Raw genomic sequence first — 67,170 nt, 5'->3', positions numbered from 1 at the left:
ATATTCTTGTTAGATCAATATTGCAAAATAAGGTCATTGGGAAATTCTTTAACGATTAAAAAGCAAAGAGGTGTGACTTTCAATAACTCATGAATTATGTCAAACGTCAGTGAATTCTGTTTATTTCGAAAACCTCTATACTGTATGTACAGATTTATGAGGTTTTCCGAAAAGTTCGGGGACAAGTTTCGTTTCATTCATTTCTGTTGTTGTGCAATTATCAAATATACTCAAGATCTCCCATGGTTTGTGGTTTGATATGATTTATGTTCAACGAGTTGTGTGTTTTCTATCCGCGGCTCGATGAGTATGATTTTTAGGAGTTTTGATAATAGCTGGTCTTTCCAATATCCCAAAGTTTGTTGCATGCTATTTTACTAGTCATCCCAGTATGTCCTGGGTATTTTACGGACATAATGTTTTACTAGTCATGACACAGCCTGGTCAATACGTACTTGGATATTATACGGAATACCACTGTGTGATGTTTTGCAAATTATTGTATATATTATGTTCTCATTTAATGAAGGAAAGGATATTTTGTAGTTGTCATAACACATCACATGATGTTCTTCTATATCCCTATGTAATACTTCGTTTTAATTGTTTTATTATATGTACATGCCATTATGTGTTGTCTTAGCTCTTCAATTATTAACTCATCAATAAAGACCAGTTTTATTCTTTATAAAGGAGCCGAGTTTTCTTACACTGATTTTGGGAAGACGGCATATAGTTAATATGTTGGTTACTGGAACGAGTTTAGCAAATGTGGAGTAGGATAGGCTTTTCTCTCATATCTACGTATGTAAGATACAGATATTCTATGAAAGAAAGGTATGTAAGATATTTCTATCTTTCATATCACGTGACGTTTATCTTACATATCCCGTGACGTCATAATCAATACACAACTAGCTTGCAACTTACCTCGCCTCGATTGATAAACACTAGCGTCTGCAAAGCTCTTGTACAAAAAAAATGACAGATTGTAATGTCCCTGATAATGTCCAGGTGTATGTGACCAGACACAAAATTACACATTCCTTGAACAATTACTGCACACTCAACAACAGTCACAAATTCCTCATACACCTATGTCATCCGATACATTATGCCAGTTCACAGAAACCCAGCCCACACGTTCTAGGCCTACCTCCACATTCACTCTGTCAACGTCTACTGTCCGTGTCTCAGGTGAAATAAGTGCCTTCAATGTCCATGAGACTCGAGTCCTTGCACGCGTGGAAAACGAAAGTCTAGCCATGCCCATATTCACCAACAAAAACCACTTGGAATTTCTCTTCACACACTCGTCATTAAATAACTGTTCAATTAATATCAATATCAATGCTCCTCTAAGAAAAAACCGTGCAGTTGTGGATTCATATTCTGATTAGGTCTGTCTCATATTCTGATTAGGTCTGTCAAAATGTTTCGCGCTGATGGACTGTCGAGTTACGTCACGCATCACCCTGATTATTGATTTATTCAAAGAGGAATAACTCTAATACAATTCACTTATACACTCGTCGGCCGATTTTTTGTCTGCAACGTAGTTGCAAAATGAAGGTCGTAGAATTCGATTCTGGTGTTATTTTTAATGTACAGCGAAAAATTAATTAATTGGAAAATTCTCAAAATGGCGTCGCTAGGCACAAGGAAAACTCTAGAAATATGAGAGAAAAATACTCTCTTATGAGTTGCCATGAAATATTAAGGTGATTCCACCCTCGGGGTTGCAAAAAAGCGGTAAAACCCTCGGCAAAGCCTCGGGTTTCACAGCTTTTTTTGCAACCCTCGGGTGGAATCACCTTATATTTCATGGCTACTCATAAGAGAGTCTTATATTCTTCTATTGTAATGATATCATGTAATATTTCTACGTTTTATATGCCATATGCATATGTGACAATAAGTTTAAATAAGTTTAAAATTGCAAAACATTCAGAGGAATATTATGATTATATCATCTGTTTCCTGGTGTATATCAAGCTGATATAAAGAGATAACCATGGATATACATTCATTAAGAAATCGGGGAGAGGGGTTGAGGGTGAAATGACATTCAATTCTGCTATCTGAAGATGTAACATATACTATATCAGTTTCCAACTACGTAGCATCGATTTTAAAAAAGTGGGGGGGGTCAAAGAAGAAGTTGGCTACACATTGTTTTTGGTTTAAGCTCTAAGATTCTTGACGAGCAAAGGAATATCTATTTTCGCCCTACCTTTCAAACTCCTAAACAAGGGGTGGATATCAACTGCAATACTGTGTGAAATCACTTTTAATGACATGTGATTTCAACGGTAATAATGTGTGATATAAAATGTAGTATGTAATATGAATTCTAAGAATGTCTGACATCAATACAAAGGCGTTGGGATTTAAGTTTCTGAAATAACAGACTAACGTTAAACATTGATTATCTTTGAATTCCCCCTTTAAGTTTCCAAAAGTATTTCAAAAATAGAATTTACCATTGGTTTGTTAAACCCGTTTTTTCTTAATCTAAAAACAAAACTTCAGTTTTAGTCTGTTTAAATAATAATCTGAAAGCTAGAAAATGCTGATTTGAATGTTATCAATGCTCATAATGCTGATTTTGCTATCTGTCAAATGCAACAATATACATTCTATTGCTTACTAGTCCATGCTGGTGTTGATGCTAGTTTGCCCAAGTGCTGAGAGTGCGTATGCTAATGATAATCTATGTATGAAATGTTGACGTCAAAAAGATCATATAAACACCGATATTTTCGATGCCTAGATATATGTGTATTTGATAATCCTCTCTGCATGATTGTTAAAACGTTCCACACAATGTTGTTGATCTTTAATGTATCAAAACTGTACGACAATTGGTCCTGCCTTGAAATCATATCGGCTGTTGTCAAACTGCAAACAAGACCGTCACGAAGCACGACATAACATCACAACTTTTCATACTGTTAATTCCTAAAATACACGGGTAATTTATTATCACGTTTCGCATTCCATGGTGAACAGTAGCTTATGGTACCAGGATCTTCTCAAAACATCATTATGATGTACCCTGGTGCTTACTATGGGCCTATTTCTATTACTGGCCTATTTCTCAAAAAGCAAAACATAACATTCCTATGACAGGGGGATGGAAGGGAAAACCACAGATTATCATCATCATCTTCTGTATGCATGTAGTCTACATGTCTAAAGAATGACTAATACGTCATATGTACTTCCTCTCGGACATTAACCAATGAGGTAAGCGCTATTACCCCATCCTTGAGCAGTGGTTCATATCCTTCAGAATTCATTTGTAACGCTCTGTGCATAAAAGACTCCACAGATCATCAATCATCATCTTACATTCACTCAGTAAATCCAGAAATACCACACACTTCTTCCAATACTCAAAATAATAATACAATTAATCTATTTGGTAACAGGTAGAAGAATTATCCCTTCATTACATAAATACCAGCTGTTTCCTAACCTTTACATTCATACGGTTTAAATCACGGTTTTCTAAAACTTTTAAGGCCCGTTTGGATTAGACACCACCGAGCTGCAAAATTACGATAAAACACTGCAATAGAACCAGCACCCATTACACACAAAAGAAACATCCCTTTGCTGCAATTTGCGTAATAAATCACTAGGGCATTAGTGTCCCCCAGACTGCAAGACAACAAATCCATCCTTAGAAATGTGCACACGAACATTTGATGTCGCACAGAGAATGCGGAATGACTCCATCAAGCCTCTGGTATTAATGATACAACCCCAAAACCCACGTAATAAATCAACAAATGTTCTAATAACTGTAAATAAACCTAAAAACCATTGCTAGTATATATCAACCAGTAAGCTAGTCAGTAACCGAAAGATCAACCCAATGTTTCTTGTCCAGGTAATCTAGGTCCGATCGCGAAATGCACGTGCAGCTTGTCGCCTCGAAAACGCATAAATATTGAAACCAATCCACTTTCCGCAACGAAGGCAAATTGAGTACCACTCAGCGCCTAGCCTAGAGGTCGTAAATACGACACAACTAAGGTATAAAAATTACCGGCTACCTAAGCCTTACAGGAACCACCGCAGTTCAACCACGTAAACAATAATAGGATACCACCTATGTAACGAAAATATCGGCCACCTTGATCTTAAAAGAGCTACTAAAGTTTAGCCATCAATACTATATGAAGTAATAAGAATTACCGTTAGTAAATGCGGAAAATAAATGTACATCCTCAACTACATAAACACCCATAGAAACAAAGATACATTGCTGGATCCAGTAAGTGCTCTACCAAGCCCCTGTCTTCGCTCCTCACGAAAATATTAATAGCTGTGAAGGAGAAACTTCAAACTTACTGTGTGACTACATATGCCAGAAGTGGTGTAAATCAAATGTGGATTCTAAAAGATTCTAAAAAACTTTTAGTAAACTTGAAATCGTAAAACTTTTCTCAAATCAACAACATCAAAACGTATGACTTTTCCACACTTTACACGACCATTCCTCACGTTAAAATAAAGACTAGCCTTTTTCACACCATAGAGAGTTGCTTCGTCAACAAAAATGGAAAACGGAAATATTCATATCTAGTGACCAGTCATCCACAAAATCACTTTGTTAAACACCTCTCTGATTCCACACACAAGTACGCTGAAGTTGAAATAAAAAATATGCTAGAGTTCCTCATTGACAATATCTTCGTGGTCTTTGGTGATCAGGTCTTCAAACAGTCTGTTGGAATTCCCATGGGCACGAGTTGTGCCCCTTTGTTAGTTGGCCTGTTTTTATATTCCTATGAAGCAGAATTTATTTAAAACCTTCTACGTGAGAAGAAAAAAAAACTATGGCCTTCAATTCGACATTTAAGATATATCGACGACGTTTTGTCTATTAACAATACTTTCATTGATATGCCGATTCCATATATCCAAGTGAGCTCGAAATAAAAGACACCACAGGGACGTCCACGTCTGCTTCTTACTTAGATAGTCTTCTTACTATATGTCATATAAGAAATGACGTATGTATACTGTACAGGTACATATTTTAGAGGAATTGGCGTTATTATTGAAAGTACATATTAACGGCAAACTAACAACTCAACTTTTGCAGCTTCTCCATCGTTAACTTCCCATATTTATGTAGCAATATTCCATTATCACCTGAATATGGTGTTTATATCTCTCAACTGATTCGATACGCAAGAGTTTGCTCTGCATATGGTCAGTTTTAAATCGAGGCAAGCTACTGGCAAACAAGTTGATGGTACGTGTGTTTCAACAGTTTAGTTTATAATCAGCATTTCGCGAACTCTATGGTCGTTATAACGATCTAGTTTGCCAATACAACTTATCATTGGTTCAAATGCAGGGGATGCTTACTCATAATAGGCACTTGATCCCACCTCTGGTGTGTCCAGGGGTGCGTGTTTTTCCAACTATCTATTTTGTATTGCTTATAGGAGTTATAAGATTCATCACTGTTCGTTAGCTTCACCTTTCATCTACATGCATGGATGTTTTAAGAATGGCTAATGCATCTTCTGTATTTCCGCTTTGATGTTTGCTCATGAGGCTAGCTCAGATGAGAAGATGAAGGCGCTAAATGATTATTCTTACTTTAACTTCGCATGGTATGAATGTCATATGGTCAAGAAATTTTCAAATTTCATATATTCACGCTCATAATTCGTTAATGTTGGCACTATATGGCATGCATGATTTCTGTCACATACAGCTAGAGATACGTAAATGGTAATTCAATGCTCTTCTGATTATATGTCATATAAAGAAATGACGTATGTAAACTGTACACGTACATATTTTAGAGGAATTAGCGTTTTAGCACCTTTGATGGTTAAACAAGAGCGCTAATTTAAGGTGCTAATATATATATATATATATATATATATATATATATATATATATATAACATCTTTCTTATTTATTATCAAATACAGCACAACTTCCCATACTTGTGTAACAATATTTCATTATCACCTGCATATGATACTTTTATCTTTTATAACTAATTCCATATGCAAAAGCATGTTCGGAGCATGATCAATTTTTAAATCGAAACAAGCTACTGATGAATTAATAATGTTACAGGAGTTTCAAGAGTCTCGTTAACATTTCGCAAATTTTATGGTCGATATAATGATTTTATTTGCGAATTCTACCCGCCGTTAGGTTGAATGTTGCCTGACGTGTTTCATACCAATTGTTAGACCGTTCTATACTTACTGATTTTGACTACGGATTACTTCGTTTACATGGTGAAGATGGATGGACCACAGCGGGTGTGACCTGTCAACAGGGAATGTTTACTCTTCCTAGGTACTTGATCCTAACTCTGGTGTTTCTAGGGGTCATACATGTCCTACTCTTCACTTTGGATTCTTTGTGGGTTTTATGAGATCAATTACCGTTTGCTATCTTGTCTTGTTCATAATGGCAACGCCAAGTAATCCACCAGCTCTGAATGCGCGAAAAAATGGAATACGCTTTGTGCAAATACTGTATGCAATGGTCATTTGCATTGAGTAGCAACACCCTTTATTCCAGTGCATTTAAAACAACCGGTATGAGATTTATGTAAGGCTTTTCCCAATTCCTTTTCCAGCTCGATTATTGAACAGTTCCTGGGTTGTTGTTATTTTTTGTTTTGAAAAAGGTATTATGATGAATGACATACAAATTTTATTATCAAAACATAATAAATAAAATAATAAAGCTCGGTATATAACACACAATATCCATATCAAATATATGTGATTCTTAATCACTCTTTGGCACTAGTATATATTTGTCAGAGGAACTTTTACAAGTGGTTTTGATCATTTAAATTCACGTTATCAAATCCATTTTCATCCGAATTAGATTGGACATATGTTTCTGATGTTTTCTGTAAAAGAAAGAAGTAATAAATCACAACACGTGATTAGTCTTACATGTAAGTCAATATTCAAATCACAAACATTCAAAGGTGCTAAAAAGAATAAATGTTGCATATCTTTATCTTTACAAAAGCATCGTTGTTTTTAGAAAGTTAAAGTTAATAAAAAATGATTAAAAAGTGCTTGTTATAAAAACAAATACCAAAGTGTCGTAAACATATAGCAAAACATTCATAAACCTGATGTGATGTTTAGAAGGAAATGGAAAAAAAATCAAGATAAAGCCATAGAACTGGATTTTGCTCTTTGAAATATTACTAGTGAATGAAATATCAAATTCATTAAATGAGAAATATGAGATGCATTAACACAAATGAAAGAAATTTAAGCTCACATAAATGCAGCTGGTGTATTCAATACCCTACCTTCTTCACCACCGTGTGCCTGACATGTATTTTCATAAAGCACAAGTTATCAATTAACAGTATCTACTAGATTCATGGTACTACAAACAAATGCGTTTATCCTGTTAAAGACCTTCCAACAAACTACACATATCACGGTACTTGCAGAAAATTTTAAATGCTTACCAGCGTATTCTGAGACAGGGATTGACTTCTAAAAGGAATGACATCTAATGGCAACATGTCGTCAAAGCACATATTGTCATAGCCACCTGAACAGAAATAGAAAATGTTATACATCAGAAAACTCTTTTACCATAGATGACGTACTATGAAGACATTTACATTTACATTTAACACACACGCACGCACAAACACACACATATCCGTCCTGAAGTAAAGTATATATTGTATTTGACTAGTTCAACATTTATTTCCAGTCACACTGCACTCTGTGATATAGTGTTAATGTAGTTTTCCAAGAAATTATTGAGAATATTTTTTCGGTATTCTTATATTTTAAAAAAAAAAAATTAATAATTTCATGAATAAATTACATATAATTCAATGTTTAATTTACACCAAAGAACAACTTCTTCCACGTTATGAAATACAAACTTTCCATGATTTACATCTGTGTCAGTTTGTATACTTCCTATCGTCTGTTATCCTTCAAAATGAGCGCTTTTGAAAGCAGAAATGTGTATATGAAAGGTGAAGATAACGAACAGTGATATGTGTATAATCAAGGGATTGTAGTACTTTGTGAAACACTGATTATTCCATTATCTACTGTGTATCTGGTGGTGTGAAATATTGCAATGGGAGAATTTCAACACAGGTAAGAAATTGGTAGGACTAGTAAACTAACATCTAAATATTGAAGGAGGTTTGGATATCTGCTCAAGAAGAACAAAAGACAGGTGTATAGCAATCGATACTAGAATTATTCAAGAGAGAGAGAGAGAGAGAGAGAGAGAGAGAGAGAGAGAGAGAGAGAGAGAGAGGGCGTCGTGTTTCATGGTGCTTAGATCATAGGAACTTTAGAAACATCATTTTCTCTGATGAGAGCTCAGTCTGGCTTTCATCCTAACTGTGTAAAGTTCTGGATCACTGTACCAGCACCTCCAGTACGGTTTGAAGTTCATTGTGTGAGGTGGAATATTAATAATGGTAGACACCTCCATGTGCTTTTGGTAGAATCTTACAAGACAACGCTTAAATGATATTCTAGATGGACACCTCTTAAATTGTTAAAGTTTTTAACTGGCCGAGCTATATGTATGTACAGTGCGGACTTAAACCCGATCGAAAACATGTAGGGTATTATGAAGTGTAATCTGAATAAAAAGACCGCAACAGTATAACCACCTGAAGTCGATGTTTGTTTTCTGAAAAAGTTGCAGATACAAAATATCAAATATTGTATTTGTCTAGTTGTATATCACAGTGAGTAAAAAGCAATGGACATCTTCATATCAAACATATATCATTCTCAATAATTTCTGGGAATACTATGAAATTGGACCATCCTAGTGTGCCATTAATTCTTACCATCTATGAAATCTAACTGCTTTGTATATCTTATAAGTCGGACTGTAAAGTAAATTAAATTAGCTAAGTAGAGTTATAAGATTACAACAAAATTTGTACTACAATCACACGATTTATGTCCGGTACCAAATTTTAGCTTACCTGGTTGAACAACACCCTTTTTAATGCTTGAATCTCTATCTTTTTCATTCTAAAGAGAGGTAAAGTTTGCATTGAAATATGAACATTGTCACAATTCTAATAATATGATAACAAAGTGCATATGAATATGACAAAAACTATACTGAAACCTTTTTCAAATTCTCGTGTGCGTTTGAAAATCTTTTTGAATTCTTGGACTGTATTTTACTATTTTCTTGTTGTGATTCAAATAGCCTCATCTTATGAAGAAGTCCCTCTCGAACCTAAAAGTAAATATCTTCGATTATAAGAAAGTGACGGTGGTTCAGATTTGATTTTCTTCTCTTTTAACTTGAATGTCTATCATCACGAAACTAGTATGATACAGCGTATTGATAGTAGAATGTAAAATGGTGCCTACTAATATATCAAAATTCAGAAATACCTTTTTATTGAATACACAATTTGGAAGGAAAATGAATAATCCCTGAAAATAGTTAAAGAATATGCTACATACATGTACATGTCAAAAACATTTGTTTGAAAAAGGTGAAAATAACGAACAGTGATGCAATTTAACCCTATGGACAGTGGTATCATGGTTTGTTTATAAATCATTTAAAGAAAAAGTCTTGCAGTCCCATTCTGTCATTTATAATACAATGATATTTTGTATGGAAAGTTTAAGTAAACTGAAATATAATACACTATAACAAAATGAAATTTTATATAAATTTTAACGATGTATATGTGTGTAATTTTAAATTAATCATGGCTTGTCGAGGGAACATAAATGTGAAACACCATCCTCTGTCTGACGTTTACACGGACAACCTTCAACTTTAAAACAATATTCGTAATACGTTCCATTAGAATGGTACAGTTTTAGAAAGGATGACTGGGGTGTGTTTACATCTAGTAGTAATTTTGAGGACAACAGAACTGGGACTCTTCATCTCATCAAGCATGTACTTCTCTGTTTCGATTTTCATTCAAAGCATAAAATAAATGATAAGAATGTGTTACTGTACCTGAAGGGAATTAAATACTGCAAAAAGGTATTGAAATGCTATCAAATCGTCATTTATAGATAGTATTCCGAATACCCACGTGATGCCCAGCACTGGCAAAAGTGTGCATAAACTGCGCAGGCCAGTTCTGTAAAGAATAAATGTACTTATTCATTTGCTTTATCGTATTAAAGTGTTTTAATTCATTCTCAAACATTTTTTTTTATCTTTGATAGTTTTGTTTCCATCTTTCTTTCTTTATGTCTTTGTCTTTTCATATTGTTGTTGAATGAAGAAGACATCCAGGAATTTCAAACACTCACAAGAAAAACAGAAATCATGGAAGAAAGCGACTATTCAACCACGAAATCATTTTCCACGAATATGGCTATTTTTCTCAAACTACAACAATTGAAACTCAGTGAGGATAAGTGATTCTGACATGACACTTACGTGGCCTTCTTCTTCGTGTTCGACTCGCTCAGCAACCGTGTCGCACACATCACTCGGAAAAGCGAGCATATAATGAATATATTAATCTGAAAGAGAGAGAGGCTCAGTGGTACATTTTATATATACCATGTATATATGTTATAGAAAATCGTTTCACTTGTAGTATATTGTTTAAAAAGTAGGAAAGTTTCTTTTTACGTGAGAAAGTACATAGAAAGTTGTTTGAAGATAGTGTACAATCAAACGCAATAGAGATCAGTTCTTTTAACTTATAAGGTCCTCTCCTTATATTGTACAATACATATATGTCATACACATTAGACAATATAAATATAACCAGGTTAAATAACATAGCACACAGTATCTAAATCTACATAATGCATCTATGAATTTAAAAACAAACCAGCAAAATACTGGCATTTGTTTGTTATGACACATTTACGTTACCCCATAATAGCATCTCTGTTGACTAAATTAGGCAGAAATAGACGATTGAAAAGAATTGTTGTAACCTTTGTTTAACTTTTGCAAGCAAAAAAGATATAATACATATTTTCATTTTTATCAAAGGAACAAAAAGGACTATGTATCATGTTGCACGCGTAAATCATACTAGAGTAAACAATTATACCTTAGTTTAGTGTGAATGTTGTTGACATAACGTTTACCATTTGAAAAGTATTTTGGCGGATTGGAGATATTAGAAGTTTTACAGCGGATAGACTGGATATCTACAAGATATCGTATATTATTGTTTACTTTTCTAATATCATTTCCTCATGAATACGATGCAGTTGCAAGTAATGCGCGCATGAAATTTGATAAATATTGTGCACCTATTTTAACGATGGGCCATTCTAACAGAAATAAATTTCATCGTTTGAACTACAGCGTTTCACATCGGAATACTTTTCATGAAGCGATAGGCGCTATGGCGCAGCATGCAGTATGCTGTCGAAAAGCGTTTCATTCATGCCTTCATGCATTTTCAAAAATGATAGTTACTTCTTAAGGTATTTAATGTTTAACAATCATAATACATATCTAGTAATGGATGGTGGGATTTTTGTAATCACGGTGTCATTATCAATAAGAAATAATACAAAATTTTGATTATGTGCAAATAACAAGACTAAATAAGTAAATTCAACTGCCTACTGAATTGAATAATATGCTTCAGGAAGAGAGACTACGCTACGTTTAGCACTTCCTTCTACTTATGTTTAGAAACGAACGTCGAACTCAGTGGAAAGCACCTCGTGCTCAAATGATATGCAATCCTCTAGGGGCGATACGTATCAATATATTGACCTCATTCAAAGGCTAAACATGTATTTGTATATTACTATCACAATTTCGCTTTGCTTATTATCACCTAGCTACTTACACAAATAATAAGTAAAACAGGTCCAACGAAGCCATATAAGGAACCGCTTTCTGTTGACAACCAGCAGCTGAAACACAATACATTTGATTAGATATCCATTTTTTCGTAATTTAGATTAATGTTCAGCACACGGGTAATGTTTTACGTACACGTGACTTTGATTGTACTCCCGAGTGTACGTCGATCCCACCGTTATGCCTGTTATCAAAATTGGAATAACTGAAAAAAAAAATAAAGATTGTTCACTGAAAGATATACTCTAATCGATCAAATGATAAAGACCATCCGCCAAATGTTTTGCAGATTGTATGTATTGTAATGCTTTCTATACCGCAAGTGGAAATCAATATTTATTGTAATTTTGAATATAATATAGCCATTATCAATTATGGTTTTATGATACATACTCCATGCAATGGGCAGTATCCTCTTCATATTAAGCCTCGCTTTGATATCATTGGCTGTGCTAAATGAATAGTATAGAACAGTGATTTGTAGAAAATAGTAGACACCCATCGCCAACATCAGAAAGAACTCCACCAAAAAGAAATACTGCAGGAAAGCGGCGATTACTGTACATAATATCTGTAAAAAAAATAAAAAAAAAAAATACTCAATACAGGACCGGCAATAATATCAGCTCTCTACCTCCCTATATATTTATATGTCTAGGACGGTGCTTTATACGGTGTTTCTTTATTGGGTAACTATCATATCGTATTTCTTTCAATGTATTGATAAGATAAAGAAGCTTTGTTAAGAGAAGAGAAAGATAACGATTTCCACACGCCGTGACTAACATATAAAACCCCAAGTACGATCACTATGGATTTACCTTGTTTTCAGTTCTGCTGACTCCAAGTAGAAAAAGGAGATATCCCAGAGAGATGCTGAGACAGAGGTGCACCAGAACCAGATTCTGATCGTTCTTCACGTACCTAGAAAGTAAAAAGATTGTTGGAAAAGACAGAAAATTTAATAGTTCAAAATACTTAGCAATAGGGAAAATTACAAATCCAAAATGACTAAACAACAATCTGACAAGCATAAATACCTCCATAAAATGATGAATATGAAAAATGTGACTGTTGAAAGAACCACGGTAATAGAGCAACCAATCAGTGAGATCAGTGTCAAGACGTCATCTTCTTTCTCCTTAATCACAAAAACAAAAACATATATATATATATCAGAATTTATAATGTAGAACTTATATTTTGGGATGACTGAACAAAACTTTAAAACAGTTTGCTCCAAAATTATCATAAATGAAACTTGCCTCTGCATATGGACGCATCAAAATGGCGAAGTTTGTCAGGTGATCACATTCACATTTGGTCACGTGATTGTTAACTTTCGTCGTATTGCAACCCTCTGAAGACCAAGACCTAATGGAATATTAGAAATAATGCAATTGAATTGCGTACGAGAATTTTACATGTAACATTTAGTTAATAGGGTTTAGATAAGAAGAAAAACAGTTACCTGAGTGTGAAGTTCCAAAACACACATACCACCTCCGTCTTTTGAAGATTGGTCTGTGAACATACATACATAAGAATATAAATATATATTACTCCTGCTATATAACTCGTAAACTAATTCTTTACAACCTATCTTTCATAATTTGTACTTATCATTTCAAAAGCACGAAGTTCCAATTGTCCAGCATTTAATTTCTAACAAAATTTCAATTTGAAGGAATTTTAAGGAATTAAGGGAAATCTCATCATATTTCAAAGTGCGTTAAATTGTGTAATTGTAAGGAATTAATTTAAACTTCATACTTCAAAGTGCGTATTGGGTATATGCAGTTGAAGGGGTACCATGCGAAATAACATGGCTCTTAACACATGATATATGTATTATAATGCATGACGACAGAAAAAGGATTAAAGTCGTCAAAAACCAATTACCTCTCCTTTGTGTTTGATATTCATCATTATCCCAGGATTCAGTGAAGTTCTCTCCCTTTTATCCATGATATCCATAGACAATACGTCTGAGTTTACATAAAAGTTGTTTGTTGTATTCCTGTTAGAGGAAAACAAATTCAGTTAGCGTAATAGATAAAAAAAACATATATATATATAACATATACGAGAGCAGGTTCACATACCCCACGCCCCCACAATGACTGACAATGATACACATAATGAATGGTATGCTATGCATAAAATACACTAAAATATATTTACATCTCAATGTTTATCTGAATGACAGTATGTTGGAAATATGGAACTACACTGAAGCTTTACTTTGATATCTTATAATCTTATTTTTCTTTTTAAATATGCATGTGATTAATACAAGGGTCAAACTTCTATGTTAAAAAAGGGCATAGCTTTCAGGAAAAAATCAAATAAGAATTTCCAATGAATATGCAAAATCCAGACATCCTATCCATATTAATATAAAGTTACATGAAATTCTATTCAGCAGTTTCAAAGATGTGGTTCTGACAAACTATTCCAATGGCATATTTTATTGTTGCCAAACCTCTGAGTTAACAAGGAATATATATTTTTTTAAAAAAAAACAGCAATCCGAATTTCCTGCAAATACGCACATCCACAAAGTATGTCCTAATACATTAGAAATTTTCATGAAATTCTGTTAAGTTGCACTGACATGAACAGGTCTGGTGGGTTACGTGGGGTATAATAAATAATGGAAGGCTGAACTACATGTACTTACTTCGATAATTCATTTCTGGACGGTAGAAAGCTGTACATCGTATGATACACAGTTGCGGAATAATCAATGTCTATAACAAGAAAAATATTCTGTAATGACGAATATCATTATAGCTTAAATCATTTCAATTTTCTGATTATTCTATGAACGTCATCAATATTTTATAAAGCTCATTTTACCTTCAGTGTTCTGTTCCGACTGGACGGGTAAAACAAGTGAGGATGAATCAGTTGCTGCCCCTGACGGAAACTTCACTGCTTCATTGCGAGATCCACGACCAACTATCATCACTGAGGTATGATCAATAAAATATTTATTAATTTCATTAATTGTGATTAAGATTCATAAAAAGTCAGCATTTATATGCGAAGCTGTAATGTAGTTCTATTATTTGGATATGACTCACGGTAGTTGTTTTCTTCAAATGTTTTGTTGTCCCTGTCCTTCAATCCCTGTGATATCTGATGTCCGAATTCTGATACTGTCGACAAAATTCGTGACGATCCATCTTTAGTCTGTAAAGAACAACCTTGAAATACACCGTGCATGAAATAAATAAAATACTTTGATGACGGTAATACAGTTCATGCTACTAGTTTCACTTTACCTGCTCATTAATATCTTTCCAGTTTTGACTTTGCCTCTCGTTCAAAACGCTATCCACCACTTTTGTAAAGTCCTTTTGAAATAAAGTAATGGAAAATATAAAATATGTCCAATTCAAATTAAAAACAATCAGACACTGTGTATGATATTTCGCGAAGGCTCAATTTCCGTGAATTTAAGCCACAACGAATACACAATTTCTATGAATAATAGCCACAGATTAGAATTTCAGTAAACAATAATAATTAATCATCCTCACTTGATCTGGTAGTTTAGCATCTGCTGCATTTGTTACTTTCAGAATTTTGTCAAGCAATCCAACCGTTTTATCAATATCACCGGAAGTACCAATATTTTTAGCTGTCCAGTTTGTCAAGGCAGACATTTGTCTATCGACAACTGACGATACGAAATCAGTGTCTATCACATTATCTGTGATAATGTTGTCTAACTGAATAAAAAAAAAGGTGTTATGGATTACAATGTGCTTGACAAATTAAAATCTTACATACACAGTACACTCTGTCTGACAAATAACGTATACCGATATACTTTTCCGCCATTACCTCTTCATTGGCCTCCGATAAGATTTTCTCAACACAGTTTATCGTCACGGTGCGGTCCCAGGATCCGTCTGTTTTACACAGTTTGCTCGCATTTCCTTTAAAGTGAAGATGATATATGGATATATTTTCTAAATACATGTTTTATCGGATTACTTTAAGCAAAATAAACAAAATGTTTGTACGTTCTTAGTAATTTCTAATTGATACTAACCCACGTATTGGTTCGGGCAAAGGGCATAATACGTCGTCCCTGTTATTCCATCTCCCCACTCTATCCTAAGCTCATCAACAGTTTTCTTACAGCGAATGTCGTCTGAAATGGGAAGATGTGTACAGTATATCTAGCGAGTACTGGGTGATATTGTCCTTTCTCCTAGTAGAATAAACAATTAGTGGCAGTCTGTTCTTTTGAGTTCAAAATGTGAAGAGTAGATATCCACCCACCTGGCGAATAGACAAATACGTCTGACGCAGCCGCTGTTCTGCCTGACACCCCCAACAAACTGTAGGTCAACGAGCAAAAGTATTTCCCTGTCCGGTATTTCTGGGCATTGGGAATTCTCAGAACGGACTCATTCCCCAAAAAGTCTGTATCAAGAGAAAAATAGCCGAAAGATATATTTCTATGCCTGTCTTGAAATCATCATTTTCGGCTACAAGTCACTTTCAATGTTAAAACACGTTTGTCAGATCCACAAAATCCTTTCTGTTTTTAATCAATTAGGCTACTTTGTGTCATGCGAAAAGTCAGCCTTGTTTAAACTCTAACTAGTGAATTTGTAGTTATTAGTTAATTTTCTGATTTAAGCACAGCCAATTATTTTACATGTAAGATTATATAAGCTGCAATTGTTAATTTGATAAATGAAAATTTCACATAATGGTATTCTTTCTTATTCTGTCATATGTAACGTACAGGAAAAACAAGCTGCTAATTACCAGAATTTTTCTCTCTTGCATTTGAGCAACATTGTGGATATGAATTATAAATATTTTAAAAACAAAATACACAAACTTTTCTGCCTAGATATGATATCCCTGTTTTTGACCCATTCCAACTTTACTGTCGTATTTCGTTGTGCTGAATTTTCAACAAGACACTTTAATTCAATGGTTCCCCCCGTCTGCACGCTCAGTGACAATGGTGATACCCTGGCGGATGGTAGTTCTAGAACTGTTAGGGACATGTTGACTGTGACGGCAATACCCAACCGCTGAATACTAGCTACTACTGTCAGGGTACCTTAAACAAATATTGTTTTAAAGCATAACATGAAATTATAAATTTCTAAACACTTTATGCAGAAATCGTAGAACTGAATTCTATAAAATATTTTAAAGCCCATTATAGATTGAGATACGGTAGACAATGTAAATGTACATTACTACATCGATACATGTACATGTGTATATATACATTATCAAAACATTTGTTCTTCTAGATTTTCCTCATATTATTTGCATTTACACAAGGATACTAATTATATTCTACAAATTATGGAGCAGTAATGAAATGGTACAAAAAGAAAAGATCATGTTATTGCTGTACTAACATTCATGAAATCTCATCTATGATTTTATATCATATATTCTGGAAGAAAAAAACCCCACAAATTTTACGGTCTCCAGATACGCATGTAATCTAATTTTTATTTGATATAACAGTAAAAAAAAACATATGAAATTCACGTAGAAAGTTCAAAAACATATGAATAAGAATGTATATTTGACTCAATTTCAGGAAGATTGTTTTGTTCGAAATGCATAGATACATGTACGTTCATTGCAATGCGATGTGTTTAATCATATTACATTTCTCTCATTACCCTATAGACTCTTATAAGCAGTTTTGAAATTAATTCTGTTCCAGCAAATAATTACATGTATATTACGGTCTATTTTAAATACTTTCAAAATTATTGATAAAAGTTTAAATATTTTAATTTTTTCCTTTCATAAATCCTTCACCACAAAATATAGTCCGTAATAAAATAGTTCTAATAAAGTAAAACCAGACAGTTTGTCATTCAAATGATTTGTCAGTAATTCATCATATTTCAATTTTGAGTGATGTCTAATATTTTTGCATTTAATTGTTCTCAAAGATTTCCTCTTAAGTTATGAATAACTACTTCAACATATTTTAAAATCAACCCACCATTATCATAAGATTTTGCAGACTTTAATCTGAGTTTAGCTTTGTAAAGTCTAAAGGAATCCTCCATCATCTCAATCGTCAGCATGACACGAGAGGAGTTTCTGATCATCAGGTTTCCCCTATACCATGTGATTTCCATCTCGCTTTGTATGAACGAAGTTCCGAACACAATTTCCATGATTGTCTCCTCTCTCTCCACTGTTAGGTAGGTCAAAGTCGAATTTTCCACCAGAAACAATAACGTTGTATCTAGCAAAACAAACCAAGTGTATCTATATTCGTATATTCATTTCTAAACACAAACTTTGTACTGCTTGAAATTGTCAATAGTTTTTACCAGTTTCGCAGAAATTCCCTTCGAAGTGTGGTACACATTCACAAAACCCACGTGATCTATTGTAGATTATACATTTCCCATCGTTAAGACACATACCATCATTACTACAATAATCGCCACCTAAAAGAAATGTACATTACAAGACTGTATTAGCTTGATGTTACGGAAACCATTCCATCGTGTATCTGTGTATATCAAGATTTAACAGCCGTGAATATACCCGTAAGAAAAAGTAAAATAAAGAATAATTACATAGTACATATGCTTTGAATAAAAACAAAATTGGTCACCTAATAGTAATGCCTTTTAAAAACATATTTTAAGCATGACATATATACTCTTTACATTCAATTTATCATGATGGTGAAACATGCGCGATAACGGAATATTCCAAACCTCACATGTAACTCTATATTAATGATTGAACAACATACATGTATATTGCTCTGGAGGTTACATAAAAACTCATTTTACAGGGTTATCAAATACGAATATTCCATCAGTAAAACATAGTTTGTTACCTGATCCAGAACAGTCCGTTTCGTGTGAAACATTGGAATGGCATTCGTTTGGAAAACTAAGCCCCGTTCCGTTGCATGTGAGTCCATCTGGGCATTTCAAACACGATTCAATGTTCGACTGTCCTCGGGAAGGATTGTATGTTGAATTTGGACAAGGAGTGAGAATTCCTGTTCCCTCCAAACAAAAATATCCGGCACGGCAAATATCTCCCCCACGGCCGTTTAACGGTGTTGGAGTGGTCGCTCCTCCTGTACAATAAAATCCAGATGAACATGGTCCCGTGGGAACTGCTAAATTTTCCTCTCCGCAATACAGCCCGGGAGAACATTGCAAACAGGCTTCTTTTGTGCCATTACCGGTATAAGGATTAAAGGTTCCAGTTTCACATGGAAGAGGGTGCACTTGTCCTTCGGGACAGTAAGAACCTGCCGGACAAATGAATACGCTTGATCCATCCGGACAATAGTATCCCTCTGGACAAGTTATATTAAAACCGTCCCTACATAAATGTCCTACTGGACATTCCGCACATATACCAACTTGTTGTGATCCATCCCTGTTAAAACATGGATTCGTTGTGGGTTGTGCTGTCGAATAAAAATAGATATATCAACAAAATGTGTTCTATAAGTTTTTGATATCAAAATCAATCATTTTATATCATCGCATACAAATCAATGATGGTATTAAAGAATTACACGTACCAGGACTTAAGGAACATTGTGCGCTGATGTTTTCACTTTCAGGATTACATTCAAAAGGATAAACTGAGCCCTCTGGACATGTCAGATTTTGAGGGCAAACTTCACAACTTTCACGAGTAGTTTCGGGGTTGAAGTATCCTTGGGGGCAGGGAATCGGTTTTGCGGAACCCCTAGGGCAATAATTACCAACTGTACACATTCCACCCATAACACCATCAACAGGCGTCCCTGTTGTTGATCCTCCGGAACAATAAAATCCCGGAAGACATGGCCCAGTTGGTTTATCTATACCTGGAAGGAAACAGTAATATCCAGGCGGACATGACTGACAATCTGAACTGTTAATACTAGTATTCGAAGGGTTGTAATACCCCGCACTGCACTGGACAGGGTACGTCTGACCAGGAGGACAGTAGTTGCCTGAAGGACAGCTGATTGGATCTGATGAACCAGGTGAGCAATAAAATCCTGGTGGGCACCTGTTTTTCTTTCCTCTGACGCAGAAGAACCCAGAAGGACATGATAAACACGGGTTCCTCCTGTTAGAATCGTCGGATGAGTTATTTGGTTGCCTGTAGGTTCCATTTGGACAGAGAGGATGATGTGGAACTAGAATAAATAGAACATCACTTTAGTTAGCGTTCAGATATTGTCTCATACTAAACTCCATCATTTTACTATACTTAAAAATAATGCAATTAGAACTTTGAAAACCAATCTTTTTTGACAATAGAAATATAGCATGAAAACAGGGTTGTTGTTTTTTCTAAATCAGACATGATGATCTAATTTGAATTTTTAATGTTTAATAATTAGTGATGACACACTCACCTGTGACATCTGGAGTTGGAGTATTCATGGAAGGCAGTCCACATACACCCCCTTCTGTGTCACAAAAGTAATGCACGTTTGTATTAAATGTATGAAATCTTTCATAGATAAAACTGCAAAACAGTGCATGTAATAAGTAACACTTAAATGAAAATTGTGTTGTCTTTTTTCTTTTTTTCCTTTTGTTCGGAAAATATGATTTGCACATGCACTAATGTTCTGTAAACAATATACATACCAAAGCAGTATCTCTGGTTGCATTTAGGAACAGGCTTGAGTTTAAAGGTAAAGAATGAGGAGCAGTTCTTAACCCTAACATCAAACGAGTCCTGACAACAACCATATGCCGTTCTGATGCACATCTGTTTTCGTACTATCCCCTCCTCTACTGACGGGTAAGAACCTAATAATGTCAAAGCATTTAAATTATCACCTCGTTTAATGGACATCATATTTCAACATATTGTAAAAGTCACAATTACAAGTTTTTCAAATGTCTTACCATTTTCAATATGCAAAGAAAAACTTTCGCCTAATGAAAATGAAATTTTCGTTAGATCGTTCAAAAGACTGAAGATAATTTCTAAATACCATAAAGCAGAATTATTAGTGAAGGTGAAGAGATCGCTAAAATTGAATATCGCTAACAATTTATTCCATATTGAAGGTAATAGTTATCTTACTTTGAATTATAAAGTTCCTAAAACTAGTTCTCCTTAAATATAAAAATACCCATTTTTCTGAGGGGAAAATCGCTAGATTTATGTCTCGCAAAAAATTCCACATCAATGGTACGGAGTTTACTTTTGGCTTTTCCCATAATAATTATGATTTTATCAAGAATTCTTGCTGTCATTGTTTCCCCTAGATATAGATCTACATTATGTACAATGATTTCATCGGAAACTATTACGATGTATATTTCTTCTAGTTTGAAATGGTAAGCCGTACCATTCATCCAGATGGGGTTGTCTGTTCCACAGCTCCTAATGGAGGGACATGCCTGGGGTATCCTAAGGTACAATGACTCGTCAGAAGATTGCAGGCGATACCAAGCTTCTTCCAGCCTACTGTCACACAAGTGGTTAGAAATGGAACTAGGACAAGCCGCCGAGCGGTAACCATCATCCGTTAGAATCGTGTACTCAAACGAGTTGGAACATGGGTCTATAACGATGCATAAAAATTTGAGTGCTTTTTTTAATGTGTCTCAGAAATACCTGCAATAGTTTATAATGAAGTTTGTTTCTGGTACCTTTCTTTTCAGGTGAGAACACTTTCAATTGCCAGTATTTCTTATGCTAGTCAAATGTAGTCCAAAGTCTCAGCTTTTTCTCATGAATAAATAGTATCTAGCAAGCGATAACATTGTGATACCTTCGTTCCGTGTCCTTATATATCATACTCCCGTTACGTACACTATTTTTTGTGATGCATTACAATAAATGGACAGAAATTATACAAATAGGAATAATTTTGTTTTGTTTACACGCAATTTGATTGGTCGAGTAATGCACGTAATTTTTCAATAACAGTATAGGTCATTATCGCTTCACATCTTGTTCATAATTCATGCTGAAAACATTTTTCAAAACGCTTTTCTCAAGTAATGAATTTGAAGTAAATCATGAAAAATGAATTTGATGGTAAAATATTTCAATGCGTTTACAAAACGTATCGCAGATTAAGCTTCTTTTGTTTTTGCTTTTATTATTATTATTATTTACAAAACTCGTAGTTCATAAGCGTGATCCGTATCAAAATGTGTTATAACCCATGAATATACTGAACAAAATTCAGTCAATGGGACGAGTGAATATGAGTTACCGTACCTATACTGAATTCTAAAACTTAAGAAAAACCTGACAGAGATAGATTGCTGGAACCAGTAAATGTTCTACCAAACCCATATTTTGCTCCTCACCAAAATATCAACTGAGCTGAGAAGCAGATACTTCAAACGTATTGTGTCACTCACAACATATGCGAGAAGAGGTGTAAATGAAATAGAGGTTCTAAGAAATTACAAAACCTTTTTCTCCAAAGTCAACGACAAAATGTATGCTTTTCCAACACTATACAATACCATTCTTCACAAAAAATTAAAACTAGGATTTTTGACATCATAGCTACTTATTCAATAAAATTGGAGCACGGTAATATTCGCATCTTGTGATAAGCCATCCACAAAATTACTTTGTTAAACACCACTCTAATTCTACGCACAAGTACTCTGAATTTTATATTAGATTGTATCATATTGCTGGAGTTGCTCATTGACAATATGTCAATAGTTTTTGGTGATCATGTCTCCGAAAAATCAGTTGAAATTCCCATGTGCACGAATTGTGCTCCTTCGTTAGCTGACCTGTTTTTATATTCCTACAAAGCAGAATTTATTCAAAGGCTTCTACATGAGAAGAAAAAAAAATCTTGCTGTGGCCTTCAACTCGACATTTAGATTTTCGATGACGTTTTCTCTATTAACAATATAATAATTTTCATTCATATGTAAATTTGATACATCCCAGAGAACTCGAAATAAAATACACCACAAACTATTTGATAACTGCTTCGTACTTAGATATTTTGTTGAATGTATAGATGTTAATGGCAAAATAACAACTCAACTTTATGACAAATGGTATAGTTCAGCTTCTCCATCATCAACTTCCCGTATTTATGTAGCAATATTCCATTTTCGCCTGCAAATGGCGTTTTTGTCTCTCCACTGATTCCATGCGCACGGTGTTTTTCTGTGTATAGTCAGTTTTTAAATCGAGGCAGACCACTGACAAATAAGTTGATGTTACAGGGGTTTCGGCAGTATCATTTAAAGTCAACATTTCACAAATCTTATGGTCGTTATAACTATCTAATTTACCAATACAACCTTCATTGGGCAAATTACTGTCTTAATCAATTTAATGGCACCTGTTGCAATAATAGCAATATACGAAAGACTCAAATGTTGTTTTTTCTTTTCTTTTTTCTTTTTTTTTCCATTATATAAAATGTTCTACAGTAATAAAGTACTAGAAAAATGGCTTTGTGCAACCAAATATTTTCAGTAAAGCATCATTTTTCAACGTGGTAGTGGTTCAACTTGAGAAATTGACTTCGTAATTGTCTGAAAATCCTTAACAAATAAAACGAGAGTATAGTAGATTTATCCAAACCTGGAAAATTCTAAATCATAGAAAAGTGGAAGGGGCAACCAGCTGGTAAATCATACTTTACATGCAATTATAAAGGACTTCGCATGTACAATGTACTTATGAAAAAGAGATAGTCCCTTGTTGTTGCATGCCTGCATCATTATGGCTCATTATCTATTCCATATTACATGATGACAATACAGCATTATCTAAGATATATGAATGTTTATTTTACCTATTTAAAAGTGAATGATAACTAGTATTGATGATGAAGCTAAAATGATAATTAATAAAGATATTTGTGATAAATTGTCCCCGAACGTGAAACAAACATCCAATTCATCATCATCATATTTAAAGTTGTTTGAAGTAATCCCTGCATAAGTAATAATCAGATGGAATGCCCAACAGTGACGAAAACTGAGGAATTCATATCTTCCATCAAATTGATAATATCAAATTGAACAATTCTGTCTAACATGACTTCTTTGAAAGATACTGTCTCATTTATAATAGCCAGAATGTGTCCCAATTGAAACGCATTAAACAGCTAAGTAGGTTGTATGCGGTTGCCCAAGGATATCGACTCGATTACCTTTGATTTTAGAGCAAGTAATATAGATGACTTTAAAGCTCATCAAACGCACATTTCCCGTTACTGCACATGGCAGGTTAAAGAACTGGGATCTAGTTTTCTCTGATTTTTTTCACGATACTTGCTAACAATATGCAGGAGAAAATGTGTCGTGTCGTGAATGTATTAAGATCTTTCTTTCCTTATTGATTAGGTCATATATGTCTGCTCCTAATGAATACAATTCTATTTGATATAAAATACAAATAATTTCCTTGTGGTCGTATATATATATATATATATATATATATATATATATATATATATATATAAAGTGGGTGACTAATTTATCTAATCCTTTACATTTATGAATTAAATGCATTATTATTCAATTCCGAATTTGAAGTCTTCATAGTCTTTCCTAGTAACGTTACGAATAGTAAATCATGAATATTAATGATCGCCAATTTCGATGCAAAATAATTCATTACCATTAATGTCATTGACAGGCACTTGGTCAAGTTAATAAGGCCAGGGACCTGTCATAATGCTTTCTTGCGTGCAGCAGACATTTATGTATGAAAAAGCGAAGATAAAGAACAATTACTAATTTGGTTAATCCTTTCAAATAGAAAATTGCGTAATGGGGAAACGCGGGCCCCTGCACATACCAGAGATGGGATAATGTGTCCACAAGGATTACATTTGTGCATCCCCTAATGACCGGCTGTGAGCCCTATATCAGGTACATGGAGTAATATGTAGTCAAAATGAGTATGTAAAGAACGATCCAACATAACAATGGTGTGAAACATGTCAAACAGCATTCGACCTAATGAAAAAAGGTATTTGCAAATACGATAATTCTAAAGACCATAGAATATGTGAAATCTTGACTTTGAATGAGATTGTTGAAGCCCCTGTAACATCAACTTATTTATCAGTAGCTTTTGTCGATTGCAAAGCTAATCATATGCAGAACATGCTCTCGCGTATCGTATTATTTAAGTGACATAAACGCCATCTGCAGGTGATAATGGTATAGTGCTACGTGAATATCGGAAGTTGTCGATGAAGAAGCTAAATCGGGGTGATTTGTTATAAAGTGGTGTTGTTAATTTGTCATTACGTCTATGTTCACTAAAATATCCAAATACGAAGCAGTTATGGAAGACTCTGTGATGTCTTTTATTTCGAGTTCATGGAATCTAAATGAAAATAAGTATTGCTAATAGATAAAAAGTCGTCAATATTTTAAAGGTCGAGTCGAAGGTCACAGGAAGAGATTTTTTATTCTCAAGTAGAGGCTTTTGAATAAAGTCTTCCTCATAAGAATATAAAACACAGACGAGGTGATAAATTCCTGCCTATGGGAATTCCAGCAGTTTGTTGGAAGACCTATATGATACTCTTTAAAATTACATTCGTTTAAATTATTCCTTCTATGATTAATTTGGGCTGATTATTAAAGATCTTTATTTTTATTTTGGGGTGTTATAAATCATAAGCTGAAACAAACCTTTGTGTGCTTGAGAATCTCGAAACTACTCGTTCAAATCCATATTTCACACAAATCTACAATTGTTTTTTTAAATGTTTAAAATGCTGTCCCCATACCCTCCAAAAATCATTAAAAGCAGGAAAGTAAATTAACAAGATATCGTCTTTTTTCTCTAAGCGATGTGTCTCAAGATTTTTGTTTTAATGGAAGTATTTTTTGCATTTTTTTTTTTTTTTTTTTTTTGAAAAATAGATGAACCAGGTGTGAGGCATATGAACAAACTTGAATTATTCAATACATGGAATATTTCCTTAAGCTATGCGCTTGTTACGCGAGCTAAATTATTCTACGACACATTTATACTAATGTAAATTTCATTTCGGAATTGAAATGTCTGCAAAGATAATGAAAAATTGAGATTTGTAAGTAAAATAACTCGGGATACATATATATAGTCAATGAGTTATTTACCTTACATATCAACCATTTGCCTCGATCGCAAACAGAAGTTATTCATCAAAATCATGTAAGTTGTCATCACTAACCAGATATTGCTCATGTAATTTACTGGCGCAATTTCAAATCGGAGAAGTTATCAGAAAACAAAAATTGAAACATAATTGAACTGATAAAGTTGTAAATAACACTTAAACAGTTTATTGAAGTTTATATAGACGACAAAAACGATCAAGGGTGTGTTTGTATTAGACACTGGGAAGAACCAAAATGACTAAGGGTGGGGTTGTATTAGACACTGGAAGGGAGTAAAACGACTAAGGGTGGGGTTGTATTAGACACTGGAAGGGAGTAAAACGACTAAGGGTGGGGTTGTATTAGACACTGGGAAGGGCAGACACGATTACGAGTGTGTTTGTATTGGATACTGATGGGAGCCAAAACGATTAAGGGTGTTCTTGTATAGGATACTGATAGAGACGAAAATGATCAAGGGTGCGTATGTATAAGACACTCAGAGGGTCCAAAATGAGGAGGTGTGAGTTTGTGTATAACACTGCTGGCAAGGACCAAAGCTGTGTTTGTATAGAATACTGGGAGGGAGAAACGTTCAAGGATGCATTTGTATACACCATTGATTTAAGGTCCAAAATGAGAACTTGAAAGTGTGTCTTTGTATAGAGCAATAGGAGGGGCAAACATGATTAACCATGTGCTTACATAGGACTCAGGAAGGAACCAAAATTATCAAATAAGTCTTTCATACTGACAGCAGCCAAAACGACCAAGGTGTGTGTATGTGTACGAAACATGGAGAGTGCCAAAAGTATCAAGGGAATATATGTAATAGCCTAAGACACTCGGAAGATGAGGACAAAGTATTAAAGATCTGTTTTATAACGAGTATACATTGGACATTAAGAGGGACAAAACGATTTAGTGCGAGTTTACATAAGCAATGAGAAGTACCAAGAGGATCAAGGGTGAGTTTGATTGGAATACTGGAAAGTACAAAAACAATTAAGGATGTGTTCATATAGATCTAGACAATGGAAGGGACCATATTATCAAACGTGTGTTTTTATGGGACACTGATGCGGACAAAAAAACGACCAAGGTCGTATTTGTATGGACTAAAACGATCAACAGCGCATTTAAATTGGACATGGTGTGTTTTTAAAACTCTATAAAGCATTCTTGCAGTAGGTTTGATAATTGTAGAAAATAAAATTAATTAACTTGTTTGAATGGTTGGATCCCTTTCCCCACGTACCAAGAATATCGTTGTTGTAAAAATGACTTTCTTACAAGTTTAATGTCCTCAAACTCCTTCTGTTTTGTGTATGTGGTTTTATTTATCGTTTTGTAATAAACCTGGTGACTGGATGTTATCGAATCCATAGATCTTGAACCTTCGCTCACTTCGTACTTGGTTACCTTTCACCAATGTAAAAGGGTTTAAAAGTCAAGAAATTCTTTCCTAAAGAGGACACGCATCATCTAGAGGATTAATATGATAGTGCATCCATTAATGTCCTCAGTGTCAACATACCATTGCTGGGTTTCAGTCTTTCATATTGGTTACCTTTAAATTAAACAATTTATAAAAGCAATCTAAATCACGATGGCATTCTTTTGTATTATTGACTTCTAACGCAAATTTCACGCTCTGATTTTCAAATACGTTGAGAGTAAGGGTTATTATAAGAATTTAGGAGCTGTATATTTGTCCCTTAGTTTGTACATATTTTATACCATACTAAAAGAACCTAAGCTGATAATTTATCGTTGTAAATTGTAATCCAGTCTCTTTATGATGTAGGTTTAGTCAAACATACATGTAATATCAGAGGTAATATTTTGCTTAGGCTGATGACAGAGGAAATTCGTGTGCACTCTTATCTCCATCTTGTTTGTAAGTAATATGTGAGAGAAAACGCCGGGGGTGTCGTAAGTGTTTCATCGTTTTAAGATACATCACTCCATACGTTTGATGCAATATCGCTGTTTCAAGCCATTAACTTTAAGCCTGTCTTTCCAAGGTGAATTTATAGTCCGGTAGACAGAACTCTCCCTTTTTTCAGGTAAAATGATCTTTAAAGGAAGTGGTTATGCTTTCCGGCGTATCTGTTTACGTCTTCGTTTTTACATTTGTTATTACTGTCAATCATCCACATTTACACAAATCTTGGAATGTGCGATTAAAATTTAAGGTTGTTTTTACTCCCAAAGAATGAGGTGATGATTATGACGAATACCAGTCTAATCGTTATACCTTATCTTGATAAAAGACAATTATCAGCTCCTTATCCTTATATACATGCATTGGGTGTTGGCGACTGTTCTATGCGGATGTATCAGGCAAATTTTACCGGCTATGGAAAATGCACATATTAATGATCCACATCGCTTGAATGATTTCACTATCAAACACCTGTTGTTCCTTTGTAAGTAAATTTGTTGAAAATCAATATGATCATACTACATAAAGGTGTTTTAGAGAGAGTTCAAGTGTTCTATGATAGATCGCTTTACTTTCTCAAAACTTTTTCACCGACGTTCTGTTAGAAATATCGCAATTCACCAACTTTATTTCCATTTTACATGAATCTTTCACATTTTGTTAAAAAATGAAGACTAAGTTACTAACTTTAAGCGATTACAATAAAATCTTAAGGTACACCACATCATGACACAATAGGTTATAGTCCTACCTAATGACGAGGAATTTTCCGCCCCGCTTACGAAATCGGTCGTGGCCCCATCTATCTCAGAAGGTTTAGGGGCATCTGTCACGAACTCCTGACAATTTGAACACTTTATCACAATCACGAAGAATAATCCAAAAGTTCTTTTACTAGATATCTCCATTCCTGACATATCTCTGTAAAAAAGACGAAGCTGTACCATGAGAAGTGATTCGATAAATAACACGGGGAAGTTTGCAGAAATAACAAATTTGATATCTTGCGGGCTGAGGACAGACTGACGGGAGATGAGTAAGAGTCACATTGAAGCAGTTTTAACACATATCAGGTACAAAGACACCAAGACTAATTTATTTTCCTTCCTTTTCAAACCGGATTCCAATTGTTAACGTAGGAGTGCATAATTATTTTTAAGATACAGGTATATTAAATGACCTACCTTTGTTAATGAGCCGCTTTCATAAGTGAGGTTTGTATAAATCACAGAACAGACTTAGAGTGTTGACTTAAGTTGCATGTGTGCTGAGATAAGGTTTATTGCTCCAGGTAATGTGATCCACAAAATCAGAATATTGATAAACGCGGTATCGAAAAGTATGTCCCCTTTTGTTTGTGGAGAGTTTAAGGGACACTCCCATAAACTATCACAGTATCAAGTTACATCGGACAGTAAAATGTCCGTTGCTCTCTAGGTGGGCGTTTACAAATAATTTCTTAAGCAGGATCCTCCAGGCAGTACGAGTGCTGGCTTTCAACTTCTTCAAAACCCCGGCAAAACAGTGCGTGTCGACGCCCCTCGTTTCTACGATACGTATCAAAATTCTCTGGTGACGCGTGCCGACAATTATTCAATTTCGTCGCAAGTGATCAATTATAAAGGGGGAAATATTTTGGCTTTTTTATGATTAATTACAAGAAATCATCCACGCGTTATTGGAGAAGTATTGCTTGAGCGGTGTCTGTGAAAAACATTTTTAAAAATATAAACTTGTGTACTGTTTTCGACAGTACTGTTTGACAGTGAAATATATACCATTTTTAGAGTCCACACTTTCGCTTTTACAAATGATTTATAGATGTAGCTCGATCCATGAATAAAAGAAGATAACATGTGACTTGATTTAGGGCTTTAACTTTCGTTTTCTCAGTGTGTGATCCCCTGGGGACAGGATGCCATCGATTCAGACTCACGGGACGAAGTGTCAGTGCGCAAAAATGACACGATTGCCAACTAGTTTATTCTCAGAAAAAAAAGAAACGAAGTCGGGTTTGTTCATGTACATGCATGGGGGATACTTAAAATCCTGTTTGTCTAGAGTTTCGTTTGTTTGTGCATGTTCCTAGTTTACATTCAAATTATGTAACTCGACTGGCAGGTACTAATTTGACGTCCACGTGCTCTCGGTGTTATATATATATATATATATATATATATATATATATATTATAATAAGTAATTGTCGTCCTGTAAACAAAGTATTCATAGTTTGTTTACAGGAGGACATGTTTACTATATATATTCAAAACGTTGAGAGCCTGTGACAACGTATGCATAATAAATATAAAAATATTTTCACCATGACATATTAGATTTCTATACTATAATATACACCAATGCTGTTCAGATCGACCCTCTTGAGCCAGCTGATATCATACACTCCCCGCACTCTCTTCATAAAGAGAACAAAATACTTCACATTGCTAACAAATTACGTGTTTCCGAGCAACAAGAGGCTTATGCCATTTTTATATTACATGCGTTTCCTTTATAAATCATCTGAGAGACATCAATAAGACTTAAACAACAATCGTTGTCCTTTTAACAAATGCAGGTCCTTCAAAACAAGAGTAGGTGTTGACGTTGAATGATTCCTCCCTATTCTAGAATAGATGTCGTAAATTGAAATTTCGCCCCCTACAAACGTGATATATTAAATTCAATTGAAAGATTTCTTACCGATTGAAATAATGAAAATATGTATATACATGTGTAATGATATCAAATACATATTAAAAGATGGTGTGTTGTATCTGCAAAGAAGTTGTAATTATAATTATGACACTGCCCACTGTGTTCCTTCGCATCGTAATTATTACAATTGTATAATTATATACAATAATTATGACAGTGATCGATGTATTTCATTGTATCGTAATTATAACAATTACATAATTATATACATTAATTAGGACACTGCCCGCTGTATTTCTCAGCGCACTGTTGATTTGTGGGTATGTTCTTTTACGTCCCATTCAAGAAATTTCCACTCCTCTAGAGAGAGGTCAACAGCTGTAGGTAGATAGAAATAAACCACATAAAATGAAATGCACTCGTGTATTATAAGTATATACATTCAAATAAACCTGGAGCCCGTTTTACAAAACAAGTTACGGCAAAGTCGCAAGTCTTAAGTTGTATTACAAAGTTATTACTTTAAGTGAATGAAGTAAAACTTTTCGGAGGCTTAATTTTCAACATTTAAAAAAAAAATATTTTGCATTTGGAGTGAATGACCTTACAATAAACCGGAAAATTCCAGTATGTAAAGTTTTGTCGTAAGTCGTAAGTTCTTTTGTAAAACACGCCCCCTTGTATACGAATAAGGGGACGCAATCCATGTCGTGGATACATGTTATCACTTTTTAAATATCATATTCCGCTTCTTTTTTTACTGAAGAGGTGAATGTTTTGCTTTTTTCATTTGTAGTTTTGTTTTGTTTTTTCTTCTGTGTTATCTATATATCGGTGCATTGAATATCTATACCTTAATAACCGTAACCCTATTTTACACGTAGTGTGTTGTATGCAATGATGATAAAAATAATCAACATGCAATTTGAATGTTAAGAACACTACATCTAACTTATGACATTTCCTGGTATCAATGACCTGATTATATTTAAACCCGGTTTAGGTGATTAGAGCTATTTGTCTGCGCTACAGCTGTAGGGATGCGTGCTTTAACTGTAACAACCAACGCCTCTTCAAATTTGAAATTTGTAGTATTTAACTCTAGTTCATTTATTTTCTGTCAGATCACTACTAGTGGTGATTAAATTACACTCTAAAATTTTACACAGATACTCAAATCTACAATTGTACACATATACTAAAATGCATCAGACATATGTACATATAATATAGACATGAATGAGAGAAAGTGATATAAATATACATGTACAATATTGATTGGGGTGAACATCAAGGAGGGCAGACAAAGTCTTATATATTCTGTATAAACATACATAAATTGTTCAGTGTCATCAGATGATGTTAAAAGACACGGCTACTTAAGGATTTTTTTTTTTATATAATCTAAACAGGAATCGAAGGCCCTGATGAAGTCAAATTACTGTCTCATTAAACCACTTTAAATATTAATCGAGCAAACTTCATGCCAACCTTTAATATTAAACTTTAATTCTGCATTTACGTCAATTTACGAAGATTAATGTTTACTTTTAAAAGTAATTGCCAACATATGTGGTTGAGTCAGGTTTGCAATCATGAATATGTAATGTCAAGTGTGTGCAACTTGCAAAAGACTAATTTTGTAGATGTGTCAGTGGAGAGGTTCTCAGCACTTCACTTCTGTTAGCGAATATCTGATGTCAAATTCACGGAAAATGGTATTGTATTTTACTAAAAGTATAAAATGTCATTGTAAACATTTAAGTATAATGAAAGTCCGTCCAGCTCTTAACAAAATAATAATTATAAGTGACTTCAATATAAATGTCCTAAATTTCCAAGGACATACGTAGTTAAGGAAATACAATACTCATAAAGTATTCCTTTAAAAACACAATCTGTGGAGATCCGGGTTAGAATAGGTCCTCTGCACCCCTTGCTTGTCTTAAAAGGCGATTAAATGAGGCGGTCCTTCAGGTGACACCATAAAAACCGAGGTCCCATGTCACAACAGATGTTGCACGATAAAGATCCCTCTCTGATCAATGGCTATAAGCATCGAGTATGAGCCTGACTTTTGCAGCCCTTCATCGGCAATGGTGACGTCTCCACAGGAGTGAAAGATTCTCCAGAGGGGCGTTAAACAATATATAATCAATCAATCAATCATTAAAAACACAATCAATGAGGCTTCGAGAACCACAAAACACATACGAACACTCTCATTGACGCATACGACTCACAGCGCACACGAACACGCTCAGTTTCATTGACCCAGTTCTGGTAAGCGATACTATAAGACCAAAAGATATCCCTTGATTTAATTTGGCAAAGCGTAAAAATAATTCATTCATGAAACCGCGTGAGAAATAACGCAAAAATAAAAAAGATAAGATAAATTAAAAAAGAACTGAGATTTAAATTATTTATTTATTTAAAACTGCTGTAACAAAGTTAACAATGTGGAAAAAAATAACTATGGCAAAGTATTATAATAATATAGAGACCAGTCTTATCGACGCAAGTATCAAAGGTTACAAAATTTATTGGAAACACTTGAAAGATGTTTTCAAATCGAAACACACACCCCCCTCTACAGGTTGTTAAAGAAAATGGCAACTTGCATATCAATTCAGCGAATTCGATAAGGTTGAGGCCAAAAATAATTATTTTGTATCTATTTCATCTTCAATTGACAACGAACCCACTCTCTCAGAATGTTCCTTATTTTATAAAACTATATTCAATAGAATTGCAGTTGTGAAACAAGATATCATTGATATCATTTCCGTTCTTCCTGCCAACAAGGCAATTCGACCACATACATGAAGTATTAGCCATAAAATGTTAAAAGTCACTATTTTTAGTCTCATTTTCTATGTGTGTTCTGTTTAAGCGGTCTTTGAAGGACCGCTTTTTCCTAAACAATGGAAGATTATTAATATATTACCATTGTTAAAAAAGATGACCCAGCAGACCTCTCCAATTACTGACCTGTGTCATTGTTAAGTTGTGTAGGCAAAATTATGGAACGTCTTATTTTCAAATATGTTGACAATCATTTTCATTCAAAAGGTCTTTTTACAAATATCAGGCTGGTTTCTTAACTGGACATTCGACTGCGTATCAGTTTATTGCGACATATGATTGTTTATCTACAGCCATTGATGAGGGAAAACATTGTTGCAGGGTTTTTTTTGTTTTGGCGATCTGTCAAAAGCATTTGACCGTGTGTGGCATAAGGGAGTTCTTTTTAAGTTAAAGTCGCGTGGTGTTAGTGGTCATTTACAACAATGGTTTGAAAATTATTTGAATTTCAGAAGTCAAATAGTTATACATCGAAATGCCATGTCCAATTAAATATTTTTACATGCTGGAGTTCTTCAAGGGTCTGTATTCGGTCCTCTATAATTAGTTTTATGTTTTTCAGCCTGTGAAATCAAAACAGTAACAACCACCTTAAAGAAATAAGAATGGTCATTTATTCAAATACACAGTCAAATAATACAGTTGGAATAAATAGAGTAGGGACAATACTATGCCAAAAAGCGTCGGTTCAGTAAAAAATGTTTGACTAGAAAAAACATCCATTTTTACATTATGCACCCGCGTTGAAAATACAATACGGATGACAAGAAAGTGTCCCTGAGTCATAATAGAAATACATAATGCAAACACGTAACAATAAATGTAAAAATATGTACATGTACTAACAAATCTATATGTGATATTACATCTTAAGAAACTAACCATAATTTAATAAAACATTTGTACATTTACCGTAAAAAGACAAGATGAGACGTCATCTCCCACCGTAACAAGGGAGTATCAAATATGGTGCCAGAAAAATTCCTTAGGCTGGCTTGTTACATTTGTACCGCCCCCATCCAACCTCAATTTGTTATATATGTATGTCTATGATGTAGCTGAAAACCTGAAAAGTATCTGTAGACTATACGCCTGCTATCGCTCTTAATGCATTTTTCTACAAATATTTAAACTATCCAACTACATTGTACAATTGATTGATTTACATAAACTTGACGTGTTGTCTCAACAATGGTTATTGAGATTTAATCCTAGAAAAACGGAGGTGTAAATCGGGGAATTCAGAAATTCTTCTGTTGGATATATTTTCTCGTGTGCACATCTATCTGTCGACATTTGATATCATGAACATCCACATAAATAACTCTGTAAATTGACAGTAAAAGCGACTAAAGATGATGCTCGTAATTGTAAAGCACACACGTATTACTAATTACTGGAGAGAGAGAGAGGGGGGGGGTAAAGGAGTTGCACTCCCTTTCTTTTTGGAAAGGGGATATAAGAGAGAAACGCCAGGTACATAAGTGACAGCCGTCTGATAAATAAAGGAGCGGCCGTTATTTAAATCACCTAGCGGCCGCCATGTAAATCAAGTAGCGACCGCCATTTAAGTCACCTAGCGACCGCCATTTAAATGAAGTAGCGGCCACCATTTAAGTCACCTAGCGACCGCCATTTAAATCACCTAGCGGCCGCCATTTAGATCAAGTGGCGGCCGCCATTTAAATCACCTAGCGGTCGCCATTTAAATAAAGTAGCGCCGTCATCTAAATTAACTAGCGACCGCCATCTGAATTAAGTAGAGGTCGCCAAATGAATTAAGTAGCGGTCACTATCTAAACTGAGTGGCGGCCGCCTGTTAAATAAGTGGTGACCGCCTGATAATAAGTTACAGCCGCCAGATAATAAATGGCGATCGCCAGTTAAATCAAGTGGCAGCTTACATATGCATGCATATGAATTACATAGCGGTCGCCCATTAACGGTGGCCTCCAGATAATTACAAATTTAACCCCTATTTATTAAGTACTACTTCTCTTTAATCTCACCACTAAATGTCATCATGCTCATTTTAACAATCTAAACATCAGTCCGCAGTACAACATAATGCCGCCATGATAGGTATGTTTTGAGGTAAATTATGTAGTGACACTAAGATAAATTAAGTACTGGTACAGGTAGCAAATGAAGGTCAAGTACGGAGCTCGGGGCATTGTAATCCTAGTGGTTACTAGAATGTCTGGGCCGTCTCATTAACATAACAATCGTGTTGCACAGTATATATACATGTGCTTGATGTAAATTGGACGGTTGTTTGCATGTTTCCAATATCTGCATATTTCTCCTTTACATTTACATTTTTCTACAAATACCATAATGCTTTTTCTTCACCGTGCATTTATAATGGGTTACCTCTCTTTAAAATTATTTAAGCAGATTTCTCGATAAACTTTAAGGTATTCCATGTATAATGAAAGGATAATGAACAATTTTGAAGGATTTAGATCAACATAAAACTTTATTGTTAAATAATGATGGAAGTGAAGCAGATGAAATTCACATGACTGGTAAATGATTAGAAGCTGACCTTTTTGCACTTAAGACTTTTTGGAAGAGTTGTCTGCCCTTTGTAAAAATAAGAAAAATCTAATTTTCTAAAAATGTGTGTGGTCAATGATTAATTTTATTTCATATTTTCATAAAAAGAAAGTGTATGTAACTTTCTACCAAGAGATTAGTATGAATATATAATTTGCTTTTAAAATATTGTAATAAAAGATGCTTTTCCCATATACTTCAATGTTAAATTCTAGGTGAAATATATCAAGCAGTAAACAAAATTTAGAAAATTCCTACCGTGGGTTATTTTTATTTGATGAACCCTTCAAAATGATACCATGATTACAAATATTCCACCATCCATTTATTAGATATGAAATATAGTCATTATACATTGAATACCTTAAGAGAACTGCAGATGAAATAACATTGATCATAGTCAAATTTACAAACATTTCAAAATTCATGTCCAAAAGTGTTAACTCATGAATTCCATAAGAAATGTTCATGAATATTTCACCTATACAAGTGAACTAAATTTTGTTTGATGCGCTTTCTTCATATCAATGAAAATCAATTTACCAGTCGCTGCAAGTTTGAGAAAAAAGTAAAAAATAAAACGCTGTTGATATTGTTCAAAGATTAGATTTTTTAAAAATACGGTTTTATTTTTATTTGCATGATTTTTTGTTATTTCTGAGTTAAGACCGCGGTTGCAAAAATTTACAACCTGTTTCGAAGAAGTCAATTTCAACCATTACCCTTAGATATATCAAGCATTGTTCATTTAATCATGTTAAATATTTTAATATTTTATTAAGAAATAAGGTATCATTTAAAAATATTTATCGGGATATAAATACGGGTTGGTCACGTGATCAAATTCCATAAAGCCCGAAGGGCTTTATGGAAAATTTGATCATGTACCAACCCGTATTTATATCCCGATAAATATTTTAAAATGATACCTTATTACTTATATTTACATTTTTGGTCGGTAACATTGCTGAATTGTGTTAACAACACGTTTCCATACATTTCAAATTGTTGACATCCACAACGAAGCGTCATAGATGTTCAAAATGACGACAACACAAAACAAAGTTCTATAAAATGAAGAACTGTTTTAATTATTAAGACGCTAGAAAGCAAGTATATCAACATATACTTATATATTAACTCGGGAGTATATAATGGAAAACTCTTCCATATGTCTAATTTTAGGGGGTGGGGGAATTATGATTTAAACGGGAATGCGCAGTGTTACACTTAGAGTTGTGATGCGCTTTGACTTTTGAAAAGTGAAGACGTTGAAGACCGACTTTGAAAGATATTCTGTGGATATTACGGAGTTAACAGAAGACTGAGATGGAGGAACATGAAGAACAGGGCGGCAGTCGTCAGGTGTAGGCAAATCATTTATAGACAGGACAGAGGACGCAGCTCAGATGAATCTCCGGAAAGAACTGAACATCGCAGAGAATGTGGAACTGCACGAAGGTAAGGGACGGTTTGGATTTGGATATGTAATTGTTGATAAACATGAGCTCACTGAACGCTTCTTTTGACTCGATAATTTTTTGTAATAGGTTTTTAACGACGCCTCGCTTCGATGTCCCGACATAAACTTGGAAACCGACATCAAGCACTATGGCTGCTGTGGCACGGAAGCAGTGTGGTGTGTAGGTCTTAATGCACTTTGACGACTTATCGCCCATACATCCTGTGAATGACCTTTTTGCTAAAGCCTAATGTCATCGTCTAGCAGTAGGTACAATTCCGCATCACCGATGACCAGGGTGAAGTTGTAGCAGACGAAATTTTAGACATACATTAGGCCTAGTAGGCTAGTAACTAAAGACATTGTTTACAGAAATGCTTTTATCAATTATTGATGAAAGTCCACTGCTTGGAATACAAATAAAACCGTAAATACATTTTGTGATGTTGATTTCATCTATTGAAAGATTTCTGTAGTAAGTGAGAGCGATTGCTAGATGTGTATTGCCTTAGTAAAAGTTGTACCTGTTACCTACTTTTAACAAATGTTCATACGCACAGCCGTGACCTCTGTTGACCCCGTAGTAGATTTATCCAGAAATAAATACGTATTGCTCGTAATAGTGTTATGTAGGAGAAAACAGTTGCAAATGTAAATAGGCATTATCCTGTTATTCGCTCCGCGGAGCGAATAATATTTGACGTTGTTGACGTTATTTATTAATTTGTTTTCGTACTAAATTGCAATGTTGCCCATTCAATGAACATCACTGGGTTTAACCCGTTAACGTAAACAAATGTACATATCAACAACCTCTCCCAATGACTTAAACAGGGGGTCCAAAATAATCGCCGCACCAGTATTGGCCATTGTGCCGCTGGTCCTACAACATCTGGAATGGCCATCCAAGATTCGTGAATGTGTCTGTTGCGTGATGACATTCTGCTGTCGTGGTATTGATTAATAAATTCCCGCCGCACGAAATTTTTAAATATAGCGTTGATGCAGCCTTCAACCAAAATGCAGTTTTCATGCAGCGCCCCCCCCCCCCCCCCCTTACTTAAATGTAATATTTATTATACTGGGAAAAATTTGAGTACAGCATTTATTCCGTGATTTAAACAAACAAAAAATTATTAGCTGCCCAATTTAATCTCTAAATAATGTGACGGAATAAACCGTATAGCGTTTATTCCTTGATCCACCCACCCCCCAAAAGGAAATAAAATTAATGCTAACTGGCCAACTAAATCTCTAAATATAATATTACGGGGTAAACCTTTTCATAGTGTGTTTCAATTTATATAATATTAGGAAAATTTTAGTATAGCGTTTATTCCGTTAAATACAAATAAAAAATTATAAACTACACAATTTCAATATCGAAATATTATCACGGAATAAAATGTATAGCGTCTATTCCGTGATTCTCTCCCCCCCCCCCCCCCCCCCCCCCCCCCCCCCCCCCCCCCCCCAACATGAGATAAAATTAATGCTAACTGGTCAACTAAATTTCATTCAAATGCTTATGTATTTGTCTCTTGCATTAAATTTCATTTTTGTTTTGTTAATACGGGTTAAAGTAAACTTTCTAATTTTAATTATATAAAAAAAAATTGTATCGTGTATTGAAATGCACGTTTATTCCGTTTCTAAGTTTTGACTAACAATGGCATTCCTTTACTAACAATTGCATGAGTAGCGTTCAATTTTTTTTTATTGTTCGCATTCAATAATTGCTTTCTATTCAAGTGAGGTACACTAGGTTTAAGATATCATTTCTGTTTTGTTCCCTAGAGGGGTCGTTTTCAGATTGCGTGAGAAAGGGAAAAACCATGCCAAGTTAGTCCCGTATAATGGAAATCTTGCTTGAACGGTGGATCAAACATTTTAAGAAATGGTCTTTTTTTAAAATTATTATTATTGAATTAAAAACCTTTTCAAAATGAGTAGAGATGGACAACTACAGGTTTAAATTATTTTAAGACACCCCGATTCCTTTCATAGAATGTACACATGATGGTATGTTAATTGCAAGGGAAAAACTTGGATTTGATGTAAATGTTATTTTTTTTCCTGTTCAATTTGTGTATAAATTTCTTGGGAAGGAATTCCATTGTACTGTATAGTAATTGTAAAATGAGACGCACATTTTCAAATGTATATATTTGTTGTACGTTTAACCTGTAAAAATTATTACATATTGTATGCTACTGTTTCCTTTTCACAATAAAGAGGTATGTTTTAAGTAAATGTGTAATTATTTTAGGCATTATCATGTTATTTGATTCGCGATAAAGTGTAAGAGTTATTTGCTCTTTAAATTTGGTTTATTCCCTTCAATTACTATACGAACATGCAAATTTTCAAACATTTGCATATGGCACAGGTGAAAGAAGTATAAATTAAAACAACCTTGTAGGTGGGAGGTGTGGGAGGATGGGGGATCACATGATTATGCCTTATTTTGTAAACCTCGTCTATATATATATACTTCTGTGATTCACACCGGTGCTAAAAATTTTAGCACTATATTCATTGAAATTCACCTGAAATTCTTCCCTTTTTAGAGCGTTATAGCTTGAAATTGGAAACTTCGTCTGTATATACTCCTGTTATTCGCACCGGTGCGAATAATTTTAGCACTATATTCATTCATTAAATGTCGTATTCATTGAAATTCACCCCCAAAACTTCCAAGCCCCATTTTTTATATACTCTCCCCCAAAGAAACCCTTTTCCCGGGAATTCTTCCCTTTTTAGAGCGTTTTAGCTTGAAATGGAAACTTCGTCTGTATATATATACTCCTGTTATTCGCACCGGTGCGAATAATTATGGCACTATATTCATTCATTAAATGTCATATTCATTGAAATTCACCCGAAATTCTTCCCTTTTTACCTTTTTAGAGCGTTATAGCTTGAAATTGGAAACTTCGTCTGTATATACTCCTGTTATTCGCACCGGTGCGAATAATTTTAGCACTATATTCATTCATTAAATGTCGTATTCATTGAAATTCACCCCCAAAACTTCCAAGCCCCATTTTTTATATACTCTCCCCCAAAGAAACCCTTTTCCCGGGAATTCTTCCCTTTTTAGAGCGTTTTAGCTTGAAATGGAAACTTCGTCTGTATATATATACTCCTGTTATTCGCACCGGTGCGAATAACAGGAGTATATATATAAGGACGATCTTTCAAAATATCATTCATATATTTCTGAATAAATCTTATATTTAAAATACAATACGAATACAAACGCTACAAATAAAATAAAACTTCAGATTTTCATGTTTATTACGAAGGTATATTCTCTCTATTTAGTTGCACCTTCACCTATTTTTAACACTTGACCTTCTCAAAATGGATGGTACTCGAGGTTTTGCTTTTTGTTTCAGTTGCTATTTTTCCTCCATTGACAGTTTTGGCGTAACGTCAACAACGTCAAATATTATTCGCTCCGCGGAGCGAATAACAGGATAATGCCTGTAAATATTAAAAATTACATGTTAAATTATTTCTTTATGTTTTTGATACACAAAACTGCGTAATATCAACCTCTGAAATGACACCATGCTGACATGCTGACGTATATGCAAATAAAGTCGGTGCATGTGTGAGAGAGGTTTTATGGGGTGTGTGTTTATTTTATCGACTCCTCTATTCAATCACTCAGCTCAAAGTGGTGCGGACCTTAGCACTTCTGTACAAAGAGATGTAATTGTACCAAATATTACGTAAAACGTTTGTGTGATACACACGTTTAAAAGCATAATTTCTGTAAAATTGACTTTTCTACCGGCGGTCATTTGAATATGTAAATTGAAAAACAAAGACAATATCACTAGAAATACAATATAATGCCAACAGCAATATTTCACACAATTCTATTTAAAATTTCACTGATCATGATACAGTACAGGGCAAATACACTTTTCTAAACGAACGACTGAGACCAGTTTACACGAAATCTTATAACTGTGTTAAAGTCAAGAGCAAGTGGAAGGGGGTCTGACCAAATGCTATATATCATTCAAACCAGAATTCACTGCGTCACCTGATGGGCTATATAATTCTTAATTCTATATATTACTCTGCATAGTAAACTGCCGTAAGGGTTTACTTGTACTCTGCGTTAAAAGCACAATTGTATTCTGCGTAGGAATGGTTGTATCCAAATGACGTTTGGCACGAGCAAACCCACACAAATACTACATCAACAACACACAATGAAACACCAATCAACAAGTTCAAAATTGATCACCCCGGGTTAACCGCGGATGGTTACTTGATTAGAGTATGTTGAATTAGCCCTATATTTAGCTTAATTACGCAAGGAGTTATGATAAAAACACTCACTTTGACAACAGTAACAGTTTTACAAACCATAGTTCAATAGCGCAGAACAGATTCAAATTCACTGGCAACACAATACATATGGAATTAGTAATAGGTAATTTTGAGTTATATTTATACTTATTCATACGGGCCCTAATATCCCGCACCCGAATTTGATATACATATCAGCATTTCTCGTAAAATAATGGCATCTATTTTATACGAAAATAGATGTTATTACTTCATTAAATGCCGATTTGGTTCAATATCATTTGTTACATTGACTTATGTTAGGAGTGTTACACTAGGGGAATACATTGTTAGGAACTATTGTGTGTTTTCCTTTCTGTAACACCCCCTCCCCCTTCGCTTTTATTTTATTTGTTAACTACTTCCCTATGTCAATTTATACAAGACTTCCTAATGTGTGCATTTATATTAGTAGCAGCTATTTAGAAATATTCTTCCTTGTTTATAATTTTCTGTAAAAAGTGAAATCTAAGCGACCTTTCCATTAAACCTTTACATTACAATAACAGTTACGAACTATAAATCCTATCATTATCTAGAGGGGACATGATTTTTTACGCATAAATAGATTAAAAAAATCTTTACATATCTGCTATGGAATGATATTCAAGCATTTTTATATGTAGTGTAAATTCAAGTCTGTTCTATTACTTCCTAATTCAGAGTGAGACCATAACCCCAGATCGGAGTGAGTTAACAACAAAAGGAATAATAAAGTAGGGAAATCATTCTCATTCAGATTTATATGTTTTCTTTAGTTTGTTTTCACAAATTCGAAACGCTAGTAGATGGAAACACTAACTAGTAATCAAACTGACTAGTAATCAAAACAGGAAAAGGGAGGTCTAATGCTGAACTAGGGGTATTGAATTCATCATTGATAACCTAGACTCTTCGGACCTTCCATAACACAGAAACCATGCTGTGTAGTATATATACTCTACTGTCGAGTGAAGGCCTGTGTGCGATTTCCGAGCATTTGCATACTATAATCATATCTGTTCAATATTGTTTTTCTATATTTAGCGACGGGGATTCCCTTCGCTGATGGTTTGACTGGCTATTTATATGGCTGTTGACCACTCAAGCGATATTGACCTCTTCTTTTTTCCTTATCAAAGGTACTAGTTTTTGAACGAGTGTTGGATAAATCACTTAAATAATTTGCATTGCATATGATTTTCTAATTGTATCTTCACATCAATTGTTTTATTCATAAACGCATAAATAGAAAAATGAAATCCCCTGAAATGTTGCAACTTACAGAAGCATATTCCATTGCTGCAGAGATATTCAAATCAAAGGTATGCATCATCATATGCATGTTTCATACATCAAGGACTTCCCACTTTCATAATTGAAAAAAATATAGTGCTTCAGATAAGAATTACAAAAATGAAAAGATACTAAGGATGAATTTTATTGCAAAACCAAACAGTAAAATTAGCAGTAAAGCTACTAAATTAAGTTAAAGCAGTGCATTGCATAAATACAGTTAGTTGAAAGACCTTTTACAATTTACGGTTCCCAGTTGTGGAATGAATTGCTGGAATTTATTTTCAAATTTTATCCAACATTAGTGATTTTAAATTTACATATCTCGGAAATTAATTCCACACAACTTATCAAATTCATTACAAGCATGTTCATTACATGTACATTTCATTAATTGTGTGCAGTTTTATAATAGTTATGTAAATTAAATCTGTTTTCAGGACCACAATGTAAACTAATTCTGTGCTATTTAGTATAAATAGAGGATATTATTATCATAATTACTACAGTATCAGTAAATCTGTTCTCCAGAAAACAATGCGAACTAGTTTTGTAAACGAATTTTGCTATCCCATATAAATATAGGGTATCAATTATTAGAGATGTTGTTGATGATAATAATGATAAGGTGTCTTTGAAAATGATAAAATAGTGAAGACCCGTCCATCTTTTTTTTCTATTACATGTATTCTTTGTAGGGATTAAGATTTTGACGTGTCTCTCATTATTCATGATAACAGAATCGTCGGGGGGAAGGGGGGGGTGCATATCATTGTTAAAATATATATCAATGAAATTTTCGTATGTATTAATTTTTATGATCAAATAGATTACATTGTAGCTGGAAGACCTGGTATAATTAAAAGAGCATTTAAGGGAATCAAAGTGCTGAAATAGGGGTATCGTGATAGCAACCATGACCGTTCCCTATCTTTGTCGAACATCAACACATCTACTAGTATTTTAAAAGTACATTCGAACACTGTATTCGAATTAAATTTAAGAAAAGAGTATGAGAATGGTATTCTGCGATTTTTATGAACAGAGTCTTTATAATTCACTTCTAAGACCCAATAATCGCAATCTCACGGAAAAAAAGATACAAGATTGTTGATATATGATTCAGATGGTCAGGTTTGCAAATATTTTGTTTGTTTTGTTACGTAAAGTCGAGAATTTTCACTCATATTGAAACGTCACTAACTGTAGGTGAAGTACCACAAACAATTAGACCCAAGCTTATAGTACTCAGAGCCGTAGCAGTGAGGGTTCTTTATCGTACCAACGCCTATCGCGACACGGAACCTCCGTTTTAAAGTTATATCCGAAAGATCCGTGATTCTCACTTTTAAATTCCGAGTGTTTGGCGAAAGAACAATCACTACCTATGTTGACATTTTAGTTTTAACGCGGTCATGACACAAGCGGGGATCGAACTCACCACCTCCCGATTACGAAGCGAACGCTCTCCCACTGTGACCGGTTTCAAATATTTTTTTAGAAATATTAGTAAGTAATACTGAAATATTGACCAGTAATTCAAAACAGCAAAAGGGAGGTCTAATGCTGAGCTAGGGGTATTGAAACAATCGTGATAACCTAAACTCTTCGGACCTTCCATAACACAGAAACCATGTTGTGTAGTATATATACTCTACTGTCGAGTGAAGGCCTGTGTGCGATTTCCCAGTATTTGCATATATACATGTATTATGATTATATCCTTTCAACATTGTGTATTTCTTTTTTTAGCAACGGGGATTTCCTTTACCGTTTTATACATGACTACTTACCACACAGTCAATAGATGCTGACCAGTATTCTTTTTCGTATGAAAGGTGTTGGCTAATCTTTGAACGTGTGCTGGATAAATCATTAAAATTATTTGCATTGCATGTGATTTTCTAACTGATCTTCAGACGAAGTGAAGATGCAAAAAAGAATCAAATCCCCTGAAAAGTTGCAGCTTACAAAATCATATAGTCTTGTTCTGTAAAAAGCATACATTATCACATGCATCTTCCATTTTATCTTCCATAATACCAAAAAGAATATCTCAGGTAAAAATTACAAAATGAAAAGATACGTATTCTCAATTTTATTGCAAAACAAAACAGTGAAATCAGCAGCGGACTTTCTAAATCAAGTCAAAGCGATGTATCGTATAAATATTATATTTTAGAAGATCTTTTACAATTTACGACTCCCAGCCGCGAAATGCATTGCCAGACTTTTTTTTAAAATCTCTATTACAGATACTCCTCATGTGTCTTGGTCAATTTTGAAAATTCTTTCAGTGAATCACTGTGTATGTTAATTATTTTTCATTTGATACCAAGCTTTGTATTATATAACAATTATTATTCTTCAACAAAATTTGAGGGTACCTTAGATTGATAATAACTAATGCAGGCTCGTGCATCCATTCCTGTGTTTTCTTTGTAGAAATCGAGATAGAGACGTGTCTTTCATTATTCATGATGCCCCATACGTGATTGTTAATAGACTTGTATCATTGAGATTTCCGTGTGCATTAATTTTTCAAATATTTTAAATTGTAGCTGGAAGAACTGTTATAATTAGGAGACCAACAGGGAAGTCAGGTGTTGAGATAGAGGTATTGTGATAACGACTATGTCAGTCACCTATCTATGACGAACATCAATACATCTACTAGTACATTTTCATTACATCCAAAACTATGTATTTGAATTAGACATAATAAAGCAGTATCAGGATGATGTTTTTATTAATCTTTATATATTGTAATCGCAATCTCACGGATAAAAGATAGAAGATTGTTGATGCACACTGATTTTGACTACGGATAACTCCCTATACCCGATCAAGATACAGGGTTCACCGCGAGTGTGACCGGCAGACAGGGGATGTTTACTCCTAGGCACCTGATCCTACCTCTGGTGTGTTCAGGGGTCCATGTTTGCCCAACTCTCTATTTTGTATTGCTTATAGGAGTTATGAAATTGATCACTGTTCGTTATCTTCACCTTTCATGATTCAGTTTGTCATGTTTTCAAATATTATAAACATTAGTAGATGGATATACTGACCAGTGATTAAAACAGGAAAAGGGAGGTCTAATGCTGAGCTAGGGGTATTGAATTCATCATTGATAACCTAGACTCTTCGGACCTACCATAACACAGAAACCATGTTGTGTAGTATATATACTCTACTGTCGAATGGTTGCCTGTGTACGGTTTCCGAGTATTTACATACTATAATGATATCCTTTCCATATTCTGGGTTATTTTTTCTATAATTAACGATGGGGATTCCCTTGCTGTTGTGTGAATAATACGTTTGAAATGTTATTTACCAGAGCGAGTATTTGATAAGTCACTGAAATTTAATGCATTGCATATGATTTTCTAGTTTGATCTTCACACCAAGTGTTTTATTTATAAACACATGAAAAGATGAATTAAATCTACCGAAGTAATGGAACTAGTGTAATCAAAATACGGTTGAATTTCTTTTCTGTTGTTGTTTTCCCCCTTTTTTTTTTATTTTAATGCATTATCATATGCATGCTCTATACATCAATAACTGCTCTCTTTCATAATACAAAAAATATAGCGTTTCAGATAAGAAATTCAAAAATAAAAAATTAATATGTATACGGTGTGACCGTTGGACCGAGCGAAGCATGTAATTGTCATTGGAGTGTCCCAAGTAGTAATCATAATTCCGTTAAGTACGGTAGATTATGATTCATTTAAAAATATATATTTTGAATGAAATTTTCCTTACGCTAAACACCCAGTAACATCTAAGTATTAAAGGGGTTTATATGGGGACAATTAGTTTTACGGGATCCGCCTATTCATTGAACGCAGGAAATAAAACGCAAGGCGACGTAAACTGTGCATCGTGACGTCACATTTAGCCTCGACTTTTTTCTCTTTTTCAAAGCAAACAATTATAAACAACAATAATACATTCCGTATGCAATGAAAAAGGCCGTTAAAACTAAACAAAATTAACCAATAACTTCAAAATGGTAAAAAAGTAACCGTAATGTTATCGTATATTCTTATTCAAAGAAACTCATGAACTCGTTCATCTATTTAGTCGTATTACGGTTTTATATGTATTTATGTACTAAAACCTGTTACAATGATAATTATACTATTCACTTTGAACAAACTGAGTGTTTGAATTAGAATTGCACGTAGAGTCTTCTATTATTGGCATTCAAAATAAAACACGAATAAACGTTGAAGCGGATAATGAAAAAATAAATGGCGGCGCCCATATGGATCATGAAAATTTCAGTGAACGTATATAGAGATTATCTCTTTTTCCTTTGCTGATTTTGACTTTTTTCTTTTACATACGTGTTACCTTTAGAGCCTTGCTTCGCGGACGGGCCTTCGGCCCGTCCGAGCTTCGCTCGGTATAAATATGAATTATTTTTTTTTGCAAAAGAAAATAGTGAAATTAGCAATAAACCTACAAAATCAAGTTAAAGCAGTACAGTGTGTATCCCAAGGGGGATAATGCAGTAATTCAGAAGATTGTTTGCAATATACGGCTCGCAGTTGTGGAATGAATTGCTAGAATTTCGTTTTGAATTTTAACCAACAGTAGTAATTTTAATCTGCACATCTCAGAAATTAATTTCACCCAGTCCATCAAACTGAACTATAATCATCCTCGCTACATCTTATTCATCGTGTCCAATTTTATATTACATATGTACATGTAAAATGAGTATATGTATAACTGTTACATTATATATATATATATTCTATACGTGTCTGTATATTACTACTGTCTATAAATCCGTTTTGTAAACCGATTTTGCTATCCATTATAGATAGAGGGTACTTTTATTATTTTTGTCACTAACAAAGCATCTTTTTAAGTTTTTAAGTTGAGGTGAAAATATAACTGCATGTACCTATGAACGGTGTCTTTTAAATTGATATAATAATTGAATGAAGGTCTATCCATCCATTTCTATGTAGTCTTTGTTTCTTGACATGTCTTTCGTTTTCAAAATATCATGATCGTAATCATCATATAAACATTTCAGTGTCTAATTTCAAATATTTTAATTTTTAGTTGGAAGTGCTAGTGATTAAAAGAGGAAAAGGAAAGTAAAGTTCTGAAATAGGGGTATCGTGATAGCAACCCTGTCAGTATCTTTGACGAATGAATCTACTAGTATACCGTATAGCGGGTTTATTCCGCGGGTCTAAAACTTGGCGATTTGCTGGCTGAAAGGTATGCTAACAATTTTGACGGAATGAATTTGGACGGACAGGGGAGAGTTGTCTCTCTTTTAAATACTGAAGTCGCCATTGGGTGCATATTTGGCGATTGAAATTTTGGCGGAAAGCCATCTAACCACTAAAATAAACTAAATTTATAACCCCGCGGAAAAAACCCGCTATTCGGTATTATAATTTCATCCAAACAATGTTTTTGTATGAAATGAAATAAAGGAGTATTAGAATGACATTCTGTGATTTTATGAATCGAGTCTTTTTATCATTTAAGATATCAATGAATTGCAATCAGACGAATAAAGATACAGGATGGATGATGTAAGATTCAGGTTATCATGTTTTCAAATATTTTGAATATCAGTAGATGGATATACTGGTCAGTAATTAAAACAACAAAAGGGAGGTCTAATGCTGAACTAGGGGTATTGAATCCATCATTGATAACCTAGACTCTTCGGACCTTCCATAACAGAGAAACCATGTTGTGTAGTATATATACTCTACTGTCGAGTAAAGACCTGTGTGTGATTTCCGAGCATTTGCATACTATTCCTTCCCATATTCTGTTTTTCTATAATTAGCGATGGGAATTTCCTTTACGGTTGTGTTACTGATAAGTCTGGCTATTTATAACTTATAAAACTGTTTACCACACAGTCAATACATACTGGCCAGTATGTCTTTTTTATGAAAAACTACTACAAGTGTTGTATAAATCACTTAAATTATGTTATTTGCATTAATTGCATAGGATTTTCTAATTTGATCTTCACACCCAAGTATTTTATTCATAAACACATTTTCCTTTTCCTTTAATAAGTGTACATCATCATATCCATGTTCCTTACATCACGGATTGCTCTCTTCCATAATACAAAAACATATTGATTCAGATAAGAATTACTACAGGTAAAAATTATAGAAATGAAAAGACACTAAATCTGGATTTTATTGCAACCAAAAAAAAAACAAAAAAAAATCTTATAACAATTTACGGCTCCAAATTCCGGAATGAATTGCTAGAATTTCTTTTATCAAATTTTACCCATCACTAGTTATCTCGGAAATGAATTTCATCCGGACCTTCAAATTGATTACCATGCACCATTGTGACCAGTATTTGTTTTCTTATAAAAGATAATTGTCTTTCAACGAGTGTTGGATAAATCACTGAAATTATTTGCATTACATCTAAGGAATGAATTTATTATTTCTTCGTTGAATGGAGGTATTCAACGAAAAAACAACAACGGAAAACTGCATTATTGCGCGTAGCGCATGATGCAAAAGTTTTCCGTCTATTTTTTTCGTGGAATACCTCCATCCAACGAAAAAAAATATTCTTGGACTACATTCTGTCATTTCGAGATGGGCGTAGTAATTTGTGAATACACAACTTTATAAAAAAAAACCACACACACACACACATTAAATTCCGTTAGGAATAATGGCGACTTCCACGAACTGTTGTAGCTGGAAGTACAGGTAATCAAATGGGAATTTCAGTGCTGAGATAGCTACCTCGATCGGAAGTAAGCTATCACAGGTGCTTGAGGACAGGACCCCCCCCCCCCCCCCCCCCCCCACTATAGATCCCCGGGCCTTTTCGACTTTTTTTTCATAAATCATCTTTTTATAACATATTTGTAATCTAACCTATACCATCGATCCGAAAAATTACCTAAAATAAACGTTTTATAAAAATTCGTAACCCACGGTTGTTTAATTTATATATAGAGTGGGTTACGAATTTAAGATGATTTATGAAAAAAAAGTCGAAAAGGCCCGGGGGTCTATATCGGGGGGCCCTGTCCTCAAGCACCTGTGTAAGCTATATCTTCGATGAACATGCACATCTACAAGTTCATTACAATTACATCCAAATGTTGATGTATTTATAATTATAAATAATGAGAAAGTGATGTGTGAGATTGTTGGTTTAGGAACTTGTCATCTCCATTTTCAAATATTATAGGGTTATTGAACTTATATTGGTGAATATTGGCACGAGTTGGCTGTGAAAATGCATGAGCTTGCAATTTTACGCAGATTTTATATTAGACTGTTTATTAGCTATATAATAATTTATATTACTGACCAGTGATTAAAACAGCAAAAGGGAGGTCTAGTGTTGAGCTACAAGTTCATTACAATTACATCCAAATGTTGATGTATTTATAATTATAAATAATGAGAAAGTGATGTGTGAGATTGCTGGTTTAGGAACTTGTCATCTCCATTTTCAAATATTTTATATTACTGACCAGTGATTAAAACAGCAAAGGGAGGCCAGTCTAGTGTTGAGCTACAAGTTCATTACAATTACATCCAAATGTTGATGTATTTATAATTATAAATAATGAGAAAGTGATGTGTGAGATTGTTGCTTTAGGAACTTGTCATCTCCATTTTCAAATATTTTATATTACTGACCAGTGATTAAAACAGCAAAAGGGAGGTCTAGTGTTGAGCTAGGGGTATTGAAGTAATTGATTGATAACCTAGACTCTTCGGGCCTTCAATAATATCTAAGTAAAGGCCTGTGCACGATTTCCGAGTATTTGTTAAAATATATATCAATGAAATTGTTAAAATATATATCAATGAAATTCTCGTATGTATTAATTTTTATGATCAAATAGATTACATTGTAGCTGGAAGACCTGGTATAATTAAAAGAGCATTTAAGGGAATCAAAGTGCTGAAATAGGGGTATCGTGATAGCAACCATGACCGTTCCCTATCTTTGTCGAACATCAACACATCTACTAGTATTTTAAAAGTACATTCGAACACTGTATTCGAATTAAATTTAAGAAAAGAGTATGAGAATGGTATTCTGCGATTTTTATGAACAGAGTCTTTATAATTCACTTCTAAGACCCAATAATCGCAATCTCACGGAAAAAAAGATACAAGATTGTTGATATATGATTCAGATGGTCAGGTTTTCAAAATATTTTGTTTGTTTTGTTACGTAAAGTCGAGAATTTTCACTCATATTGAAACGTCACTAACTGTAGGTGAAGTACCACAAACAATTAGACCCAAGCTTAGTACTCAGAGCCGTAGCAGTGAGGGTTCTTTATCGTGCCAACGCCTATCGCGACACGAAACCTCCGTTTTAAAGTTATATCCGAAAGATCCGTGATTCTCATTTTTAAATTCCGAGCGTTTGGCGAAAGAGCAATCACTACCTATGTTAACATTTTAGTTTTGACGCGGTCATGGCACAAGTGGGGATCGAACTCACCACCTTCCGATTACGAAGCGAACGCTCTCCCACTGTGATCGGTTTCAAATATTTTTTTTAGAAATATTAGTAAGTAATACTGAAATATTGACCAGTAATTCAAAACAGCAAAAGGGAGGTCTAATGCTGAGCTAGGGGTATTGAAACAATCGTGATAACCTAGACTCTTCGGACCTTCCATAACACAGAAACCATGTTGTGTAGTATATATACTCTACTGTCGAGTGAAGGCCTGTGTGCGATTTCCCAGTATTTGCATATATACATGTACTATGATTATATTCTTTCAACATTGTGTATTTCTTTTTTTAGCAACGGGGATTTCCTTTGCCGTTTTATACATGACTACTTACCACACAGTCAATAGATGCTGACCAGTATTCTTTTTCGTATGAAAGGTGTTGGCTAATCTTTGAACGTGTGCTGGATAAATCATTAAAATTATTTACATTGCATGTGATTTTCTAACTGATCTTCAGACGAAGTGAAGATGTAAAAAAGAATCAAATCCCCTGAAAAGTTGCAGCTTACAAAATCATATATTCTTGTTCTGTAAAAAGCATGCATTATCATATGCATCTTCCATATTATCTTCCATAATACCAAAAGAATATCTCAGGTAAAAATTAGAAACTGAAAAGATACGTATTCTCAATTTTATTTGCAAAACAAAACAGTGAAATTAGCAGTGGACTTTCTAAATCAAATCAAAGCGATGCATCGTATAAATATTATATTTTAGAAGATCTTTTACAATTTACGACTCCCAGCCGCGAAATGCATTGCCAGACTTTTTTTTAAAATCTCTATTACAGATACTCCTTATGTGTCTTGGTCAATTTTGAAAATTCTTTCAGTGAATCACTGTGTATGTTAATTATTTTTCATTTGATACCAAGCTTTGTATTATATAACAATTATTATTCTTCAACAAAATTTGAGGGTACCTTAGATTGACAATAACTAATGCAGGCTCGTGCATCCATTCCTGTGTTTTCTTTGTAGAAATCGAGATATAGACGTGTCTTTCATTATTCATGATGTCCCATATGTGATTGTTAATAGACATGTATCATTGAGATTCCCGTGTGCATTAATTTTTCAAATATTTTAAATTGTAGCTGGAAGAACTGGTATAATTAGAAGACCAACGGGGAAGTCAAGTGTTGAGATAGAGGTATTGTGATAACGACTATGTCAGTCACCTATCTATGACGAACATCAATACATCTACTAGTACATTTTCATTACATCCAAAATTATGTATTTGAATTAGACATAATAAAGCAGTATCAGGATGATGTTTCTATCAATCTTTATATATTGTAATCGCAATCTCACGGATAAAAGATAGAAGATTGTTAATGCACACTGATTTTGACTACGGATAACTCCCTATACCCGATCAAGATACAGGGTTCACCACGAGTGTGACCGGCAGACAAGGGATGTTTACTCCTACGCACCTGATCCTACCTCTGGTGTGTCCAGGGGTCCATGTTTGCCCTACTCTCTATTTTGTATTGCTTATAGGACTTATGAAATTGATCACTGTTCGTTATCTTCACCTTTCATGATTCAGTTCGTCATGTTTTCAAATATTATAAACATTAGTAGATGGATATACTGACCAGTGATTAAAACAGGAAAAGGGAGGTCTAATGCTGAACTAGGGGTATTGAATCCATCATTGATAACCTAGACTCTTCGGACCTTCCATAACACAGAAACCATGTTGTGTAGTATATATACTCTGCTGTCGAATGGTTGCCTGTGTACGGTTTCCGAGTATTTGCATACTATAATGATATCCTTTCCATATTCTGGTGTGTTTTTTCTATAATTAACGATGGGGATTACCTTGCTGTTGTGTGAATAATACGTTTGAAATGTTATTTACCAGAGCGAGTATTTGATAAGTCACTGAAATTTAATGCATTGCATATAATTTTCTAATTTGATCTTCACACCAAGTGTTTTATTTATAAACACATGAAAAGATGAATTAAATCTACCGAAGTAATGGAACTAGTGTAATCAAAATACGGTTGAATTTCTTTTCTGTTGTTGTTTTCCCCCTTTTTTATTTTAATGCATTATCATATGCATGCTCCATACATCAATAACTGCTCTCTTTCATAATACAAAAAAATATAGCGTTTCAGATAAGAAATTCAAAAATGAAAATATAATAAATATGAATTTTTTTTTTGCAAAAGAAAATAGTGAAATTAGCAATAAACCTACAAAATCAAGTTAAAAGCAGTACAGTGTGTATCGCAAGGGGGATAATGCAGTAATTCAGAAGATTGCAATATACGGCTCGCAGTTGTGGAATAAATTGCTAGAATTTCGTTTTGAATTTTAACCAACAGTAGTGATTTTAATCTGCACATCTCAGAAATTAATTTCACCCAGTCCATCAAACTGAACTATAATTATCCTCGCTACATCTCATTCATCGTGTCCAATTTTATATTACATATGTACATGTAAAATGAGTATATGTATAACTGTTGCATTATGTATATATTCTATACGTGTCTGTAGATCACTACTGTCCATAAATCCGTTTTGTAAACCGATTTTGCTATCCATTATAGATAGAGGGTACTTTTATTATTTTTGTCACTAACAACGCATCCTTTTAAGTTTTTAAGTTGAGGTGAAAATATAACTGCATGTACCTATGAACGGTGTCTTTTAAATTGATATAATAATTGAATGAAGGTCTATCCATCCATTTCTATGTAGTCTTTGTTTCTTGACATGTCTTTCGTTTTCAAAATATCATGATCGTAATCATCATATAAACATTTCAGTGTCTAATTTCAAATATTTTAATTTTTAGTTGGAAGTGCTGGTGATCAAAAGAGGAAAAGGAAAGTTCTGAAATAGGGGTATCGTGATAGCAACCCTGTCAGTATCTTTGACGAATGAATCTACTAGTATACCGTATAGCGGGTTTATTCCGCGGGTCTAAAACTTGGCGATTTGCTGGCTGAAAGGTATGCTAACAATTTTGACGGAATGAATTTGGACGGACAGGGAAGAGTTGTCTCTCTTTCAAATACTGAAGTCGCCATTAGGTGCATATCAATCTCTCATACAGAGTTGTCGATCCTTACAGTGCTCACAATATGTGAGCACTGTAAGGATCGACAACTCTGTATGAGAGATTGGGTGCATATTTGGCGATTGAAATTTTGGCGGAAAGCCATCTAACCACTAAAATAAACTAAATTTATAACCCCGCGGAAATATGGAGCGCCAAATTAACACAAACTCAAATAATTGAAGATATCTTCAATTATTTGAAGATATCATCAATTCAATTATTGCTCTCTTTAATTGAATTAATGCACGCATTAAATCAACTATTGCTCTCACCAAATGAATTAATGCGCGCTTCAATTCAATTATTGCTCTCTTCAATTCAATTGATGCGCGCATTAATTCAATTAATGAGAGCAATAATAGATTTGATGCGCGCATTAATTCAATTATTGCTGTCTTCAATTCATTTGATGAGAGCATCAATTTAGTAGAAATATTGCTCGCAATAATTAATTTAGAGCTCGGTATAAATAATTTGATGATCTCTTTAATTCAATTGAAGATATCTTTAAATCATTTACAATGCCTTTGTATAAGGAATTAATGCGCGCATCAATTCTTTTAAAGAGAGCAACAATTCAATTAAAGAGATCATTAATTCAATTGTGGATATGTTGAATTGAAGATATCTTTAATTATATAGTTGCTCTCTCTAAAAGAATTAGTGCTCTCTTCAAATGAATTAAAGATATCATTAATTCAATTGAAGAGAGCAATAATTGAATTAATGCGCGCATCAAATCAATTATTGCTCTTATCAAATGAATTAATGCGCGCATCAATTCATTTATTGCTCTCGTCAATTGATTTAATGCGCGCATTATATCAATTATTGCTCTCTTCAATTGAATTGTAGCGCGTATCAATTCAATTGTTGATATCATTAATTCGTTTGAAGAGATCATTAATTCAATTAAAGCGCGCATCAATTCAGCTGAAGAATTAATGCTATCATCAATTCAATTAATGCGCGCAATAATTCAGAATTGAAGATATCATTAATTATTTGAAGAGATCTTTAATTAAATTGTTGCGCGCATCAAATGAATTGATGATATCTTCAAATAATTGAAGATATCTTCAATCATTTGAGTTTATGTTAATTTGGCGCTCCATACGGAAAAAACCCGCTATTCGGTATTATAATTTCATCCAAACAATGTTTTTGTATGAAATGAAATAAAGGAGTATTAGAATGACATTCTGTGATTTTATGAATCGAGTCTTTTTATCATTTAAGATATCAATGAATTGCAATCAGACGAATAAAGATACAGGATGGTTGATGTAAGATTCAGGTTATCATGTTTTCAAATATTTTGAATATCAGTAGATGGATATACTGGTCAGTAATTAAAACAACAAAAGGGAGGTCTAATGCTGAACTAGGGGTATTGAATCCATCATTGATAACCTAGACTCTTCGGACCTTCCATATCATAGACACCATGTTGTGTAGTATATATACTCTACTGTCGAGTGAAGGCCTGTGTGCGATTTCCGAGCATTTGCATACTATTCCTTCCCATATTCTGTTTTTCTATAATTAGCGATGGGAATTTCCTTTACGGTTGTGTTACTGATAAGTTTGACTGGCTATTTATAACTTATAAAACTGTTTACCACACAGTCAATACATACTGGCCAGTATGTCTTTTTTTTTTTTTATCAAAGACTACTACAAGTGTTGTATAAATCACTTAAATTATATTATTTGCATTAATTGCATAGGATTTTCTAATTTGATCTTCACACCCAAGTATTTTATTCATAAACACATTTTCCTTTTCCTTTAATAAGTGTACATCATCATATCCATGTTCCTTACATCACGGATTGCTCTCTTCCATAATACAAAAACATATTGATTCAGATAAGAATTACTACAGGTAAAAATTATAGAAATGAAAAGACACTAAATCTGGATTTTATTGCAACCAAAAAAAAAAAAAACAAAAAAAACCAACAGTGAAATTATCAGTAACACTAAGTTAATCAAAAGCTTGTATATCCCGAGGGGGGAAATGCAGTAATTCAGATCTTTTACAATTTACGGCTCCAAATTCCGGAATGAATTGCTAGAATTTCTTTTATCAAATTTTACCCATCACTAGTTATCTCGGAAATGAATTTCATCCGGACCTTCAAATTGATTACCATGCACCATTGTGATCAGTATTTGTTTTCTTATAAAAGATAATTTTCTTTCAACGAGTGTTGGATAAATCACTGAAATTATTTGCATTACATCTAAGGAATGAATTTATTATTTTTTCGTTGGATGGAGGTATTCAACGAAAAAACAACAACGGAAAACTGCATTATTGCGCTTAGCGCATGATGCAAAAGTTTTCCGTCTTTTTTTTTTCGTGGAATACCTCCATCCAACGAAAAAAAATATTCTTGGACTACATTCTGTCATTTCGAGATGGGCGTAGTAATTTGTGAATACACAACTTTATAAAAAAAAACCACACACACACACACATTAAATTCCGTTAGGCCTAATGGCGACTTCCACGAACTGTTGTAGCTGGAAGTACAGGTAATCAAATGGGCAAATGGGAATTCCAGTACTGAGATAGCTACCTCGGCAGTAAGCTATCTTCGATGAACAGTGCAGTGCATCTACAAGTTCATTACAATTACATCCAAATGTTGATGTACTTTTGATTATAAATAATGAGAAAGTGATGTGTGAGATTGTTGCTTTAGGAACTTGTCATCTCCATTTTCAAATATTTTATATTACTGACCAGTGATTAAATTTAAAACAGCAAAAGGGAGGTCTAATGTTGAGCTAGGGGTATTGAAGTAATTGATTGATAACCTAGACTCTTCGGACCTTCCATGATATCATTACCATGTTGTACAATATATATACTCGACTGTCAAGTAAAGGCCTGTGCACGATTTCCGAATATTTGCATACTAAAACTGTCTAGATATAGTTCTTGATTTTTTCTATTAATAGCGACGGGGATTTCCTTTACTGTTGTACGGTACGTCGAATTACCCAAATGGACCCAAATGGAAATCAAGTGGACCCAAATGGAAATCAAATGGACCCAAATGGAAATCTAAATGTGAATTATATATATATATTAATAATGAAATGGAAATCTAAATATTATGAGATTAATAATGAGTTTACATATGGAAATATAATTTAAATAATTTTGATTTGATGCATGAATTAATTGTATTTGAACATTTCATAATATTAGATAAAAATATATTGTATTTCAAATCAAAGTGTATATAGATAGCATACATGTATATAAAGATGAAGTTGTGAGCAATATATGTAAAATATATTGTATTTCATATCAAAGTATATATAGATATGATATATAAAAATAAATTGTGTACACTATAACTGTGAAATTGTCGTTTTTATGATTACTCCTCTAATTTTTTTCATCAAATAGAATCGCCGCGTATTTGGAGTAAATTGCATTGACCGATCAGAAATCAAACTATTGTGTTTGAGAACATAATTATATGAGACCTTTACATTTTAAAATCACTAGTTTTGACGAAGATTCTTTTCTTGTTGATTATTCTTTAAAAAGGTAAGTCTATTCTATATTACTACTTTTATGGAAAGAACATCGATTATGCGGCATAATTCTTAAGAAAATCAAAAATTGTGTTTAGAGTACGATTTAGACAATGTACGTGCAAGTTTTGCAACCTTTTTAAATATATTTAATATAGATTTTAATTTCAGTAGGCATGAGTTTGAAACAGATTCCATGTATATGTAGCATATTTCAGTTGATAAGAGACAATAATTAGTAGATTCTGAGTCGCATATGACGGGGGTAATGTATTTAACAATACAATCTATTTCTAATCCAAATTGTATTACTTTTGCAGTTTCAACAATTTCAGCATGGCTCGAAAGCAAAAAGCTGTTGTAAATAGTATACATGTATAGTAGTTCCATTCATTCTATTGTTTTTGTATACAGTGAGTTCTTCAATTTTTTAAATTTCAAATTCCAATTCAATTTAACAAATTGAAATTAATTTCTTCTTTCGAATGATAAAAAGTCCACTATAGACATATTCTGTTTTTTGCCTGTTGATAACGACTTATAACGACCCCACTGTTTGATAATTTCTTAGTATTTTTTTCTATTATTACGTAAGAAATTTTCAACAAAGCTATAAGTTTGTAAGGTGTACTTCGATAAATAACTAATTTACTTTTTTTTTTAGGTCGATATGCAAGTTAATTATATAAGGTAGCAATTATATGCACAATATTGAGTTCCATTTGACCTCCATTTGATTTCCATTTGGGTACATCGACGAACCCCTGTTGTATGAATGAGACATTTGACTACGTACGGTGGCCAATAGCGGCCGCCACTTTACACCTACATTTTGGGTGTACATAGCGTGTACATCGTTTCCCGACAACATACACTCACTACTCATGTGTAGAGTGTCATTAAAAAATTCCATACTGTACACTCTACACCAACGTTTTGTGTGTAAAGTGTCCAGAAAAAAAAAAATAAAACCATGTGCACTCTACATTATAGTTAAAGGTCGATATCGGGTTTCAAACTGGAGTTAGAGGGGGGCGCAGCCACCCCTCCCCCCCACCCTTAAAATTTTCAAATTTAAGGTAATTCGCGGTATCTTGTTTCGGAAAATGTACTAAACGATAAAAGAAGCAATAATTTCTTCCACTCCCGGAGAAATAAATGACAAAGTCCTTTGATTTCTTGAATTACTTTATTGAGAGTTAACCTAATCTTTTCTAAAAAATTATATATAAAAAAAAAAAAAGAAAAAAAAAAAACCCTTAAAATTTGGGTCATTTTATTAATTTTACCTTATCAAAATGATAGAAAATAGTACAAATGACTTAATAGGAGAAATATCAGTAAAATCCAGGAGCTTTCGGGGGTTTCGCCCCCTAGACCCCCACCAGGGCTTCGCCCTGGAGCCACTGCCTCATAAAGTGGCGCCCCCCGTAACCACAATTCTTAGATCCGCCCCTGAGTTGGGTCCACATTTCCCCTCACTTGGTATCCCTTTCGTATTTTAATTGGCTCGTAATTCACCGTAGCACTCTGTCGCATTTTAATTAGCCCGCAAATTGACCCGTAGCTTTCGCCGGAGCTTTGCTTCTCTAGAAGAATTACACGTGCTTCTAAACATGTGCTATCATGTATAAATAGAGGGTAAATAAGGGGGTGGATCTGGGAATTTGACTTAAATCATAAAATGTGCTTTTAATTTCATATGCACTATTCATGTTTATTAAAATATGGTATCATATAATATATACAAGTTAAAACACACTGCTACACCTGGTGAAAATAGAACTGCACGTGCCTATATAAACGGCGTCTGATAAACTAAGGCCCATACATCCATTTCTATATATTCTTTCTATGTTTACGTGTCTTTCGTTATTTCCATGTTTATTTACAATATCATAATCGCAATCATCATGTTAAAATTTCAGTGTCGATTTTTAAACTATTTTCAGTTGTAGCTAGAAGTGTACTGCAATCAAAAGAGTAAAATGGAAGTCAAGTGCTGAGATAGGGGTATTGTTATGGCAAACTTAATAGTTTACCTATTCTTGACGAACATCAATACATCTACAAGTATATTATACTTACATTCAAATGGTGTATTTTGAATTATAAATGAGAAAGAGGACTAAGCGATTGCTGATTGAAACCGGCGTGTCTATTTCAAATCTGTTGAAAATAAAACAGCAAAAGGGAGGTCATGTGCTGAGCTAGGGGTATTGAAGTAATTGATTGATAACCTAGACTCTTCGGACCTTCCATAACACAGAATCCATGTTGTGTAGTATATATACTCTACTGTCGAGTGAAGACCTGTGTGCGATTTCCGACTATTTGCATATTATAACTATAAATAGATATCCTTTTAATATTCTTTTTTTTCTATAAATAGCGACGGGGATTTCCATTGCTGTTGTATGAATGGAATATATGACCGATTACCATCCTCTTCACTGCCACTTACAGAAATAAACGTTGTTCCTTTCCGAAACTTATAAAATAAATCAACAAGAGTACCGCAAACGGTACATAAAACGCCCGTGAAATGCTTGCAAAGGTTTTTTTTTTTGTGCTATAATTTGTATAACTTTGCTTCAGGTAGTATCAGCTCCATTATGAGGTTGTGACAAACTTTCATATGAACAAAGGGTCTTAGCTTAAAAATCGAGATTTCCTCAAAATGGACCAAGTTCAACAACCTGTATTTTTTCAAAAATGGAAGAAAATCAAAATCCTTCTCCAGATGCACATCTTCAATACCCATACAAAAACTCCACAAAATAAGATGGTCCTCACTTGAAAACTGTGGGAGGAATTGGGCGGACAAATTATATAACCTCCAAAGAATATTAATTTCCAAATAGACTAAGTTCAACAACCTGTAATTTTCTCAAAAATTGTAGAAAATCAAAATCCATCCCACATGCACATCTTCAATACCCACACAAACACTCCACAAAATAATGCGCTCTCTTCCATTCAATTGATGCGCGCATTGATTCAATTAATGAGAGCAATAATAGATTTGATGCGCGCATTAATTAAATTATTACTCTCTTCAATTCATTTGATGATCAGGCATCAATTTAGTAGAAATATTGCTAGCAATGATTAATTTAGAGCTCGGTATAAATAATTTGATGATCTCTTTAATTCAATTGAAGATATCTTTAAATCATTTACAATGCTTAAATTATATAAGGAATTGATGCGCGCATGAGAATGACATGACTATCGAATAAGAATGATATGATTATCGAATATGAATTACATGCTTTTGAATATGAATAGCAAAATTATCGAATATGAATGACATGATTGTCGAATATAAATAACATAATTATCGAATATAAATGACATGATTATCGAATATGAATGATAAGGTTATCGAATATGAATCACATGTTTTTGAATATGAATGATAAGATTATTGAATATGAATCACATGTTTTTGAATATGAATAATAAGATTATCGAATATGAATCACGTTTTTGAATATGAATGAAAAGTTTAGAATATGAATAACAATTTATTGAATAAGAATGACATGTTTTTGAATATGAATAACACGTTTTAGAATAAGAATAACACGTTTTTGAATATGAATGATAAAATCATCGAATATGAATAACAACTTTTCTAATATGAATGATATGCTTTAGAATATAAATTACAAGTTTTCGAATATGAATAACAAGATTAATATAATAATGCAACGTTTTACATACCATAGGTAATGGTGACGTATCCATACGAGTAATAATATAGATATTAATCAATCAACCATCTTCTATCAAATTTGAAATACAAAACCAACAAACTCTTTACACTTACATACAATAATTACATATAATAAATTACTCTTAATAATTACTCAGTATTAATTAACGATTGATCAGAGACATATATTTGTCTCTGCATTTGATTACTGATATATATGATACCATAATTACAGATATAATAAAAATCCTTTTTGACGTCTCTTTCATAACTCATGATTTAGACAGAAAACGATGTGTGCTTGTTGGTATATCATATAGGTTGCTTATTTTCAAAAGCATGTAATCTTTAGTACTGGTGATTAACTAAAACAGCAAAAGGGAGGTCTAGTGCTGAGCTAGGGGTATTGAAACAATCGTGATAACCTAGACTCTTCGGACCTTCCATATCATAGTCAACCTGTTGTGCAGTATATATACTCTACTGTCTAAAGGAGAGGTGTACATGAACTTTCGAATATTTGCATAATTATAATACATACTTGTCTTTACAATTCACATTTTTCTATATATAGCAACGGGAATTTCCCGACTGTCGACGACTGTGAAATTATCTAGGTATTTATGTATTTCATATATGATTTTGCAAAAAATGAAAACAAGGGGAATTGAAACACTCACACCGATCTTTACAAGAAGTGCATTATTCATAAAAGATTTGAAAACATGAAGTCCCGTTCATCGTGCAGAATGAGGGGATGGACAGGGTGAGAGGGTGAGATTTTTTTAAAAGAGGTTTAATAGGAAGGTTCTTATACTTCTTTTTTATAACTCCTTTCGTTTTCCTTTTTCACCCCTAATCTGCATCAAACTGATCGCACCGGATATACATACTGAATGCCGTTCCCATTGCGTTTTGGCAGACTAAAGACACAATTCACAAATACAGAAATAAATCGTGTAAGCCTGTTATATTTATCATAACCGTTGCAATGCATATGGCTAGTACATTGACATGCAATATGCTTCAGTACTCAGAATGAAATGGGGGGGTGGGGGGGGGGGGGGGGGCGTGTCCACCCCCTCCACAATAGATGTATCTTTACTGGTACATGTGTTTTTTCCTTTATTTTTACCTTTAGTAAGATAAATGGGCTGGTTGCCACCTCCCTTTTATCTACTATTGAATGGTAAGAATGAAGCTTGAACTGATGAATTGAATCCTCCCCACAACTTAGGGATGAAGCGTCGCAGTTCATACCCTCATGAATGTTCAAAAAATGAAATCCATTGACTCTTTGAAACAATTAATTCTAAATATTTATTCGTTGTACAAGATATCAGTTAGATATTGTACTAGATATTGACTAGTCTTTTTGGAATTGCTAAAAAAAAAATGAACAGAAACTGTTAGAATGCACTAAGTCGTCACATGCCCCACGCTTGCTATCTAGTTAGTCCTTTAATCTTATACCCCCATCACACTAGGCCACGTTCGCACTACGACCATGTAAAAATTGATGATCGTAGTGCGATCAGGTACGTCGTAGTAAGGTCGTAGTAAGAACGTAGTAAGGTCTTTATGATCGTGGAGCAACTTTGAACATGCTCAAAACAAACGTAGTGCGGTCGTGGTCAAATTTGATCGTAGTGGAAGCGTGGTAAGGATGTACAGTAAAATATCTCTATCTCGAAGTCCGAGGGACCTCGAAAAAACTTCGAGATATCCAGGGGTTCGAGATATCCAAAATCGATCTTGGATATATTTTTGAAGGAGGATATTTGATGCTTAGTATGGGATTTGCATTATAAACAACAACCCCGTTGCCTTTTCTTATAGTTTAATACAAGTTGATAAATTAATATTGTGGAATTTCAAAGACAAACATTTCGGTGGGTTTTTTTAAAATATAATATTATGTAAACATCCAATTGAATTGACATTGTGTTTCAAAATTAAGATGATCGTGACTTTAAGATGTCCAGGCTCGACTGAGATGCAGTTATTGCATTGTAATGAAAGGAAACAAAAAAGAAAAGACATATTTAAAAAAAAACTTTTAAATGTTTATTAAATAAATTTTCGTGTTTTCTGTGTACTAGTTTTAATGATGAAGCGTGTGTTATTAAATGCATAATCGTTATTAAGAGCATTACCTTCAAGCGTACTTTGCCGATTTTGTGCGTTTATCTAACCCACATGTTAATGATAGAGCGTGTGTCATTCACAACACCATCCCTAGAATCGGGTGTTAGTTCAAAATTGGCGGTGAACTTTAGCCGTATTGTTGGAAGGCTTCACTAATCATCTAAGCTGTTGAACCATTCATCGCGACCTGGTTCTACTCGGAAAAGGCGATCGTGGATTAGCGGTCATTAATTATAATTGACGTAGCTGCGGGTGTGAATGCGTGACTTAATGATGCCAGGTATGGTAAGCAGAGCAGACAATCCAGGTAATAAACCAGGTGAATTTAGAGTATGGGACCTTGAAAATACTTCGACATAAGCGGGGTGTTCGAGATTACCGTGTTCGAAATATCAGAAGTTTTTTTAATTATTCATATAGGGAAAACGGCCGGGACCGGCGGTCGACTTCGACTCAAGCGGGGTATTCGAGATAAACCATATTCGAGATACAGATATTTTACTGTACTTAGGTCGTATTTAGATCCGCATGGTCGTAGTAGCATCGTAATGGGATCGTGGTGCAGAAGAAAACGACTGCACTGCGATTCCACTACGCTCTTTATACGACCATCCTGTTTTCACCACGTTCTCATTACGATCATCCCGTTTGCACTACGTTTTCTTCACGCTTCTGCTACGATCACGGCACGTCCATACTATGTTGTTGAAGACTGTACAAAGTTTGCATATGACCATTGCTTCTTTGGAATCATGGAAAGGCCAGACCAAGAAATATTGATGGAGATGTTGATGCATATTCAGTATATTGTTACTTAGGCGAAAGAGGAGGAGAATCGTAAGGCAGCGTAGATCTTGCTGGGTACGACCTTGGCTTTCTGTTGAAAGAAGACCTCAGTTTGGCCATTATGATCAACTGATGACTGAATTGAGGATGGAGGATCAACAGTCCTTCTTGAACTTTTTGAGGATGCCTCCAGAGATGTTTGATGAATTATTGAATAGAGTTCGGGACCCCGAATTCAGAAGAAGAATACCGCATTCAGAAAAGCTCTATAACCCGGTCTAAAACTGGCTATAACCATAAGACATTTGACATCGGGTGATCGATATTCAACAGTAGTATTGCTGGGCGATGATTTAGTGACCGTTTCACTGGCACCTCTCCCTTTCCCACCACGACCTCTTTCAGTTTTTGGCGGCATGCTTTTACAATGGAAATATTGGTACAAATGGATGACAAGAAGGTTCTGAGCTGTATTTATACTGAATCTGGATCTGATTCAGCTGTTGCAAAGCGTGGCGAGAGCGGCGCGGAAACGTGGTAGAACCGTAGTAAGATCGTGGTAGAATCGTAGTAAGATCGTGGTACAATCGTGGCAGAAGCGTAGGAAACTCGTGTTGCAGTCGTGGTGAGAGCGTAGTTAGAACGTGATGGACGTAGTGGGAGCGTAGTAAGAACTTGATGAACGTAGTGAAATCGTAGCAAGGCCGTAGTTTAATCGTAGTGGAGTCGTGATAAGAGCGTAGTGAGGACGCAGTAACATCGTGAAGACAGACAAAATTACAAATTCATGCCGTTCGCACTACGATCTCACCACGATCTAAAAAAAAAATGATAGAACGTAGTGAGATCGTGATGCAGTGTGACAGGGCCATTACAGATGTATTTTCAAACCCAATTCAGACTGGTCGTGGTGTACAGGTAGTTTACGTGCTCGTTTCCCGGGTTCAATCCCCGACAGCGGCGCATCAAACCCCAAGACATTTAAAGCGCCCGGCATTAGAAGTCGAGGAAGAAGGTCAAGACCGGATGAAATATTTCAAAACATGGGTCCTGTCTCAAAGATAGCGCTGTTAAGAATCCTCACTACTATAGCATTGGGCCATTGAGATATGTTGTACAACTGTTGACGTTTCTATGAGTCGGTTATTCTGTAGTGGGAATAGTGTAAAACAAAGAAACAATCCAGTAGAACAATATATATTATACTTTCTTGTTCAGTTGTGTCCAGTCTCTATGAGCTTGTATGGGTTTTCAAAATTTGTTTGAGGTTATCTCTCGTTCAATACAAAAGAATATTTCTCCATACATAATTATTCACATGCTGAATGATTATATTTTTGAAAATGTTTGCCCAGCAAAAAAATAGAATTAAAAGGGTTCGTTTGGGATGTCTAACTGTTGGTGTTCAGTGTCATGCATTTGCATTAAGAAAGACAAAAAATGTCTCTGTAGCATGCTGTCAGTTTCAATACACACATATAACATTATTGTCAAGTTTAAATACTTCTTTTATTATTCCTAGTGGCAACAAACACATGTATGAAATTTATAAAGTCTCTGATTTAGATAGCTGCACTCTTTAGAATGTCGGTGTAGAGCTTAATCTTAGATTTCAGAGACATGTCTATAAACTTGTCCCCGATGGTCACCGTCATGCCACCCACCAGACTGGGGTCAACCTGTAAACAACAAAATCAAAATTACCTGTCGTCACAAAAGTCCACACTTTTTATAATCCACACATGATACAAAGGTGAAAACATCGATGAAAAATTTGATTTAAGATTTCCAAGACATATTTATAAACCAATTCAACATATCAGTCATTTGAAGAATGTAATTTTTAAAAGAATATGAGTTTTCTCTAGAAGATATTGGTATATACATGTGCATTTTTAATTGTATGTGTACTAGTATTTAGTATGTATATTACATACATAACTATATACTATACATAGTAAACATAGTTATACAGCCTAAATACCTCAGTCTGTAGGTAGAGTTTTTGTCCTTTCGCTAGGAATCCCTCTAGAATGGTCTGGAGCTGTTTAGAGGTGTTTGCATCCAAGGCCTGAAACAAAAATCAGAGTTATCATCCTCAATTGTTATACACCTTCATTTTCTTTCCTATATAAAACTAATACGATTTAGAACTAACATTTTAACTGTTAAACCAATTCTCACACTCATGTCTGTTGACCGGTCAACAATTTACGAACTGTTGACC

The 67,170-nt window shown here is 34.2% G+C and overlaps 2 protein-coding genes and 1 long non-coding RNA gene across 11 annotated transcripts in view; 1 reads left to right on the top strand and 2 right to left on the bottom strand.

The window, feature by feature from the left end:
* Positions 1–6,685: 6,685 nt before the first annotated feature.
* LOC125673109 (adhesion G-protein coupled receptor F3-like) lies at positions 6,686–29,759 on the bottom strand. Of its 9 annotated transcripts, XM_056160644.1 has the most exons (36): positions 29,091–29,752; positions 28,658–28,827; positions 21,206–21,421; positions 20,757–20,786; positions 20,493–20,657; positions 20,255–20,308; positions 19,424–20,032; positions 18,719–19,306; positions 18,198–18,317; positions 17,861–18,109; positions 16,718–16,945; positions 16,147–16,290; positions 15,914–16,015; positions 15,703–15,797; positions 15,396–15,587; positions 15,138–15,209; positions 14,937–15,045; positions 14,710–14,820; positions 14,531–14,600; positions 13,750–13,867; positions 13,319–13,371; positions 13,113–13,221; positions 12,888–12,988; positions 12,669–12,771; positions 12,241–12,418; positions 11,983–12,052; positions 11,834–11,900; positions 10,447–10,532; positions 10,015–10,141; positions 9,429–9,470; positions 9,154–9,267; positions 9,005–9,053; positions 8,864–8,905; positions 7,496–7,581; positions 7,300–7,349; positions 6,686–6,913 (listed from the first exon to the last, which is right to left on the bottom strand). In XM_056160644.1, the coding sequence occupies exons 2-36, from the start codon at positions 28,821–28,823 to the stop codon at positions 6,856–6,858; spliced, it is 4,773 nt and encodes a 1,590-aa protein (XP_056016619.1). In that variant the 5' UTR covers positions 28,824–28,827; positions 29,091–29,752; the 3' UTR covers positions 6,686–6,855. The 9 variants fall into 9 exon arrangements, with proteins under 9 accessions (XP_056016619.1, XP_056016621.1, XP_048765395.2 ...); XM_056160646.1 differs by lacking the exon at positions 20,757–20,786 and having other exon boundaries at positions 29,091–29,759; XM_048909438.2 differs by lacking the exon at positions 29,091–29,752 and having other exon boundaries at positions 28,658–28,940.
* Positions 29,760–37,212: 7,453 nt separating this feature from the next.
* LOC130053416 (uncharacterized) lies at positions 37,213–37,891 on the top strand. The gene is made up of 2 exons (XR_008802001.1): positions 37,213–37,451; positions 37,541–37,891. It is a non-coding gene; the product is annotated as an uncharacterized LOC130053416 (long non-coding RNA).
* A 28,542-nt stretch (positions 37,892–66,433) lies between these two features.
* The window catches only part of LOC125675742 (ATP synthase subunit O, mitochondrial-like), a 10,614-nt gene continuing 9,877 nt past the window's right edge, over positions 66,434–67,170 (bottom strand). The window contains exons 7-8 of the mRNA XM_048913531.2: positions 66,928–67,014; positions 66,434–66,622 (exon numbers count right to left, since the gene is read on the bottom strand). Coding sequence (XP_048769488.1) covers positions 66,506–66,622; positions 66,928–67,014 — 204 coding nt within the window. The 3' untranslated portion in view covers positions 66,434–66,505. The remainder of the gene's footprint in view (positions 66,623–66,927; positions 67,015–67,170) is intronic.

This window comes from Ostrea edulis, chromosome 3, assembly GCF_947568905.1.
Source record: "Ostrea edulis chromosome 3, xbOstEdul1.1, whole genome shotgun sequence".
Lineage (NCBI taxonomy): Eukaryota > Metazoa > Mollusca > Bivalvia > Ostreida > Ostreidae > Ostrea > Ostrea edulis.
Note: the sequence above shows the minus strand (reverse complement) of the source record. Positions and strands in the feature narration are given on the sequence as shown.

What these genes read in the sequence shown, in the direction of transcription:
- LOC125673109 (XM_048909438.2), bottom strand. Translation starts at nt 28,853, where the DNA reads ATGGTACAGCTTCGTCTTTTTTACAGAGATATGTCAGGAATGGAGATA. An exon ending in ATTTGAAGAAAACAACTACC is followed by an intron (nt 14,821 to 14,936) that starts GTGAGTCATATC and finishes ATCATACCTCAG; the next exon opens with TGATGATAGTTGGTCGTGGA. An exon ending in AAAGGGTGTTGTTCAACCAG is followed by an intron (nt 8,906 to 9,004) that starts GTAAGCTAAAAT and finishes TTTACTTTACAG; the next exon opens with TCCGACTTATAAGATATACA.